Source organism: Apium graveolens, chromosome 11 (genome assembly GCF_009905375.1).
Source record: "Apium graveolens cultivar Ventura chromosome 11, ASM990537v1, whole genome shotgun sequence".
Taxonomy (NCBI): Eukaryota; Viridiplantae; Streptophyta; class Magnoliopsida; order Apiales; family Apiaceae; genus Apium; species Apium graveolens.
In genome coordinates this window covers 76,242,954-76,313,792 of record NC_133657.1, presented here as the reverse complement: position 1 = coordinate 76,313,792, position 70,839 = coordinate 76,242,954, and the positions used below count along the sequence as shown (strand labels likewise).

The 70,839-nt window shown below is 36.9% G+C and overlaps 10 protein-coding genes and 2 pseudogenes across 14 annotated transcripts in view; 6 read left to right on the top strand and 6 right to left on the bottom strand.

Moving 5' to 3' along the window:
• LOC141697103 (WEB family protein At5g55860) overlaps positions 1-1,474 on the top strand; it is a 4,590-nt gene extending 3,116 nt beyond the window's left edge. For both annotated transcript variants that reach the window (XM_074501320.1, XM_074501321.1), the window contains exon 3: positions 1-1,474. This exon is cut by the window's left edge and continues 492 nt beyond it. In XM_074501320.1, coding sequence (XP_074357421.1) covers positions 1-1,293 — 1,293 coding nt within the window. In that variant the 3' untranslated portion in view covers positions 1,294-1,474.
• Positions 1,475-2,518: 1,044 nt separating this feature from the next.
• On the bottom strand, positions 2,519-7,350 carry LOC141697410 (SEC14 cytosolic factor-like). The gene is made up of 11 exons (XM_074501784.1): positions 6,836-7,350; positions 6,663-6,691; positions 5,906-5,989; positions 5,754-5,807; positions 5,302-5,379; positions 5,109-5,162; positions 4,569-4,628; positions 4,374-4,469; positions 3,868-3,969; positions 3,693-3,773; positions 2,519-3,146 (listed from the first exon to the last, which is right to left on the bottom strand). The coding sequence occupies exons 1-11, from the start codon at positions 6,888-6,890 to the stop codon at positions 2,826-2,828; spliced, it is 1,014 nt and encodes a 337-aa protein (XP_074357885.1). The 5' UTR covers positions 6,891-7,350; the 3' UTR covers positions 2,519-2,825.
• Positions 7,351-9,061: 1,711 nt separating this feature from the next.
• On the bottom strand, positions 9,062-13,819 carry LOC141698440 (serine/threonine-protein kinase D6PK-like). 2 transcript variants are annotated; one of them, XM_074503135.1, is made up of 3 exons: positions 13,523-13,819; positions 11,793-12,758; positions 9,062-10,175 (listed from the first exon to the last, which is right to left on the bottom strand). In XM_074503135.1, exons 2-3 carry the CDS (start codon positions 12,683-12,685, stop codon positions 9,302-9,304), a joined length of 1,767 nt encoding a protein of 588 aa, XP_074359236.1. In that variant the 5' UTR covers positions 12,686-12,758; positions 13,523-13,819; the 3' UTR covers positions 9,062-9,301. The 2 variants fall into 2 exon arrangements, with proteins under 2 accessions (XP_074359236.1, XP_074359237.1); XM_074503136.1 differs by lacking the exon at positions 13,523-13,819 and adding an exon at positions 12,999-13,262.
• Positions 13,820-16,425: 2,606 nt separating this feature from the next.
• LOC141698169 (uncharacterized) lies at positions 16,426-21,722 on the bottom strand. The gene is made up of 7 exons (XM_074502804.1): positions 21,542-21,722; positions 20,995-21,133; positions 20,386-20,492; positions 17,820-17,914; positions 17,619-17,707; positions 17,353-17,486; positions 16,426-16,793 (listed from the first exon to the last, which is right to left on the bottom strand). The coding sequence occupies exons 2-4, from the start codon at positions 21,130-21,132 to the stop codon at positions 17,902-17,904; spliced, it is 258 nt and encodes an 85-aa protein (XP_074358905.1). The 5' UTR covers position 21,133; positions 21,542-21,722; the 3' UTR covers positions 16,426-16,793; positions 17,353-17,486; positions 17,619-17,707; positions 17,820-17,901.
• Positions 21,723-21,873: 151 nt separating this feature from the next.
• Positions 21,874-24,054, bottom strand: LOC141698168 (uncharacterized). Of its 3 annotated transcripts, XM_074502803.1 has the most exons (3): positions 23,816-24,054; positions 23,535-23,652; positions 21,874-23,369 (listed from the first exon to the last, which is right to left on the bottom strand). In XM_074502803.1, exons 2-3 carry the CDS (start codon positions 23,568-23,570, stop codon positions 22,020-22,022), a joined length of 1,386 nt encoding a protein of 461 aa, XP_074358904.1. In that variant the 5' UTR covers positions 23,571-23,652; positions 23,816-24,054; the 3' UTR covers positions 21,874-22,019. The 3 variants fall into 3 exon arrangements, with proteins under 3 accessions (XP_074358904.1, XP_074358903.1, XP_074358902.1); XM_074502802.1 differs by having other exon boundaries at positions 21,874-23,655; XM_074502801.1 differs by having other exon boundaries at positions 21,874-23,652.
• Positions 24,055-50,511: 26,457 nt separating this feature from the next.
• On the bottom strand, positions 50,512-51,057 carry LOC141695612 (uncharacterized). Its single transcript, XM_074499846.1, has one exon. It carries the CDS (start codon positions 51,055-51,057, stop codon positions 50,512-50,514), a length of 546 nt encoding a protein of 181 aa, XP_074355947.1.
• Positions 51,058-51,285: 228 nt separating this feature from the next.
• On the bottom strand, positions 51,286-52,953 carry LOC141695611 (uncharacterized). Its single transcript, XM_074499845.1, has one exon. It carries the CDS (start codon positions 52,951-52,953, stop codon positions 51,286-51,288), a length of 1,668 nt encoding a protein of 555 aa, XP_074355946.1.
• Positions 52,954-55,962: 3,009 nt separating this feature from the next.
• Positions 55,963-58,671, top strand: LOC141695610 (cytochrome P450 81Q32-like; annotated as a pseudogene).
• Positions 58,672-58,837: 166 nt separating this feature from the next.
• Positions 58,838-60,676, top strand: LOC141695609 (cytochrome P450 81Q32-like; the record flags this gene model as incomplete). The annotated part of the gene is made up of 2 exons (XM_074499844.1): positions 58,838-59,809; positions 59,899-60,676. Coding segments are annotated over 2 exons (1,584 nt in total), but the record flags the coding sequence as incomplete, so codon positions are not given.
• Positions 60,677-61,763: 1,087 nt separating this feature from the next.
• On the top strand, positions 61,764-63,567 carry LOC141695043 (uncharacterized). The gene is made up of 2 exons (XM_074499278.1): positions 61,764-62,945; positions 63,257-63,567. Exons 1-2 carry the CDS (start codon positions 61,883-61,885, stop codon positions 63,292-63,294), a joined length of 1,101 nt encoding a protein of 366 aa, XP_074355379.1. The 5' UTR covers positions 61,764-61,882; the 3' UTR covers positions 63,295-63,567.
• Positions 63,568-65,524: 1,957 nt separating this feature from the next.
• LOC141697876 (cytochrome P450 81Q32-like) lies at positions 65,525-68,639 on the top strand (annotated as a pseudogene).
• An 807-nt stretch (positions 68,640-69,446) lies between these two features.
• The window catches only part of LOC141695608 (cytochrome P450 81Q32-like), a 2,003-nt gene continuing 610 nt past the window's right edge, over positions 69,447-70,839 (top strand). Inside the window, exons 1-2 of the mRNA XM_074499843.1 lie at positions 69,447-70,343; positions 70,823-70,839. The exon at positions 70,823-70,839 is cut by the window's right edge and continues 610 nt beyond it. Of these exons, the coding sequence (XP_074355944.1) occupies positions 69,447-70,343; positions 70,823-70,839 (914 nt within the window). The remainder of the gene's footprint in view (positions 70,344-70,822) is intronic.

Sequence of the window (70,839 nt, the reverse complement as noted above, 5' to 3'; positions counted from 1 at the left end):
GGACAGGTGAAGGTTGCATCTTTAGAAACCCAGCAAGATGAAGCAAAAATACATGCTGAAAAGGATGTTCAGAAGCAATTACATAAATCTAAGCTTGAAGAATCTGCAAAGAAATTGCTTGCTTTGAAGGAGGAAGTTGATCCTAAGCTCACTAAACAACTTGAATCTGAGTTGGCTGAAGCAACAACTGCGATAGGAGTTGTACGTAAAGAGATCGTCAGTGCAAGAACTTCAGATCTTGATTCTGTGAAAGCTGTCACTTCAGAGCTGGATGATGCTAAGGATACATTGCAAAAAGTGGCGGAAGAGGAGAGCTCCCTCAGAAGCTTAGTAGAATCCCTAAAGATGGAGCTGGAGAATGTGAAAAAAGAACATTCTGAACTGAAAGAAAAGGAAAATGAAACAGAATCTATTGCTGGATACCTGCATGTTAAGCTTCGAAAGTGTAAATCTGAACTTGAAGCTGCTATTGCTGAGGAATCCAAGGCAAGAGGTGCTTCTGAAGATATGATCTCAACACTCCAACAGTTGACAGTAGAAAGTGAAGATGCAAAACGTGAATCAGAGCTCATGATAAAGCAAGCCGAGGAATTAAAGAAGGAAGCTGAAAAGGCAAAAATCGCACATGAAGAAGCAGAAGACATACTCAAAATTGCACTCATGGAAGCAGAAGAAGCAAAGGCAGCTGAATCAAGTGCCCTTAATCAGATTAAAATAATGTCTGAGAGAACCAGTGTTGCACGTGCCTCTACTTCAGAATCGGGTGCTCAAATCACACTATCAAAAGAAGAGTTTGAGTCATTGAGCCGGAAAGTTGAAGAATCTGAGAAACTAGCTGAGATGAAAGTAGCTGCTGCTATGGCTCAGGCCGAGGCAGTGAAAGCTAGTGAGAATGAGGCCCTCAAGAGATTGGAAGCTAAACAGAAGGAGATCCAAGAGATAAAAGCTGCAACACAGGAATCATTGAAGAAAGCCGAGATGGCTGAGGCAGCCAAAAAGGCAGTAGAGGGAGAGCTCAGAAAATGGCGCGAACGTGAACAAAAGAAGGCAGCAGAAACTGCATCTCGGATACTGGCAGAAACAGAAAAGTCAATAGAGTCATCACCCAACCACTACAGTCTCCAAAATCACAACCAACCCGAGAAAGTCGAGAAATCAAGCAAGCTGGAAAAGGCTAAGACCTCTTTAACAAAGAAAGTTCTTGTACCTAATCTTAGCGGTATCTTTCAAAGCAAGCGAAAGCAAGTGGACGGCGGGTCTCTCTCTTATCTCCCAGGTGAGAGACCGTTGTGATACGTATCTGTGAGCAAAAATTTAAGCAACTATGAAGCTTGAGCTTAATATTTTGGGTTTGGTTTAGACTGAATGTAACATATTTTGGGATTGTTTTTTTTGCCTTTTTACATGTGACTAGTGAAATATTTTGCGGTAATGGATTGAAATAGAAAGTATCTAAATCGTTTGTTTTACAATATGCTTGAAGTGTTGTTGAAATACGGAACTAAATATCAGCTAAAATAAATATAAAAGTTTATTGAATATATAACGCAAATATTCAACTGTGTTTTTAATTATCTACACCATTGGGTTTGGGTCTGATCACGGAAGCATTTTGCTTCAACATTAGGAAGATAACTCCAGCCATTGTCAAAACTATGACAAAATGCTTACTGGAGAGGATCTTATATGTTCTAAGACTCAAATCGGTGTTGCATGGCCTTGAAAATAGTATCAGCTGAGACGGGGCGAGCTGGCGGCGGACGTGGGTGGCGAAGACAGTCGATCAAACTCTTGATACGATTGACCACAGGGCGGCACCAGAAGAAGATCAATCCAATCTGTCCTATCACTCCTCCTGTAAATGCAACTATGCCCATAGGCTCCATCCTTAAAACTGATACAAGCCATTTGTATTGACTGTATTTATAAAAGAAATTCATGGGCTTTGGGACCAAGCTAGCTATGTTACTTTTTTTGTAGTTATGTCTTTTTGTAACATCTTTCATTATTTCCTGATTTAATAGTGTTGTTATGACTTGTGTGTTTCTGTATTAAAATATTAATTCAGGAAACATTTGATAATACCATGTTTTCTCAAAAAACATGAGAAAACATGTGGGAGAAATAGTGAACAACTAGGAGGTAGTAGAAATTTCTTATGATTAATATTGTAGAGAATTCATTGAAGGAGAATGGCGCATTTCTTTTAAAACATGTGTCTTAGAATTATAGTTCAATTTAAATCGATCGGAAAGGAATGGAAATTATAAACATTTTCTCCAAACTTCCTAAATAAAAAGAGAAATTTCATTTCATTCTCCCACGTTCCATTCCATCCAAGTGATCACAACCTAGATTTTTAAATTTGTTATAAAGGTAAACTAATATAGCCTACCAACTTTTCTTTTCTGGAAACAACAGCGCAATTATCTAGCAAAGTGGAGATGAATAGATTGAAGAAATGCATTTATTATTTCCTGGACTTCCTATAATTACATGAATAATACAATAACCAGGATAAATGTAATATTATGTCATGCATTAATTTAAACTGACAGGATGTCAAGACACTGCCAGCAAAACATTTTGGAAAACCCAGAGCTGCTGCAAGTCTGCTACATTTGCGTAGAGTCGCAACATGGGTAATCATACATATAGGATTACAGAAACTCTGGTCAGATAATGCTTACAATCTTTGTGAAGCATTTATATACTTATACATGCCATTTACGACATTTTGGTATTACATCACTAAATTACTTAGAGCCTTGTAGCTGGAAGCCAAGTAATTGGACACCATGGTTTTATGATATGTTAGAAATGTATTAGTGACCATTTATCTCAAGTTTACCTAGTCCATTGGAAAGCTTGTTTTGATCACCGAGCCTCTCAAACTCGGATTGTATTGTTTCTGCAATTTTGGCTTCGTCGGGGGCCGGTTCAGGGAAGTCGACATGAAAGGATCCTTGTTTTACTGGGGCAACACGATCCTTTAGCTCAGCTTGTCTCTTGACAAAATCATACAGTTGTTGATGGAAGGTATTGTCTAGCGAGAAACAGTTATCATCTTTTTCGGTTCTTGAGTGTCGAGATGATCCAGAGCCTTCTCTTCTACAGAAATGTGGAAGAGATGCGTAATCCATTATCTGCATATTTCGAGTTATAAGTTTCAGTCTCACGTACAACATGATACATCTAGGTAAATAGGGATGAAGCGCAGTAAAATGTTCGATCTCATCTTGTGGTAATGCTATTAAAAGTCTGGCAAATACATCTTACACAGAAGCAACATTTAAAAGCTTGTTACCTAAAACTTTTCGATAGTCCTCTTTTTAAACTCCAGGTGGTTCTAAATAAATATGCTTAATAAAGGTACGATTCTACAACACCATCATTTAACTCTGGAAAAATTTGAGATTAATTTCATATTCACGTACAAAAAGCTACTTGACCTGCCCCCTAATTAATTTCATATTCACGTACAAAAAGAATATTAAACATAAGTAGTTTCGTGTTCAACAACAGGTGAAGATGTTTGATCTAGAAAGCACTGCAATTCATATTTGATTAGAGATCATATAAAATGTGACTAGAATACAGAACAGGTGAAGATGTTTGATCTAGAAAGCACTGCAATTCATATTTGATTAGAGATCATATAAAATGTGACTAGAATACAGAAAGTTCTTTACCTTTAACAATTCATCTCTTCCACAACCTTGCAGCACCTGAATTTTCTTCCTAGTTCTCTCTTGCAGAAGAGGCCTAACAACCTGAAAAGCTCAAAGATATTCACTTCTGATTTACTTTAGTTTATATTGTAGGCTTATAGAACTTGCATCTTTAAGTATTAGCATAAAGGCATACCTTCCAGCACGCAGAAAAAATGTAAGGAGCATTAACAATGTAATATGTATCTGTCTTCTCTGGATAGTTGAGGTCATCTATGGTTGATATAGCAGTCAAAATCTGCACGGCAACAACGAGTTTAATGAGTAAGATTTTCTAGAAAGTTATGACAATGGATTGAATGGAAAAGGATTATTATCCAACTTAGAAATTAATAATTTCTGTAAGTTAAGAATACATCCCAACCGATGCCATAATGCGCAGAAAATAAAGTTTTTTCTTGTATTAATATGAAGTCATGGCCGTATAGAGTTGTGCTTCTAATACGTCATCCTCTACTTTGGATGATGATACAAATAATAAAACCAGATATACGTATAGTCAAATTTTATAAAGTTTCTGTTTTGAAGATACCGAAGACAAACACAATGCTCTTATTGTAGAAAGTTTAAAGAATATTTTATTCTGTTAATATAATAAAATCATATTGATGTAACCTAACAAAGTATATCATCCGAAGGTACCTTGATCTGGTTCAGCGCTGAAAGCTTTAGGCCAGTCATATCCAATATTTTCACGCATGTGTTGATATGTCGGCCGTACTTCCTTGTAGCAGAAGGCTGAAGCAAAACAAGTTCAATTACAAGGATATAGATGTGTGTGTGTGCGCAACATAAATAGTCAGAATTAAATAAAAAAATGGCCAGAACGATACTTACCAATAACACACGATCTCGATACTCATTCATTTGGATGTGCGACTGGATGTAGTAGTGAATCTATAATATAACAACATAATGTATTAATGTAATAAGTAATTATTTCCACTACAGCTACAAGAAGATAAAAGTGATATTACCACCACCTATGCCTTTTCACCTTTCTTATCAAAAAGCAGAAATAACATGAGCTATTATACTAAACAGAATCAAGAACCGGTTCAAATATACAAAACAAAATAAGTAGACATAACCTTCTACCAAATTAAGAATAAGCTATGCATTTCTATATATACAAATATATGTTGATAACTTGATGTATTGAATGGATATGTGCAACAAAGTATAAGACACTGAAGACTGATGTTCTTCATGTCCAAATGACTAAAAATCATAAAAGAACATTAGACCTTCCAATGACTACATAATCATCACAATTGTTCAAGAGAATATCACATTGTTAGTCCTATGGAGTAATTCCAAATGATACCGATATCTAAGAGCAACATGAGAAATAGAAACAGGAAAAGTTCTGCTTACAGATGCTTTGTCATAGGTGCTGAGCCCAACACCGATGGCAACAACAGGAAGACCCTGAATATTATAAGAGAATCAGAGAACTGGGCGTGTAACTTCTGAACTAGAATATTACAGTTATCTCTAGGGGCCTGGCATGCATTTGGAATTAAGGTATAATAAAAGGAAAGAAATGTCCAATAAGTAGAAGGAGTACCTCTTTTGTACAACCTGACATTCCTACAAGTTGTGAATCACGCACAGCTCTATAAAGATCTGCAGGAACAATTGGTTTCTGTATATGAAAAACAATGCAAGTTAGCAAGCAGGTCATCCAATATCAGCCATTCGAACAAACTTATCTTATAAATTTTGTTACAAATAATTATATTCCAGGAATTTTTGGGGAAACTTTACAGAAGAGACTGAATTTGCATAGGGCAAATAACATCTAGCGTATATACAAATTAAACCAGAAAATAAATTGGTTAGCTTCGAATATAAATCATTTGCGTCCGGTAGTGAAGCACATCTATGATGAAGATACCAACCCCAGCCAAAAGTCCAATATATGTTTTGATTGAGGTTGTGTCCATGTTCCTATATGCCAATTACTAGGTGCAAGTACCAGCAATGATCAAAATATTAACTTTTACAATATAAACGTACCGCCAATATATCATCGATATCATTTTGTATCCTCCATTCTAAACAGTCGAGAATCTGAAAAGTTCAGAAGTTAGCAAAAAGCGATATACTAAAGAAAAATTACAAATTTAATAAGTAGGTTGTATTGTTTCAACTAATAAATTGCGGCTGACCATTTTATGGGCTTTTGAGATATTCCCATCCCTTGCTTTGAGAAACCGACAAAGATTTTCAGCTGGATATCCTTGATGCATATTCTACAAATCCAAACATAAGTATAAGCATCAAGCATATGTTTTCTCCGTACATCCACAGAGTCATAAATAAGTTACAACATCTTATAATTAACAAAACGATACAACTTAGATACAGATAATGCAGTCCGATATACTGCAAATGATGCATATTACTATCATACCGCCGACATATAGGCATTCTTTTTGTGCCCTACACTGACATTAAATGAGGATGTCAATGAACCCGCTGCAATTCTACTTTCATAAATGTAATGAGTCTAGCCTAACGGTCAAATGGTTCAACTTTTAGCGCCGCCACATTAAAATCGCGCCAGACTTTCAAAGAATAACCGCCATAACCAATTCTCAAAAATATAAAAATAATGCAAAACGAGAAGTTCAAAAGATCCAATTTTTAGCTCACCTACACACCCACAAAATATAAGACTTCACAAACAAAAGAGTAGAAGCTCCAAGCTTTGTACTTGTACTTCAAATTGCGAAACAATTGCAGGATCAGTTATCTTTTGGTATGATTTATTTAGACACTATACAAGATTAGTTATGAAGTATGCAATCAAGAGTACAAGTAACATAAATGGATTTATCAGCTAAACAGAAAATAAAGAATATTAAAACATGAAACTTTAAGCCCAGATCAGAATCACATCCAAACACTAATTTTATAAAATACCTCAAATGTCATCTTCAGTGGCCCATTAACTGCAGAAAATTAAAAAAAAAACCATGTTATTACAGATCAATAATAGAACAATTCAAACTACAAAATCTAACAATTCAAACTATAAAATCTAAAGTTCAGAGCTTTACTACCATCAAGTAACACACACAAACACACACACTTACTATCATCCAGCATCTTCTGAAACTGCTTGATCACATCTTCAGTTATGATTCCCATTTCTTGAAAATGGTGTGATCCCAACCAAGAATCTGAACCAACTTTGCTATAAAATAAATTAAATTAAATAAATAAAAAGGAAGTAGATTCGAAGTCAATGATGAACTAAAGTAGTTTGTTGGTGGGCAGTGAGAAAGAAATGACAAAAAAGGAGAGTAAAGATTGAAGATTTGAGCCCAGATTCAATGCAAACAAAAGCCCATAGAGAGATTTCAGTTAGAAAGAGATAAAAATCAAGTCTTTTTAGTTAGTGGTTTAGGCAAATCTGTAGTTTGAATAATGACCAACTAGTAATAAATTCTTTGCTCCTGCCATTAATTTTCAAGATCTTTTCTTTTTATTCATTTTCATCTTTTTGATGCCTTCGTATATACATACATACTGCTTTCGAGTTTCACCCCTTTGATTTTCAAATTTTACCAAGAAAAACAAAGGTGAGGTGTTTGAACATGGATGGTGTCGGAATTTTATTTGTATTATTGTCTATGGAAATGGAAATGGACATTTCCGTTACATGTAAAAAAACCTAAATCTGTCTATTTTTATTTTTTGTACTATTTTCAAAAAATGACTAATAGATTCGGTTGAATACATATTTCGAAGATTAGGTTTTACAATTTATAAATATTTTATATTGCGGCATAACTTTACCTATTCAACTCACACATTTTTATCTTAATTAATTTTAATAATATTAAAGATAGAATGATTCAACAGCGATATAATTATGCGTTTATTCAATTCCGATCATATATGTAGATGCCTTATGACTTTTCATTATTGAATTATTATCATTTTTTTTAAAAACAGTAAATGTTGAAAATAGTCACAAAAAATAATTTTTTCTAGTAAATAAAATAAATGGATAAAATAGGTAAATGTTAAATGTAAAACTAATTTTTAATTTTTCAGAACAAATATAAAGTGAGGAGATAAAATTGTCCATGTAAGCATATAATTCAGCTCCGAATCAATCATTTTTGTGAGAATAGATTGATCTTTTAATTTCATTTTGCTCCGAAAATAAAAAATATACAATGAATTCAACATTTATCTAAAATTATTTCTTGACTAGGATTTGGCGAAAGATGTCGAAATTTATTTTATGGTGAAAAAGTTGTTATTGAGAAAAGGAAAAATAGATGGTAAGCATGTACAAAAGATGAAAAATGAGTGGATGACGTAAAAGAGTGCATGTGTGTGTCATGCAGCAGGACAGCTGCACCGACTGACACAACACAAGACATTACATGTCTATAGTTTGACCATGTGCCACTTTCATTTGTTTTAACAGCCCAACAGATTGACCATCAACGCATTTTCCCTTTTGAACGAGCCCAACAAATTGACCCCTCTCCGTTTGGGTTGCCATCGGTCCAACTTTTATTTTGTCAAAAAGCCCATCTTTCCTTTTTCCTTCTTTTTTTTCTTATAAAGAAGGCTAAAAATAGTGGAAGATGATGGTGAAATGGGACACGCGGCTAAAATAAATTATTTTCTTCTTCTTTTTTTGGACGACGGGATTTGTTTGATTAATTTGGAGATAAATATCGATAATAGTATTCCATAGCATATTTGGAATGTGCTAGCATATCGCTATCTTTTTACCCAGGAATACAGTTTAACCTCGAAAATAATAATTTAACATATTGTACATTGAGTATTTTACTCCCGGTAAAAGTAATAAACTCGTTTTAATAATATTGTTTCTCAATTTCAACCCTAACCCTGTTACTTAAAAAAGATTTAACTTATATTTTTTTAATAATAATATTGTTTCTCAATTTCAACCCTAACCCTCTTACTTAAAAAAGATTTAACTTATATTTTTTTAATGGACACACTTGGGCACAAAGATTCGTATCTTCGACATCATGTAAGAGGAGATTCGTATCTTCGACATCATGTAAGAAGAGATTCGTACATTCAACATCACGTAAGAGGACTTGTCCCCCGTACCAATAGACCAAGAAATCTCCGGTACCAATAAATATTATCTCTTAGGGTGCAGAAGAGGAAAAAAATGGTTAAAATTCGGTACTTTGGACTGGGTGTAAATTTAACCACCAAAATTATACCATCTGACTCTAATATCAAGAGTATAGTGCTGAAAACAAGGGTTAATTCATTTCCAAAAAAACACCAAAAGAAAATGCAAGGGACATGCTTAATTATTCTCAGGAGCAATGCATATCATTATCAAGTTTCCCTGCATAAGCATTTCACTGTCTGCAATATAACAAATTACTGTTTATAACAAATACGACGATTATAGACTACCAATGTAACAATCCTAAAGTTCGTCATTTATCAACTCCCTCTAATGAGTTCAGGGACTCCTCCCGTCCGACTTTCACAATTAAACGAGACAAAGAAAAACAAATATGACGACGACATCAATCTCAAAACCATTAAAAGAAATCAAATTCAAGATAATTATCACCCTTTTTCTCAGGAGTAACCATGACTTCAGCTTTCTCGCTAGTTGACGGGGTTTGGGGAGGCTGGATGCGCTCAATTTCAACCGGCTTAGGGATTTCTGGAGGGCTTGCACACCTGATCAAAGCCCAATTAACACCTTCAAAAAACGGATGTTGTTTGATTTCGGTTGCACCTCTTTTGAATGCCAATCTATGCTGGGGCTCTTTTACTAGCAGGCCTCTTATAAGATCTCTAGCTGAAAAACTTACCCCCGGAGACTCTGGGAACCGTAGTGGCTGACCGACAACATTGAACAAGGTCGCTCGATTACCTGATCCCTTGAAAGGAGTCTTGCCAAACAACAACTCATAGAGAAAGATTCCAAAAGTCCACCAATCTACGGCACTGCCATGTCCTTCACCCTTGATGATTTCAGGTGCCAAGTACTCGTGGGTTCCGACAAACGACATTGACCGAGCTCCAGTTGGCTCAGCCATAAGCTCTGGCAATGGGCTCACCTGATTTCCAATTTCATTTTTTGGTTTTTTGTCTTTCTTTGATTTACTTGAAAAGAACCTAGGAGAAAAACATGACGTTGGGGCCACACAAGATGGTGTGATGCAAGAAGGCTCAATGCAAGCAGGTTGGGCACAATAATTAGGGTTCTTTCGCAAGGCTTCACCATCCATGGATGACGACCTTACAATAGTTGGACTGACTGCACATCGGAGAGAGAGGTCAAAATCAGAAAGCATTATGTGTCCATCTTCCCTCACGAGAACATTCTCTGGCTTCAAATCACGGTACACAATTCCAAGCATGTGAAGGTATTCCATAGCTAAAAGAACCTCAGCTACATAGAACCTGTTTTTTTTAAACAAAAAAAATTGTTAAATCTAAGTGAATCAATAAAGTTCAACAAATCATGATATTTACTAAATGAGGAGTATCAAGCAACAAGTACAGCTGGGATGATTCTGTAAAACCACATATCATCTGAAAGAACTAAGGTTTAACTTAACTCGGAACAAGATTTACACAAAAATAGAATTCTATTTGTGGGACATTCAATTGCTATATACACAAATCCAAATTTACTAATCTCCGCCAGATCCCCTAGTCCACCTGAAGGCTGCAAATTTTTTATCCTAAAGATGACGGGCAAAGAATGACTTTTCATAAAATGCAGATATAGGAAGTTGAGATATAAATATTTAATATACACAATTTCCCGTTGTCAATTTAAAACCTCTTTCTGTCAGAGACAAGTATATTGTATCAAAAATTTGTGGATTTCATGTATATAAAAGTTATCCTAAAGTCCCCCGTGCATATAGAAAGTTTTCCGGACCTCAGACTACATGTTTTAGATCATTGGGCACCTTAACCCATCAACAGCCAATACATGAAAAGGCTAGGTCGTTGTGACTTGTTAGTTGTTACAATATTTAGCTGGTCGAGGTAAGTGCCCTAAAAGAGTCTAGGATTCCAAATCGGAAGATGTGTAAACATTAAACAGCTATAAATGACTATTTTCACAATATTTAACCGACAGTAATTACAATATAGTAGACCTGGACTTGTAGGACAACTAGTTGTGGTAAACACATTGATGTTATCCCAGCATGTGTTTGTACACGCGGGTGCAATAATACAAAGGACGAAAGGCGTCCATTAGGAGGGATTTGTATGAGAAATTATTTAAGAAGTTGACCAATAAGACAAGAAATATGAATATAAGCATTTGAAACTTCTTAAAAAATATGAGAATAAGATTTGACTTTCGATGCAAAAAGAATAATCAAGAAATGCAAAAAGTTGGTCAATGACTTGGTCAACGGCAGGTATTGTGTTGACACTTGACTATGAAGAAGAATTACTGGTTTTCAGCGTTTATAAAGGATTAGCTAGCGGCATTAACTTCCCAATTACTGTCCCTTAGCCAAAGGGTTGAAAACAAAAATTTACTATATCCCCTCTAAGTCGTATATAATCCCATGAGATAACTTACTAGATTTGTTATGATCCGTTTTAATGGAACCTTCGGATTACCAAAGGAGTATAATATATAATTCATTAATACATACAGATACACCAAAACCAATCTTGTAATATGTTATCAATAGCACTTTTACACACTATCCAAATGCTCAAACTTGTTCATCATAGTTCATTTTTTCTCAAACTCTCGTGAAATATCCAATTCTCTGATTACCTTAACCACTCAGTTTATAAAGGAATAACAGGAAAATTTGAATTCTACACTGATGCACTCAAAATTAAACCTACATCCTATATCTTTCGGACCAAGTTTATATAAATATAATTATTAGTATATTCTTTGCTACGGCCTAGTAAAGCTCCGGCACAAAGTTCTACCAGACATACTCCAGCTGAAAAATGCTCATTCTAATTAATGTTATTAATACTCCGTAAAATAAATTAATCACTTTAAGATGAGTTATAGAGAAAGTGTCATACTTTACAGCCTGTTCTGAAAAGTATTTCCCCTGTTGTCTCTGCCGAAGTGTGTGCAAGTCGCCTCCCGGGCAGAATTCCATCACCAAGCAGGAGAATTTGTCTGTTTCAAAATGTGTGTACAAGGTCGGAAGGAATGGATGGTCTAATGACTGTAGAATTTCTCGTTCTGTTTGAGCACGAAGTAATTTCTTCCGGCTAGCAAGCAAAGCTTTGTCCATAACTTTCATAGCGAAGTAGCACTTAGTACTACTCAATTCAGCCAGATATACACTACCAATATCTCCACATCCCAGCCTCTTGAGCAATCTAAAATGACTTAAACCCAAAGCCCCATCCTTGGCACGAACAGCTTGGATAGCTTCCCATCTCGAATCATTTGCTTTATGAGGTTTGCTAACGCTACTACTTAAACTGCTACAGGTACTTTCATCACTTATATCAGTGCTTGTACTACCCCTACACATGCTGCTCTTGCCGCTCTCCACAAAATCAGCCTTGTCACTAATTTTGGCACTTCCACTAGTTTTTGCGAGGCTGCTGGATCCATCACTAACTTTAGCAGCCAAACTGTCTTTGGGAGTTCCTAGCTCTGATGTTTTCTTTTCCACATCCCCTAAACTTCCAAGTGAGCCCCTCATCTCACTCGCAGTGGGGGTTTTGCTTTTAGGTGTTTGTGGCAGGTGATGGAGAGAAAGGCTAGAATCTAATTTATCAGCTAACGAGCTGATATGCCCCTTCTGCTGAAATTTCTGTTTAAATGACGCTTCATTAATATCATGTTTAGATGCAACTTCTTGAGCCATGCTAGATGTTTTCTCATGTGCAGGAAGGCCTGTGTTGCTTAATTTACTCTGGTTTTTCATAGAAATGCTGGCACCGGACTTAGAGGCCATTGTAACTCCGCAGATTCTTTGATCTATTCAGCCGAAGAATCCCATCAATTAGCCGCCTTGGTTAAGAAAGCATCTACAACAATTAAGATAGCAAATCATAAATACATAATCTAATTCCCCCGACAATATTTATATTAACTAAACTAAGTCTTCAACAACGAACCAACATATCACAGAATCACTACAACAATAAACAAATCTAACATAAGGGCAGCCTAACAGCATCAGAACAGATCAAAAAGCTTTCTTTATACCTAGACTTAGACAACATCACCATCTTATTCTAAAACAGATCATAAATAAACAAACTTACACATCGAAGAATCCGCCGATTGTGAAGAGAACAAATACATATAGATGCAACCACCAAAACTGACAGACACCCAGTGTTATTTACAAGAACACTATCTGAGATACCAATAATGGATGTAATATTATAATCAAGATCACAGCCGTTTAGCCCAAAATGTAGACTTAAAAGAATGAACTTTTTTAGTACCAATTAATCCAATTAAGTCTAAAATATTGAAATGTAGTTTGTATAACAAAAGTACAGTGATCAAGCACCACAAACCAAAAGATAAGAACAAACCCAAGAAGATAAACAATAAAAAAGACTTAAAGGGTCAATCAAAAGAAGCACTGAGATCTCAAAAATCAAGACCCCACATCTTTCAATTCAAACCCTACACCATGGATCCAAAACCCCACAAAAGAACACAAGCTAAAAGCCAAACTAATGAACATAGATAAGTAAACCCACCAAGAAAAATCACTGGCCAGTACAAAAGTATAAAATTATAAGTATTTATGTAAACAAGAAGGTTCAAAGTGTACCTGAATATGTAAAGATCAGAACTTTATTAGGGTTTTGCTTTACCAGTTGAAAAGAACAGCACTAATGTGTAGAGAAAAGAGGAAAGAAGAGAGCTTCCCCCCAATTTGTGTAGAGAAGAAAAGGGGGAGAGAAAAGGAGAGAGATTTGAGGGAGAGAGAGAGAGAGAGGAGGGGGCAATGGGGGGTCAAAGGGTAAAGTGGAGCTTTTTCATTTTCAATTATTACAATGTATGTATGATGTCCCAAACATAAGGATATGAATTAACCAACATAGATGGGTCCTCTTAAAACTCCAACCTGTCTATCATGTACTTAAGATCTCTCTCCTCAATCTCTCTCAGAAATTTTAATTTTTATGTAGATTAATTTTGATTCCATTAAATAGGGATCCCAACTGTTTAGTCCAAGGGGCAGTAGGAGATGTAATAAAATGTGATGTTAATAGTGCCACCCACATGACATGACCCCATGTAAGGAGAGAGTAGTGGTCCTAAAAAAGGTTTCAAGATTGGTTGTTTTTTGGGTGTTGATCTAATCAACAATTGCAGCCTGCAAAATGGTCCACAATTATTATTATTTTTATATTTATTAATTATTAGAGGGGTTGATAAAGTAATGACTAATGATGTTGTGGTTAGATGCACTGGCATCTTCCCCAATTGATTCCTTTTTTCCTTCTCCCTTTTTTTTTTATCTTACCACTGTATTATTATTTTGATTTTATTTGATACTATGCATTGTACATAACAAGGAACAATGTGCTAATATTATGGCTTTTTAGGTGGGCTGCCAATTTCTATTATTCTGTCCGGGGATTTTTTACATATATATATATATATTTTTAAAATTATTTAGAGAACCATGTTTTACGGGATTCTTGAAATCCGTGCCGATCCTCGTCCCCAATATAAAAAATTCAATGGAACGGAGGGAGTATATTAAGGGGTATATTTTTATTTATTTTTCTCTCGTAGGTAACCCGCAGCCGCTACTATTCGGGTGCGCATTGGGTGCACTCGGTGTATTTAATTATGATTTTAAAGGACTCTTTTTGGATTCTAAAAAATCTTTTAAAATATGATGATATTCAATAAGGGACCGAAAAAAGTTTTTTAAAATCCGAGGTATTCATTTTAAATTTTAAAAAGTCCATTAAAATCTGGTGGTATTCAAAAGTCCATGAATTTCTTTTTGTATTTTATAAAATTGTAGATTTTGATAAATTTGTTAGTGTATTTTATGTTTTCAGAAATTTTAGCAAAATCCACGGGATGAATGGATTTGTAGAAATCACTGCTCAAATCAGCAAGCCTCTACGACATTTATTCCAACAATTCCGCTAAAATCCGCTTACAATTAAAATGAGTCAAAATCAACAACAATTATTTAAAATCAATAAATTATTATAAATTTTCTGAAATCTGAATTGAATACACTCTTTAGAAAAATATTAAATTTAGAGCAAGTTTGTGATTTTCAGGGCAAAATGAAGTTAAAAATTGAATTACCCTCACAAAAAAAGTGCTGGTTTAAGTGTGAATTATGTGCTTACATGTACAACTTTGTCTTTTCACTTTCTATTTTCTTTGAAAAACCTCTATTTATATATTTATTATTCCAGATCTTTTATAAAAATTTGTTGTACGTATAATAAATACGACTAAAATAATAGTAGCGGAATAACACTTTTGTATGTATCGGTAGCTTCGTCTATAGAATATAGTAAAATAATTAAAACAACAATCTGAAACTAAATTTTAATTAACAAAGTTCGTGCTCAAATTAATTTAATAATAATTGTGGTTGGTAAACAAGATATCTGAAGTATTGTAAATCAAGTTTTTTTTGTTATTTAATATTAAGTTGTTAACCGTTTTTAGCATATTCTGTACTTGTTTCTCATTGACATAATGTGTATAAGATCGACTAAAATGCAAGTCTGCACTACATTAGTCTTTTATAGTTACAAAAATATGAAATCCATGTTGACTTGTAGTTTAAACAAATTGCAAGTGTACAAGTGATGCATATAAATATTGCAATATGTTCATTTTTATTCTAAATTAGTTGACCAAAATGGTAAATTAAACTCACCTAATTCATTAGTATTCCTCAATTTTCACCAAACAACGATTTCAAATCCCTGTCACACATAAAATTGGATATTTTCTGTTTTGGCAGTTTTAAATTAAAAAATGTACCTTAATAATTATATTTTTCAATATCTATATTTTAAAAATTCAAATAATTATTTTCTAAAACTGTTTGAAGAAAACTCATAAGCTTTTCTTTTGGAAGAAAAAAAAGGTATATTGAACTTTTTAAAGAAACGAATTTAATGTAAACGCAACATTTAATCAACACATTCATGGTTGTAAAAATCGGTAATCGGTCGGTACTAATCGGTTTAGGTACCGATTAGGAATAAATTGGTAAACCGGGAATTAATCGGAACAAAAATCGAATATATTTAAATATTTTAATAATATTTAATATATTTACCTTATTTAATATAAAATATATATTTTAAAAATAATTTATAAATATTAATCAAATTTCAAAAAATAAATCGACCAAATATTTTTTAAGGATTAATGGGAGATTCTTAGAACACCGAAGACATTCATGGATTTTTAAAACACAGAAAACATTAGAGTATTTTAATCGGATTACATGGCAGAGCAAACACCAATTTCTGCAGCTTTTACTTATGGTCGGAATTGACCGTCAGCAATAGTGTTGGCCAACATTTTCGACCAACCAGCAGGTGCCATTTCATTAAGAGTCATTGAACCAAGATTGTCAAAATTACAAAGATTCACCTGTATCAAACAAAAATTTAACAAGTTCAAACAAAAAAGGAAAAAACAAACCTCTTCATCTGATGAACAAGACTATCAAAGTGCACAAGGGTTTTCAAGAATCTCCATAGAACCTTAAATAAGACGTTACCAAAGCTGATTCGTTGAAGCTATACAAGGTTTAGCCATCTAACCGGCTTCTCATTACAGGCTAACTATGTTTAATTGTGATTTTAATAAACCAAACAGGGCATGATAAATTGCAATTATCACACACTATGACAAACAGCAAACAATGCATCCACTTACTTTTGATACAAACTTTTGATAATATTGTGTGCGCTGAAGCTGGCGATTTCTAAAAAGTTACGAGAGCTCAGTTATGACTCTTTGGCATTTGTCTTCCAAAATCTTCAAAGCTTCGGTAAACTGCACTTCAGGAGGTAATGCTCCAGTTGACTCTATGGTAACTGTCATAGTCAACAAGGAAAAACAAGACGTAAAGAGCATGCTTCGCTACATTGTCAAGAACTTCTATATACACATACAACACTTTTCACATGGTTATAAATGCATTATTAAAATGTTGATTTAATAACCCTTTTCCCAATAATGAACAGGAAAGGATACTACTCATTAAACATTACACCTGTGTATGAATGCGTTGTAATTGAGCTTACTGAATCAGGAAAATATCCAATTAGATGAACAAAGTGAGACACCATTTCCAAAAAAAAAACTTAAGCAAATCTGCATTCATCAAGAACTTCTATATACACACACAACATTTTTCACATGGATATATGCAATGTTAAAATGTTTATTTAATAACCCTATCCCCAGATTATAAACATGTAAGGAAATTACTCATTAAACATTACACCTGTGTATGAATGCATTGTGATTGAGCTTATTGAATCAGGAAAATATCCATTTAGATGAACACAATGAGGCACCACACCAAAATATATCTTAAAGAAATCCGGGTTCAGCGAGTCACTAATATATCAAAAGAGGAACTTTACTTACATACGAAATGATCTTTCACAAGTTGAAGTGCAACATCCGGCTTATACTCATCTTCACATATGCATTCCCTACACAATGTACAACCCCGTGGTCGCTCCACAATTGCTCTCTTTTTATCCATTCGATAGCAAAAACTGTAAGGAGAGATAATAAAAACAATCTCTATTATTGATAGCTGGTAATGTAGTTAATTTCTATGAAGACTTTCTTCAAGGCCATCAAATTTTATGATCCAGAAAATTGTAGAGCAGAAGCATGCTCCTTACCTTCACCAATATCTTCAATGTCAAATATGTTAACATGACATGTTTAACAAGTATGCTCTTTCATCTTCAACTTCTTGCAAAAGTACAACCTAAAATATGATAACAAATTCAGGAGCCACAACAAAAATTTATCCATCTATCTATCCATATTATCATCACGTCAACTGAATTAATAAAAGCTACATGGACATCTATTTTCACCTCAGGAAGCATTATACGCCAAGCAGTGGCCACCAGTGACCACTTTGCATGTGTCTTTCCCATGCCTTCGACAGCATGGGCTCTAGCTCAATCTCCTACAATAGAAGAAAAAACAATGTACATTCCGTTGGATCATAAAAAAGAAAAAATTAAGATAGAGTACCCATACTAGCAAGCAAACATAATTTGCATAGAGACATATAGTCATTCGGTAAAACCGCTCCCATGGAAAGATATAAAGCAATTAATATCATAGGGTTCATTTTGGCCATTGAACGTTTTCATCCCTAATAGTTTCACTATCAATACCATCTTCTATGACTCCATTACATCTAGGTGCAACTACATCTAATCGCATACCCATTTAAACTGAAATTTCAAACCGATTTTAATATGACGTCCTAATAGCAACTACAAAGTCAAGTAGTCAGCACAGTAAACCACAACAAACTCAAATTAAGCATCGTGACTATAACCAGTTCGTAAAGTTTAACTTTATATGCTGATAAAACCCTCTAGCATTTTATAATATGAAACTGTGTGTTTAAAAACTTCCCTAATTATGTACTTCACATTCTCGTCAAGCTCATCCACAGTCATCAAGCCAATAACCCAATGTTTTTTACTGGAGGGTATTTAGGAGTGAGCATTACGCGGTTCAGCCGAACCGAACCAAAATTTCGGTTTCGGTTCGGGTCTTTAACTAATTCGGGCTCGGTTTGCTTCTCATTTTTCTAGAAATTTAGTTTCTTAACATCCTAGATCCGTAAGAACCGAAACGAATATATAAATAACATTATGTATTATATTTTTTCTCATATATATAATATTATAATAAATTTCAAGAAAAATATTATGTTATAAGTATTAAATTATTCATTTGTCTGAACATATATCATGTTTCAATTGTTTTTACTAATAAATATATATATATATATATATTTTTATTAAACTTTAGAAAGTACTCGCAAAATAATCTACCCCTTATAAAAAATCTTCTTTTACTAAGTTATCCTCAATAAATTATCAAAATTAGTCAAAGTTAAAAAATCAGAATAAAAAATATACAAAATAAATAAATATGAAATATAATAAAAAATCAGTTACTTCGGTTCAGAACCGTTTGGTTCGGGTTCAGCTCGGTTCTAGAAATATTCCTATTTCGGTTCTCGGTTTCTTCAGTTCATGTTCGGTCCGGTTCTGACCCTTTGCTCACTCATAGGCGGGATGAAACAAGCAATTTATGTATTATATTGAATATATAATTTTAATATGGGAACAAATTTTAAAAGCTCAATAAGAAGATGGCTGAGACTCAGTCCAAAATCTGGTCTGGCAAAGCAGTCCTCATGAGTCATGAATCCACCATTTTTAAAGGTCGAACTACTGCCTCTCAGCAATGATTTTAAGGCAACGTTAATGAACTACAACTAAAAAGAAAACTGTTCATAAGTGTAATATCATAAGTTACTTATAGTATGTGTTAACTAGAGACTCATACAACATCATACTTATATTATAGTGCTTTTTAGAAATGGCATTTGACACCAAATTCTATCACATTTAACCAAGCTTCACTGCAGCGCTTCCTGAATGAAAATCCAAGTTTCACATATTGAAGTCATCTTATTGAAATATTTCTTTCTGTTCATTGCTTTCCCTTTTTAACTACGTAATTTGTCAGTTAACCACTTAGAAATCAAGATATGACTAGTAAGAAACTGGAATCCCAACAAAAAAGATTCTGCCTTGTACCATAAACTCACAGCAAGTATGACAAAGGTCCAATTAGTTTCTCCGGAGAGGACTATTTTAATCAAACATAGTGCTACTTGACATGTTCCAAAAGTTCTCGGATAGTTTTAGTTCCCACTTACTACTCACTTCAAATAACCTTCTTAAACTGGGATAGGGGCCAGGGCCGCCATATCCACTATCGTATCGTAACCCCCATAAGAGCTGTTAAATCGACCAAACTCATCACTGAAAGAGTGGGCCCTGGGCTTGGTACAATAGAGGAGTTTGGTTAACCTAATTTGTGCAGCATAGGAACTAGCTTAAGAGCCTCCCCCTTGGTAAATTTTCCAACTGTATTGGCCTCATCCTAGCATTAAACCAGAACTCCAAAAAGTATACTCGAGAACAATCTTCTTTTAGAGTAGGGAATGAAAATAATTATCGATATGATTACCAACATGAAAAAAGATCACGAGTTGCATGTTAAGTGATGCAACTTTCATAAGACACAAATGTACAGTTACAAATATATGTGTGTGGGGGGGGGGGCTTGCAGCTATTCTCACTTTGGTACCCGCCATATCAATCATATAGGTTTTAGACAACATTTCATCAACAACTTCCTCATTGTCAAATATTACAGATCCAAACCCACTTGATCTGTTGGTCTCGTACATATAATCTGGTGTTCAACAACATTGCCATACTTCGAAAAGAATTCCTTAAGCTCATTTGGAAATGACAGAAAATGCATCAGTGGAATGTAAGGAAGTCTATAAATTAAAATATGTGATACAAGCTATATGCAAGGCAACTAGGCAAGGCATACCTGCACTGACTGTTGACGGGATACCCCCCAACAAAGATCTTCTTTGTCTTAAAATCCTTTGTCTGAGTCTGAGCTGCCCCTTTTGGAACGGTTATCTTAATCTCAACCTGGAGAAAAAAAGAAAGCATATTTAGCCCTCACACATTAGAGCAAGTCCAATGCATAGCTATAGTTGGTCTTATAGCTATAATATAGGACCAACATCAAAAACATCTACTCCAGTGCATAACTATACTTGGTCTTATAAATGCATAAATGGATAGTTGGTCCTATATTTAGGACAAAAGATAGCTATAGCTATCCTTGCCACATTATTGAATAACTATAAAATGAATTGTATGTTGGTTCACTTTAAATGAAATTTAGGAGGGAGAAACAGAACTTCACTAAATTCGGAAATATGTGGTTGTAAAATAGAACTAGCATTGGAGTTGAACTCCTATTTTAGCACCAAAATGCACTTTTGGTCTCAAATTAAAGCAATCGCTAGTCATTTTAGCTTTAGCATTGGACGTGCTCTGACAGAATAATGAATTAACAATCCCCAGAAAACAAGAAAAGTAGATCCAATTATCACCCAACCACCAATGCTTTTAAAGAAATTCTAACCTGTTTCCCATTGAAGACATGGTAGTCTTCAATAACGTTATCCACAACTGAAGGATCAGCATAAGTAATGAATCCAAATCCCCTAGGTAGTCCAGTATGAAGATTTTCCATTATCACCAAGTCAGTAAATCTCCCCATACTTTCCAAAGTGTTTTGTAAAGGCATTTAAAAGTTAAACATCAAATCCCATCAACCAACCAGAAGAATCATCATAACAGTGAATAAAACTAAATTTAACACATAATAAACCATCAACCAAGGAAATTAAATTACATGACAAACATAACCCATACAAGACAGAGACAAGTCCATCGACAGATGTCAATTAGCAAAAAAAAGGTTAAAGATGGTCTGAAGTGCATTCTGACATCATAGACACTACAATAAATGTAATAACAAAACTCGGTTTTCTATTTGCTTACCCCAAGCCCAATCTACAAATATAATAGTTCCACCGACATGAGCAATTAGAGTTTTGAATTAAATACTTACACAAAAAGGTAATAACAAGGGAGTTAAAAATAACCAATAACAGAATTCAACCTACCAATTCAGTTAACATACAGCTGGAACGCCAATTGGGATTATGAAGAATCTTTGTGTTTGCGGAGATTGCCATGCTGCACTGAAACTCATATCCGAGATTACATCTGACGGTTCTCAATTATCTGCTAAAATTTAACGGTGGTGAATAATGATACCAAACCGACAACCAACCAAATTTACCTTAGTTTGCTTATAATAGTATTAATTTTAGTATAGGATATAACCAAATATGCCTAGTTTGCTTATAATGGCATAGTTTAAATGACTCCTATGTATAAAATATATAAAAATTAAAAGTTTAAAACCCTTCAAATTTAATGAAAACTTCAGAGAAAAAATTGAAACATTAATATGACTAATTTCTGGACTTCTGGCTATTTCATAACATATCAGAGGACATCATATCCTGCAGGCTACAGTGTACAGAGGACACAAACAATTATCATGTTCCTAGTTACTGTATATGTTAACTACATTTATCACTTCACACTGATTTGATCAGGCAAGCCAGTAGCATACCCCCTTGATGGGGGTAGGACTGTGCTTAATCTCTTTATCAAATTATCCAGTATCCTTAACTTCTCCATTCCCTCTTCCTCCCTTAAACACCTCTCAAGCATCCGAAACACCAAATCACTTATATGCCTTCCTCTTTCTAGCATTTGTTTGGAGCATTCAAATGCTTCTTCTAACCTCCCACGGGAGCACAATGCTGTCACCAAAAGATTCAAGGCGTGGCTGTGAGGACAGAATCCTCTTTCTATTAAGTATACCCACAAATTTACAGCCAAATCGATTTCATTCTTTTCGCAAAACAGTTTAATCAACATCACAACAATTTGTGTCTTGGGCATGAAATTCCTCTCTATCATTTTCTGATAGAGACCATAAAAACCGTCAATGTCTTTTGACTTCAAAAATCCGAAGAACAATGTATGATATGTAACATTATCATGCGGAACATTTTTCTCATCCATCTCATCCATTATACCAGCTGCAGACTTCACATCTCGGCATCTAACGAGAGAGCTGATTAGAGCATTATAAGCCCCGGTATCAGCTTGCAAGTTCCTACGAGAAATTTCTTTAAACAACTCTTTTGCCTTGCTTTTGTTTCGGACAACCCCTGCGCCATGAATCAAAGTAGTTATTGTTTGTAATGTAGGCAAACAATTTTCTCGTTCCATTGCTTCAAAAAGTCGCAAAGCATCTCCAAAAGAACCTTTTTTGCAGTACGCATCAATTCTGATATTGTAAGTAATATTATTAGGCTTAAAACCTCTTCGAGTCATGTCGTGATAAAATAACTCCACTGAAGTGATATCACCCGATTCCTTGAATCCCAAGAGCAGAATATTCATTGTTTTGGTGTTGGGAGAGAACCGAGAATGCAACTTGTTGAACACGGATCTTGCTTCCTTCATTTGTCTCTGAGTGCAAAATGCCCGAAGAAGTACGTTGAACTCCTCAGTACCGAATTCGTTTCTAGTAAAAATGCCATTCTCCATTCTTTCGAATGCTTCAAGGGTTTCTTCAAATGATTGGAATCTAGCAATTCTTGATAGCACGATGCTCATTGACTTGATAGTGAGTAGAGAAGGGTGTTTCGTCTTGATTTCTTCCAGTAGTTCCCAAGCGTTGTCAAAGTAACGCATTCGAGTAAGTATGTGCAGTGTCTTTTCAAATGCATCTGCACTTGGACACAAGTGAGGTGCTTGGAGAGCATACCTAAAGAACTCGGAGGCTTTTAGACCATTAGCATGGGTTGCAAACAGGCAGCCTAGAACATTTTCTACTATCGAGGTGGAAAGGGCATTTGGAGGGATCTGCTGAGAAAGGACGAGATGCAGTGGTTTATCAGGATACGGACTGTCATTGATAAGTTTAGTAATCTTTTGAACTTGAGTTTCTATATCTACAGAGGAAGGATGCAAGCTAGTTGAGAAAAAACCAATGCTATAAAATATCTTGTTATTGTGGAAGAACCGGAGAACCTGACTGGCTTTGCATGAATTTGGTAACGAGTGCATGTTCTTTGCTTTTCTATCAGATCAGATGCATGAACTTTAACACTTCCATATACGCCTAAACACTGACTAAAATGTCGAAAGCCTGCTAAACAAAAAAACAGTTATAAATAAATAAATACATCAAGGGTAAACACAAGTTGCCGATGAATAGTAAATTCCCATCACATAAACAAAATGTAACTTTTTACGCTCTTAAATAGAAAGACGGATTAATGCAGTAGTCATATAAACAAAAACACAAACACCTTGTGGGCACCAGACTTTGAGGCCATTGTAAACTATCACAGATTCTTTTATCTATTCAGCCCAAGAATCCCATCAACCAGTTTAAGACAGCATCCTACAACAATTAAGATAGCAAATTATGAACACATAATCTAATTAATATTATTGCATTTTAGGTGATTACTTCTCTCCGACAATTAATGGCTTTTTAGTTTTTAGGCGGGGTGCCTTTTTTCTAAAATATTTAACCTCGAGTACTAGTCCATGTAAATCCAGATTTTTATTATTATGAAAGTATTTAAATAATTATTATTTTGTTATTTTTATTTTAAATAGTATAAATATTATAGACATATAAGAAAAATCATGATTATATATAAACCCGTTATTTAACCACATTCAAGTAATTATATTTAGTTTGTTTTTAATTTTGTTTTAGTCATGATTAAATATTATTTTATTTTAATCCGAATGAATATTATACATTATTTTATTTTTACCTCATGTCTTTATATCGACCAACGACTAATCTTTAAATTTTATTTTGTTTGCACTTTCAATATTAGTATAACATTTTTTAACCGCGTCAACAATATTTAATTTTATTTTAACTCGATGCAACACATTCACCTATTCCGTTAATAGTATAATTTTGCTTATTATATATACCAACAAATTATCTCTCCGTTTTAATTTTGTTTGGACGGGTTAGATGATCTAATTTTTTTTACCGGGATAAATGATATATATATTATTTTATTTTGAATCGAGATCATTATACAAATTTAAATTTATTTGTATTTACATAATTATATTATAAATATTAATCTATTAGTGACTGGTTTATGTTAAATATATTTATAAAGTTAGTTGATGTCCAAAATATCGATGACCGGAAAACAACAAAACTTTCAATGCATTATTTTTAACATTATTTTAAATAGTGCATATATTATACACATATAAGAAAAACATTAATTATATAACATATCAACCAAATACAGGTAATTTTATTTAGTTTGTTTGATTTTTATCAACCAAATACATGTAATTTTATTTAGTTTGTTTGATTTTTTTTAAGTCCGGTTGAATATTATTTTGTTTTAGGCCGAATGAGTAGTATATATTATTTTATATTTCTCCGATTTCATTATATCGACTAACAAATAATCTTTCAATTTTAAATTTGTTTTAGCTCGGTTCAATAGTAACGTGTCAGTAGTATAATTTTTTTTGATTTAACTCGATGCAACAAATCCAACTAACTATAGTTTTTTAGCGTATTACTATGTAAGTAGTACAGATTTCTTTAAACTTTAAACTTAGATGGATGATGTATACTATTTTGAATATTTTATTATCCCATGTCCGTTATACATGCCAAAGAATTATGTTTTAATTTTAATTTTGTTTTAGACCGATTCGATAGTATAATTTTTTATATCTAAGTGAATAGTATAAATGTTATTTTGTTTTGGCTTCAGACCCATTATACAATTTTTTTATCTATATAATTATATTATGAATATTAATATATTAATTATAGTATTTTATATTAAATATAACTGTAAATTTAGAGTATGACTAAAATATAGATAACCAGAGCGACTATCAATTTTTGTTTTTTAATATTTCGTCTTTAATATAATACTACATCCGCCCATTTTTAGTTGTCACATTTGACTTTTGTGCAGTCAAATAAATCAAAATTTATTAATATTTTATAATTTTACAAAATAAACAAAGTTACGAATAGTACATTTAATTTACTTTAATATACTTTTTAGTTTTCTAAATAACCGTAATGTTTAATATTAGGTCAAAAATTATCAACTTGACCGATAAAAAAAGGAAATGCTACAACTAAAAAAGACATATAAAATAGTATATAACATTAATATATAGTAATAAGTATATTATAGATAGGATATATTGTAAGTATAAATATACTATTTATTAATTTAAATTTGTTTTTGGTTGACTAAAGATAATATAGTTGTTTGACTCATTTATTTACATTTGTAAATTAGCACGAAGCAATGGTGCAGTGATCTTTGAGTCACCTTCGTTATGATTGTCTTATACAACCAATTTTAATATATAAATCTAATAATATAATAACGACTATTTTTTTTTGACAAAAAGAGGCTATTTTTATGAAAATTTATAAATAAGAATAATTCAGTAAAATTAAAGTGTATAAAAAAATAAGTACCATATCAAAATTTCACGTGCGATGCATAATTATTTTAAATAGTTATTATTTTATTATTTTTTATTTAAATATTTCATTAGTTAAATTTGTCAATATATAAATAAGTATACCAAAATATAGATTTAATTGAAATAGTTATTTACAATAATTACCCATGTGAAAATATGTAAATAATGTTTTTAAAAAAAATATAAGACCATTTAATTAGGTTTTAAAATAAATAGATTCATAACTTCATTAAACAATCTAAAAAGTATAAATTGCGTCCAAGTAATTAGGTTAAATTATGATATTTTAATTACTTAAATTATGTTGAATTTCAATAAAGTAATATGAATATTATAGGTATAAAAAAAAACTCGTAGCTTGTTACATCAACAACCCCAAATAACTAAATACCATATATTTTTAGTTTTATTTTTGCTCGGGGTTGAACATTATTTTGTTACCAGATGTCATTAAATCGATTAACAAACTAACTTTCTATAATATTCGTAATAACAATAATAATAATAATATGATTTAGATTTGAATTATATAATTAATTAATATTTTGATTAGTTAGAAAATAAAAACGAACAAGAATGTTTAATTAAATTATTAAAATTCCAATAATAGAAGAGTTATATATACACGTTGTTATTAGTAGTTGAAATACACCTCGTCTTATAACCCTAGAGTGGGATGGCGGCATAGGTGAAGAAAACAGAGCACGAGGAAACAGAGGCGCTAAATTGATATATTGACTACCGAACAAAAACAACAAAAAAACAGGTATTTATAACCTAATCAAAGCATAGTGCTACTTATTTGGTATAAAAGATTACATGTGATAGTTTAAATAGAACTAAAATAACAAGTGGCAGTATAAAATCAGTAACCCCTTCCTATTATTCCACTACTAATCCACGAACTAATCCTACTTCTACTTATAAATAAAACATATTGACTTATTTAAATAAATTAAACAATAATTTAAATATATAATTTAGATTAAAATTTCAACAATCTCCCCCTTAATCTAAATTTTCCTCAACAAATACTAGCAGCCCCCGTATGGCTTTTAACTTAGCCCGTGTGGCTTTCAACTTTTCTGCCGTTTGACACTTCAATATAGCCCGTCTCGCCTTTTATTTGCCCGTCTGACATGTCTTATTTGCCTATCTGGCACGCTACCTATGTCTATAACAAAGTTGGTTCATCATCATAGTTATCTCCCATGAATCCGCCACCACAAGATTTTAGCTCTCCACCAGCAGAGAAATTGCTTACTCCTAAGCGAATATTCAACTGCAACATATGCAGCTTGATTCCCATAAGATTCATCAAGTCCTCCATATCTCCTATTTGCCCATCTGGCACCACTTGGAAATTAACTCGTGTGCAGAGTTGTACCCCTAACAGAGAACCCCCTAAACCTACATCACGACTTGAGATACCTGAAGCACACCAAAGCTTATTTTTATACCTCAAATTACCATATCTAGAAGAAGAATGAGTGTCGTATGCACTTATGTGTCCGGCAAAAGGACCGCTCCCATAACTAACGATAAGTACATGGGTTTTCATATTCAACAAGAGCATAGCCACCATGCAGGACCATAGTCTCGGATACCAGGTGTAGAGATATAAAACTAGAATTTATATATGTACATGTATATTTGGTGTTCACCGGAAAAAATAAACTTGTATATTCTTCTCATCAAATAAAAGATTACAGGTGATAGTTTAAATAGAACTAAAATAACAAGTAGTAGTATAAAACCAGCAACCCTTTCATATTATTTCTCCACTAATAAACCTAACTAACTACTACTTCCACTACTAATCCTACTGCTACTTATAAATAAAACATGTTGACTTATTTAAATAAATAAAACAATAACTTAAACATATAATTTAGATTAAAATCCCAACATAGATTTCAGTCAGTAACCCATTAACTATAGTTAGTTGAGACTTGGTTAAGTATCATGGTTATAACCTGTCATATTAGGATATTAAAAAATTAAATAAGATCTTAACACTATGACGTGTCTATCTTGTTATTGTACATGTGCTTGTGTTTATGTGCAGTAAAAAGAGATTAAAATTGGAGTTTTGTAATATTAAAATCAAATCAGTTCTCAGTTTTAACAAGGTGCACCTAAGTTATGTATTTATTATATATTAAATTAGCATTTTGACTAATCGTTGCACATTATTTAATTTAGTTATGTAAGTTAGAATTTGAAATCTAAATCAATTATTTTGCATGTGTAAAGAAAGGGCTTTAATTTTATTTTTATTTTTTTAAAATTGTTACCCTTTTTTAACAGGTGTTATATAATAAAATTTAATCTTTTAATGCATGTGCTATTTTGCTATTTTAAATTATTGCAGGGATGAATACATATCAAAATTACTTTATGATATAAATTAGATTCACTTGTCAAGTTTAGTTTAGTGATCACACTATCACCTCTTCTGGATTTGGATTTAGTTATTGGTTCGTGAGCGTATCATTTAGTATTTGAATGGTACAAGCAAAACAAATGTAATCAGGAATCATACGTTAATTTAGTTTATTTATGTAATTATTTTTTTACTAACAAGTACAGTGCCAAGTTAAATTGATTATCATACTAAATTATATTTTGTATTTAGATCGGGTATCAGGAGTTTAGGGGACTATTAATATTAAAGTTTTATGATTTCTGAGGTACGGATTTTGTCCACTTTTTATTCAGCGCTCTTCTTCTTAGAAATTTAATATCTCTGCTTTGTTGAATTTCATATTTTATTCGCTCCGTTAAAATTGTTTGGATATTTTGACTTCTGAAAATTGTTTTAAAAATTGATTTGAAAAATTTTAAATATCTGTTTATGCGATTTTCAAAATTACTTATGACACCCTCTGTTTTGAAAATCTGAATTATTTGTCTCAAGTGATTTTAAATTTTGTGAGAATATTTTTTATTTTGAACCTTTACTGTGATTTAGGATTTACCAAGTTAACCAGCTGTAGGAGTACTACATCCATGTCATTGCAGCACCTGTGACATGACACTTCCATGACAATGTGATTGGTCACGGCGTATCTTTCTGTTAGCTCTTGGGAGGAGTTTTTGCGCATTTGATATTTGTTGTGGATACGTGGGTGCACCAAGAGTTTGATTTGTGATTTGATTTATAGTGACATCGTATATGCCGTACACGTTATCCATTCTGTTGCACGCATTAGGTACCCTATGATGTGTGTATTTGTATCTGTTCTGATCTCGGTATGAAATATCCTAACCACTCGTTGCTTCAGCCTTATTTTTGAAATTGTTGTTTTATTTTAAATTATAGATTATTTATTTTTGATCTCTTTGTTTTATAAATTGTATTTCAAATCCGTACTGGGCGTTTGGCTCATGCCGTATTCTTCCTCTGGCAGGTGCTTAGGGGGATATGTGATTGTGTGATTGAGAGATACCCCATTTATTGATTAGGATTTCAGATTTTTTTCATTATCCATATTTAATTATTTAATTAGAAATTTATACATTTATATTATTGGTTTAGACAGTTTGGAGATTTAAAATTATTTTGGAGATTTTAGACTGTTTAATTATTGTTTAGAATTAGATTAGTGCTGTATTTGCAGGTTTATAAATTTTTGGTAATATCTCCTTTTATTATTAAAAGGAGGTGAAACAAAGATGGTATCAGAGCCTAGGTTCTTTCTTGTAGAATACCTATTTAGGTTAACCTGTGAGGTTGGGTAGAACTTAGTACGGGTACGCTGCAATAAAATTTTATTTGGTCAATTTATTTGATATATGTTATACTCTTGTGATACTTGTAAACTATTTCAACTTATATATTTGTTGTGAATTTCCATTATATTTATATTTGATATTCTGAATTCTTTTTTTTTTTAAACGTGAACTTTAATGTTAGTTGAACTTTTTTTTATTCGTTCTATCATTTATTTTTCTAATCCAAATTTTAGAGTTCTTACTTTCATCATGATCAAATCCTTTCATGCCTGTGCTTCTCTTAACGAAAAATAAATAAATAAATATATATATTTGTTGAGAGTGTCAAGATAATATGCCATATACTTAACATAAGGTAATCTAATTTCGATTTTGATATATTACCTTGAGTTTATCATAATTATAGATTTATTAGTTTAATATTTCACCGGGTTTAGATTAATATTGTGAAAGACTTAAATGACAAGAAATGTCGCTAATATTTGAAGAAGGCAAAAATTAAATTGGTTATCTTAGTTCGGGGGGAGTATTATAAATTATATTAGGTCACAAACGGAAATAAAGAAGACTTATGATTACAAAGTATGTTCGTTAATTAGATTTTAGCTGGTGATACGAAGAATTAGGTAATGAGATAAATGTAGTTATCTAGCTATAAAGTATATATATCCAATATCGAAGAGATATCTTGTTTTCCAACATACTAGATGTATTTAGATTTGTGAGAAAAAAAAAAGAAAAAAGAAAAAAAACTATCTAGTTGTGAAACGATTATAAGAGAATTTGTCATATAGATATTGTCTTTTGGACTTTTTTCTTTTTTCATTCAACATCGAGTTTTATTAATCTGCATAATTATTATTTGTTTTCATTTTATGATATATCGATAATCTTGTTATAGAATTAGGTTTTTGTGATTAATAATATAATACTATATATTTTTTGAACATTTGAAGAATATTTATTTTATGCCCACTTTTACTATTAGTCTTGATTTCGATATCATAATTTTAGATTATAATACTTTTGGATTAAGATACGTGTACAATTATATGTTGATTTTCTTATTATCCAAATAATATGAGCTAAAAAGTGATTTATTCTATTAAAGTGTTTGTTTATAGTTGAGACCGTTCCAACAATTTATGCAAGATAGTTGACAATGCATGCATATAAATATTATTTTAAAATTGCTTTACGTATTCATCTACTCTATTATATTTCATGGTGAATGATGGCTTGTATATGTATGTGATAAGGTCCTTTCAATGACTATATTTTATTTATGTTTAAATATAATTTATTTAGTGAATTTTTTAAAATATTTTACAAAATGTTTAAATGTATTTTTTTATGTTTCAATGACTATATTTAATGATGGCTTTTTGCCTCTCCGGGGTGAAATTCCTTCTCTTATGTTTGATTGGTTTACTGTTGGGGTTGACATCCAAGCCGTGCATTGCTACAGACTTATGTAGTCCGTGCATGTCTCTTGGACTTCAGGAAAAGATATCTTTGTATTCCCGGAGCAAGGACATTAGTCTTTCTTTGAAGGACTCCTCGAGTCCTGTCCCAACTTTCACCTTCCTGTTAGGACTGCTTTCATCAATCTGGACTTCCTCTGTTTCAACTGCAGCTTCGATTTTTGCTTGTTCTTTCTTTGAATTCCTCTGTTTCAACTGCAGCTTCGATTTTTGCTTGTTCTTTCTTTGAAACCATTTGATGAACTCAGGCTTCGGAGTTCTTCTTCAGGTAGGAGTTCACTTATTCTTTTTCTTTTGCTTTGGTTGCTTGCATGGTAGGACTAGCTTGGTCTAGGACCTGATTTGCCTTGTCGACTACCATGACTTGGTTGCTTGCCAGTCCTTGCGGACTTGGCATGTTTGCTTCTTGGTTCGGACTTGATTCAATGAGTTGTACTTCTTTTGTTATTTCTTCCCTTGGTCAGGGTCGGTGCTTCTTGATGCTTTGTTGTTTGTGAAGGACTGTGGCCTTCCTTTTGTTGTCCTGGTGGGTTTCTGCCATTACTAACCCCTGACTGTAGCATGTTTCAGAAAATCCATAATCTCCTTTTATCTCCCCGACTTCTGTCGAGGTTGGGAACTTGATTTTGAGATGGGAGATTGAAGTTATTGTTTGCATCATAGTTAGATCTGACTTGCCGATAATTCCATTGTATGATGAAGGAGTGTTGATGACATAGAACTTTATGATATGAGTTACTTGGTTAGGAGCAGTTACAAAAATGATTGGTAGATATAAAGTCCCTTGAATCGGGACTAAGTTGTGTCTGAACCCATAGAGTGGATCCTCTCGGCAATCATTTGAGCGGACGCTCCCTAACTGCATTCGATCCACTGTGTGCTTGAAGAAAATATTTACTGAGGAACCATTGTCTATGAGCATTCTTCTTACTTCATTATCAAAGATGTCCAAGGTGACAACTAAAGCTGCATTGTGATGAGGGTTGACTCCTTCATAGTCATTACTGCTGAAGGAAAGCACTTTGCCCATAATGCTCTTGCTCAGAGCTTTCGAACTTCCTTGCTCTAAACTTTGAGCTACCTTGCTCTTGCTCAGAGCTTTCGAATTTCCTCTTTCTTCCTTCATTTTCTCTTCTGGCGGCTTCCCGCTCACCTTCCACTATCATTGCTTTTTGAACTAATGTAGCATAGTTCTTGATCTCCAACATTGCTATTTGAGTCCTAATCAACGGCTTAAGCCCTGCTAGAACCTCTTAGCCTTCTTCGCTTCAGTATTTACGTACTCAGGTATGAACCTTGACAATTCCGAAAACTTCACCTCATATTCTGCTACCGACATTTCCTCCTGCCTAAGATCCAGAAATTTCATCTCCAACTGATCTTGCATATAGCTTGGCAAATACTTTTCCAGAAACATCTTGGTGAACTTCTCCCAAGATAAGTCTTTGCCCTCCAACAATGCTTTAGAAGACTCCCACCAGAAACTTGCTTCATCTTTCAGATAATAACTTGCGTACTGAGCTTTCTTATCATCTTTAACTTTTGCTAACTCAAAGGCTTTTTCCATCTCTCTCAACCACGACTGCGCTTTAATCGGGTCTGGCAAACCTAAGAACTCTGGAGGATGAACAGATTGAAAGTGCTTGAAATTTCCAACTTTTGGGGCCACAGGTTGTTGCAAAAGCTGAGCAAGTCTGCTTATCATAGTGGTTTCTAGGTTTATTTCTGGGTCTTGGGTGGGAATTTCTTCTTCTTGGTGATCTGGTGAGTTGGTCATTTCTTACAAACCTGGTTGAGCAATTATTTAGCAATACGATAGCATGGCATGTATATATTTAACAACAGTTTCTATGAAATCTCTTTTGTGGGTTTTAAGTCTTGCCCAATTTGCACATGCAATCCTATTACTACATAATTCTCATATCAATGTTGTTTTATCATGGCACGAAATAGGGTTTTATGATCTTTAAATATGGTTATACGAAAACATGGTTGTATTAAAATATGGCCTTGAGAACAGTTTATAAGATAATCAAGGTGCACAATGGAATTATTTAAACAAAGGTTACATAGAGAATATTTTGGATATTAAGGTTCTGAAACAAGGTACAATAAATAGCAGGGTTAAACAGAGGAAAAACTGGAAAACATCTACCCCTAACTTCCAACTACTGCTACTACACTGGTCTGAAATACAACAAGATAAATGAAAAAGGGATCCCGGCATCTGACCAAGTATCCCAAAGCCTACCGGCGCTGAAAACAACAACAACAATCTACAGGCTCAACCAACAGTCCCGTCTAATCATCTAGAATCTCTCTCAATACACTCTCTCAACACAACCCACATCCAGCGAATGATCTTATGCAGCCTCCGGGCCTCAGCATCAGCATCACTAGTGGATGGTCCCTCATCCAATCTCCTCCTGGCAACCTGCTCCACCAACTGAATCCTAGCTCTCCACTCCTCCATCACTACTGAAGTCCTCTTCCTAGAATCCCGAATGAACCTATCTACCAAAGCTCCCAACTCAGGAATGCGGGAGTACACAAAGTCTCGATCCTGGGCTAACTTGCCACCAACACTGACAGGAACAGTCTTAGGCATCTCCAACTCTGGCTCAGGGGCAGGGGTCTCTGAATCTGGCCTCAGGGGTGAAATCTGCATGGGGATCTCACTACTCTCAGAAGGGTCCTCCTCTGGGTCTGAACTAAAATACACAGGTTCCTCTGGAGAGGGTGGAATAGGGTCCACAGGGGTACCAGTCAAGCTAATCTCTGAGTCTGAGTCACTACCACTACTAGGATCCTAAGAGAGAACACAAAACAGCAACCAAGAAACAATGTTAGGGTTAAATAAAGCTTCCAGCTAACTCACACCCTAACTCTAGTTTCCACTTTACCAATCAACACTTTCCTTAGACTATACCTAATAGTCTAACTCAACTCTATATGAGTCGAACTCTCTCGAGATATAGATATATTCCTAAAATACCCCCTTTTAAATCCTAACTTGTCTCAGGGACTAGATCATGTAGCTCTGATACCAACTTGTGACGCCCTCAATCTCGGGGTTAGGAAGTGAGGACTCACACACCTCTAATCTATTAATTAAATATGCATAAACCCCGATTACTACTAACAGGATCAACATGATAAAGTATGAGATAAGATCACAACTACCAATCATAAAATATAACTTAAAAACCCAAAATATTATTAAATAAACAATATCGATTCCGGCTGGGAACCGACAGATAACCCATTGTATCTTTATACACTTCTTTCTAGGCGCGAGCTCACTTATAAAAACCACTACCTGCTCTGGCAACCGGAAGCCCTCAACACGGTAGGGACCACCAGGTACGCTCTTACGAGCAGTGCGCCTAAGCCTGACCATCTTCTTGCTTAACTGCCATGGTTAGATTCAGACAAAACAAATGAGTATAAAACTCAGCAAGTAACTATATAGCAGTTCTACAATATCAAATCACAATATACTTGAACAAACTAGGGCATTCTACTTTAATTAATCTAGGTGGCAGATTTCCATCTTTTGGGATAAGGAAAGGTATCTGAAGAATAGGAGGGGCTTTCAAGAAATAAGGCTCGAAACAGGACAAAGCCGACATTTATCACAAATCATTATAGGATCAAAATGATCATTCGATAGAGGAAAGCAACAGTATTTCAAGATAGAATCAATCATATGATCAATAATTTCAAGAATCAGGGTTCTCGAGCTTTAAGCTCCACAACAACATAATCAACTCTTTTCAAAGCAATATAAACCATTTTCATATCCAAAAATCAATTTACTGAATAAAAGTTTCAGTTCCCTTTTAATCAATTAATTAGAACCCTTGATTGGATCACTTTATCTTTCCATTTCATTATATACGGGTGATCAGCCCGTATCGACCTCCATTCCGGTCTTTAAGGTACCAATCGACATAATTTCAGCCTTAAATTGGACTAGTCCCACTAGCCTCTTACCATGACTGGACTAGTCCCACTAGCCTCTTACGTCTCAATCCAATCCATCAGGAATTCATTTGGAAAACCTTGAGTTGGAAAAAAAACAAATAGGTTTTCTAAAATCCATTTTATCATTACCAAGCATTTGAAATCATTCGGACTCTTTCAAGTCGAAACTCATTCTTAAATCAGATTTTAAAGAAACAAGGTTCAGGGAGTGAATCAAAGATACGCAAGGAACAATTCACAAGGATTCCGTGTCAAGGATAACAAAGCACTAAATTTGAAGGATTGACATTGGTTTAAAGATCAATAGGATGATCAGGGAAACATAATATCATTAAACAGGGTTATCCAAGATAATCAATAGGTTCAATATGATTCATGGCATTATAGGTAACTTGAACAGAAAGACAGATTATCAAAGGGTGAAATCAATAGGATTATCAATAACGGGTTATTAAGAACAAGGGTACTTCAAATCAATATCAAGGTTTCATAAAGCAAGAGTTTCATATTTTAACAGTTCAATACTCTACATGGTATGAACAACATTCTCTTTATAATCGTTTACACAAGTAATCAGAGTTACTTGCCTGGATTTACTTTCCTGAAGGTTGTACTACTGCCACCTAGTAAATCCTTTCCTTTCCTAGCCTGAATGCCCTCACGCTCCGAATCTACAATAAAACCAAAATCTTAGTCAGATTCTCAACTCTCGTTCCCGGAACGATCACTCTATACGATAACTCGATTATATCTTTGACTCGAGCATACGAATATAGCTTATACATATAAGCACACAGCACTTAGCACATAGCACATAGCACATAGCATATTCCTTTCTTGTAGCTTTTATATCCTTATATACAATTAAAGCGTACTCACTTAACCTTGGCTATTTCTCAAATCATACTATCATAACTCTTTTACGACCATAGCTATCACTTATAGCTCTTAATAACAAACGATTTAATTTCCTTTTTCTTCTATCCCTTAAGTCGAACCATACATACAAAACACATCCACATATATTCAATTTCAACCTCATATAAATAAACACAACTAATGCAATTCACAAGGATCATTTTAGCACTTAAACTTCATCCCTTTTTAACCAAAAATCCGAATCCTACTTTCATTAAGGATCGAAATCAACACTTTTGTTTAATTATTAAAATTCGAACATACCACTTCTTAATCTTTGTCATACAATCAAAATCTCACTTAGCAATTCAATTCACTCAATTTCACCTTTTATTCCTAAGAATTAACATTCAAGAATGGATTTTAACATGCAAAGCAATATATCACATTTCCCACTTATTTTAGTTCTTAACTAGATCATTCCATTCACTTAAACATCAAATCATACAACAACTAACTCATTCAACCAACATGCATTTACTTAATCAATAATTAACCCCTTTTTATCTTATTTTCATTTGGCAAAAACATAATTTTCAACTCAAAGACTAATCACTAACATACATTAATTGATCTTCTTTAAAACTATCATGCAATCACTTTTAGGCCACATAAATTTAGTGTCCAACAAGATTAATTCACAAAAACCGAATTCCTCTTCTTTATTTAACAAAACCCGAAGCAAAAATCCACATGCAACCTCAATTTTTTATTTTTCTAAGCAACAATCATGTGCATGCATTCATTTACTTCCTAACACAATTAATGGAATCATTTAATCAGACATCCACTTGAATTTCATCCAAGAAGCAAAGCCCTTTTCTAAATTTTTCAAGAAATCTTAACATGCATGCATCATTTCAAGTTTATAAATCACAAACTTTCTATTAACAACTATCCACCATTGATTTCATTGTCGAAAACCAACTTGATCACTTTAAAAACAAAACCCATTCGGTTATATAGATAAAGACCACATGCAACCACTAAAATTAGAGTATAATTAGTTTAGAGTTCAGTTTACACATCACAACTCACCACCGGTTCACCGATGGCGGTGGCTTCACGGTGGTGCCCTCATTCGAGGGTGTCCAACCACGAAACCCCCGATTTTGTCAATTACGCAAGATAGACTAACATGCACATCTTTTCTTTCATTCATTTACAAAGAATCAAGCTTAACAAGATGACATCAATCAACAATAAGAAGAACCATGGGGTTCTCACGTGAACACGCACACCGAGCACACACAACACACACACATCGGCATGCAAGCCTAATCACACACATGCACACACTTCTACCTACACATAAGTGTTTAGAAAGAAGATTTAGGGATGATTGATGAGTTTGATCAAGGAAAAAGGGAGGTATACCGAGAGAGATTGAAGAGAGAGCCGAGAGAGAGAGAGTTGTTCGAGAGAGAGAGTTGTTCGAGAGAGAGAGAGAGTGAGAGAAAAAGAGGAGATAAAAGAGTGAGTGCACGGAAAAGAAGAAGAAAATGGGGGAGGAAGGAGTAATTTATACTCCACCAACACAAGGGCAAAATGGTAATCTAATAACCTTTTCAATTCACATATTCTTTCTCTTTTTACTTGAATGCAACGAAATCCAAAATAAAAATATTTCTCTCTCGGAAAGTCGAGAATTATTGAAAATGACAATTTTAACACGTAGGTCTCGAAATTAGGTTTTTATCCATTACTCATTATGAATTTTTGAGCGAACGGTTGATTTTATATGAATTTCGCAAACTTGCTTTAATAAATACATTTTTCTCATAAAATCAATTTAAAAATGCAAAGATCAACAATTAAATTCACTCTATATTTTTAAAAAGTCTCTAGGATCTTTACGAAGATAACAGAACAAATCCCATGTTTTTATCCTTCTTGGATGATTTTATAAAAATGCGCGAAGGTTAATTAAACCTTTACTTAAATCACGTAATTCCTTTAAAATTCACAAAATTGACACAGAACACATAGTCATGCATACAGTCAAGCAATCACACATATACAGTCACATAATGACTCAGGTTTGATCATAAAATTCATCCTTCTTCATTCTTTATCCTCTTTTACGCGTACCGGGTCACGTTCAGCCTGACGGCCCGACGCTCAGCGTTTTGATTACGCTTCTCAATATCTTTACCAATCAACACGTCACTTAGGACAAAATACTTTATTTAATCATTCATTCATTCAATCACATAATTCATATTTTATATTCCTTAACTCCGTATTAGGACGGGTTCCGTTCTACCTGACGGCCCGACACCACAGCTTATCTTTTAAGCTGACTCTTTAAATTGGAACGTTTTTATCCATGCTCCTAAACTCTAGTATACAGATAAGACAAATAATCATCACTTAATCACATAATTATAATCACATCACATAACACACTCTTTATTTACTTAATTACGACGCAAAATTTCTCAGTCGTCACAATATTCATAATAACAATAATAACAATAATAATAATAATAATAATAATGATAATAATAATAATAATAATAATACGATTTAGATTCAAATTATATAATTAATTAATATTTTGATTAGTTAGAAAATAAAATGGAACAAGAATGTTTAATTAAATTATTAAAATTCCAATAATAAAAGAGTTATATATACACGTCGTTATTAGTAGTTGAAGTACACCTGGTCTTATAACCCTAGAGTCGGATGGATGCATAGGTGAAGAAAACATAGCAGGAGGAAACTGAGGCGCTAAATTGATATATCGACTCAATGGGCTCGTTTCTTTGTCTACCGCATATGAACAAAAACAGGTATCGATAACCTAATCAAAGCATAGTGCTAGTAATTTGGTTGTGTAGATTGTAGAGATATAAAACTAGAATTTATATATGTACATGTATATTTGATGTTCACTAGAGAAAATAAATTTGTTTATTCTTTTCATCAAATAAAAGATTACAGGTGATAGTTTAAATAGAACTAAAATAACAAGTGGTAGCATAAAACCAATAACCCCTTCCTATTATTTCTCCACTAATAAACCTAAATGACTACTACTTTCACTACTAATCCACGTACTAATCATACTGCTACTTATAAATAAACCATGTTGACTTATTTAAATAAATTAAACAATAACTTAAACATATAATTTAGATTAAAATCCCAACAATCTCCCTCTTAATCTAAATTTTCCTCAACAAATACTAGCAGCACGTATGGCTTTTAACTTAGCCCGTGTAACTTTCAACTTTTCCGCCCGTTTGGCATTTCAATATAGCCCATCTGGCCTTTTGTTTGCCCTTCTGGCATGTCTTATTTGCCCGTCAAGCATGCTACCTCTGTCTATAACAAAGCTGATTCATCATCAAAGTTATCTCCCATGAATTCGCCACCTCGCCACCACAAGATTTTAGCTCTCCACCAGCAGAGGAATTGCTTACTCCTATGCTTACTCCTAAGCCAATCTTAAACTGCAACATATGCAGCTTGATTCCCATAAGATTCATCAGGTCTCCCATATCTCTTATTTGCCCATCTGACACCACTTGGAAATTGACTCGTGTGCACAGCTGCACCCCCAACAGAGAACCCCCTCAACCTGCATCACAACTTGAGATACCTGAAGCACACCAAAGCTTATTTTGATAACTCAAATTACCATATCTAAAGGAAGAATGAATGCCGTATGCACTTATGTGTCCCGCAAAAGAACCGCTCCCATAACTAACGATAAGTACATGGGTTTTCATATTCAACAAGAGCGTAGCCACCATGCAGGACCATAGACTCGGATACCAAGTGTAGAGATATAAAACTAGAATTTATATATGTACATGTATATTTGGTGTTCACTGTAAAAAATAAACTTGTATATTCTCCTTATCAAATAAAAGATTACAGGTGATAGTTTAAATAGAACTAAAATAACAAGTGGTAGCATAAAACCAACAACCCCTTCCTATTATTTCTCCACTAATAAACCTAACTGACTACGTCCACTACTAATTCATGTACTAATCCTACTGCTACTTATAAATAAAACATGTTGACTTATTTAAATAAATAAAACAATAACGTAAACATATAATTTAGATTAAAATCCCAACATAGATTTCAGTTCGTAACCCATTAATTATAGTTAGTTGAGACTTGGTTAAATATCATGGTTATAACCTGTCATATTAAGATATTAAAAAATTAAATAAGATCTTAACACTATTACGTGTTTATCTTGTTATTGTACATGTGCTTGTGTTTATGTGCAGTAAAAAGAGATCAAAATTAGAGTTTTGTAATATTAGAATCAAAGCAGTTCTCAGTTTTAACAAGGTGCACCTAAGTTATCATGTATTTATTATATATTAAATTAGCATTTTGACTAATCGTTGCACATTATTTAGTTTAGTTTCGTAAGTTAAAATTTGAAATCTAAATCAATCAGGATTTTGCATGTGTAAAAAAGGGCTTTAATTTTATTTATTTATTTTTTTAAAATTATTACCCTTTTTTTTCAACAGGTGTTATATAATAAAATTTATTCTTTTAATGCATGTGCTATTTTGCTATTTTAAATTATATATAGTATAAGTGGAGATAGATAATTAGATATGATACCCTGAGCATATTAGTTTAGTGTACAAATATGGATCACGTAAAAATCAAGACATCACGCTAAGTCGACTCTAGGAAACACAATCGGGTCGGTCGAAACGGGTTTTGCAAAAATCAAACCCGAACCTGATTATCTTTTCCAAACCCGAACCCGAACCCGAAAAAACCCGAATTATCAAACCCGAACCCGAACCGAACGGGTTTTATTCGGATTCGGTTCGGGTTCGGGTTTTTAGATTTCTACCAAATTATACCATAATTTTCATAAATTTTATTGAAGGATTAATAAGATTTTATTCGAGTAAATGACTTATAGATCTAATGATATTGAAATTTTTGAGTTGAATTAGAGGATTCAGAGTAGGAAATGGGTCATAATTCTAAGGATGAAGTTGTTGGTTAAAAATGCAATAATCTTAGCCTAAAGTATACTTCTATCAAAACCTACTACCGAAAACATGTTTAACGATAATAGTCCATTAATGTTAGACTTTAATGCAATAGTATATATAAAGTATACTTTTTTTACTACTAATATTAGTAATATATGATATTATATATTATATTAATACCTTTAAAATATAAAATATTATTTATATATTAATACGGGTTTCGGTTCGGTTTCGGGTTAGGGTCGGAACGAAATGGGTTTCAGGTTTTCGAGTCGGGTTCGAAACGGTATGCCTTAAACCTAAACCCGACCCGAAAAGAGTTCGTGTTTAAAAATCATACCCAAAATAAAACCCGATCGGATCGGTACGAATCGAGTATCCATCGGTTCGGTACAAATTGCCATCCCTAGTCGACTCTTAAAAAAAGTAAGGGTTATTATATTTGAACTTTGAAGTCATTATATTCTAGCGGACTTGCAGGAAGCATTTAAATCTGTTAGTGATAAAATGTGATGTTAGTGGGCTGTATTATTTTTTATTATGATTTGGATTTGACTGTAATTTTACACCGATCTTCTAGACTTTATGCTTTATTAATATAATTCAATTTAATATAAAAGGGTAGTTCGGTAAAATCAGCGTGTATCAAAAAATAGGTATCATACCTTCAATTTAATATAAAAGGGTAGTTTGGTAAAATCAGTGTATACCAAAAAACAGGAACCATACCAAGACTTTCAATATTTCGTCTTTTATATAATAGTAATAGATTTGTTGGACCCATTCAATTTTTTATACACTTTTCTGTTTTTGCACAGTTCAAAAATTATCAAAATTAGTAAAGTTTTATAATATAAAAACAAATTACATACACTACAATCACTTTACACATTAAATATTCATTGATTTCATTATTTTATCTATTTATTTTCACATTATTTTTTTTAACCTCCGTGAATTATATCCTTATCTAAACTATACTATTTTTGACATTATATCTGAACTATACTCGTTTCGTCCATTTCACTTGACGTACTTTTTTTTAGATGTTTCAAAAATAATAAATCTTTAGTAATATATTTATTTTAACACCCACTGTCTTATTTTTGTAGTTCAGATTTTAATTTCTTAAAAATTATGCTAGTCAAACAAGCTCACATAAATTAGGATGGAGGGAGTACTATACACTATATACGATATTATATTATTATAGACGAAATATTGAAATTTTTGTGACATTACCTATTTTTTGTACATGTTTAATTTGCTTAATTACCCTTATATACATTTCATAAAAGTAATCATTATCTATAACTAATTGATTATCTTTAATATCATGAGCAAGTTTATTTAATTAAGAGGAAGAAGAAGAGGAAGAGGAAGAGCTCGAAATTTTATGGAGTCAAATTTTTTGTTTGTGTATGGACTCATTAAGAAAATGGTTATTCGCAAACATGCTCACGAACCGTGGTTCAACGAGCATGCTCTTAATTAGTGCGAGACCCTATGATATTTTAGAAATTTAAATTCCTAGAATAACATTTGCTAGTCCCATATCTTTCATGTCGAATCTTGATTTCAACATGTCTTTAGTAGATTTGATCACTTTACTAAGTACATCATCTACATACAATGTCATCATGACATAACCGCTGTCATTTTCCTTGATATAGCTTTTGGATATGTGTCAAATGGCTAGTAGTCGGCTCATATTTATATGAGTAGTCTAGGGTTGATTGAGATGGAGCGAAACACACTCGTTCAGAAATTGTGGAAAAAAAAGAAAAAAAATATGTGTTGTGCATAATTGCTCACGAGTGGGCTCTTTAATACTCGAGTTATTAAGTTCTTAGGGGACTTTGTTTCTAGTGACATAAGGCTTTTATAGTCTGGGATCTGCTAACCTAACGCTCACTACATGGGTATTATTGCATAAGTCTTTTGTGGACCTTACTCATTACACGATCAAATAAGCATATTTTTGTTTGTTATGTGTTATCAATAAAAGCATCAATCCTTGTATAACTCTGATAGAATTGAAATGTTGTCGATCATTTTGAGTTTATCATTTATTTTGTTTATAACCTTGTGATTGTGTTGATGAGTGGTGAGTTATGATTATTGATCTAGTTGCGAGAGTAAATCTGTTAAGCAATTGGCCTAACAATCCAGAAGTGTTACACAAAGCTCAAAATAAAATTGACAATGTTGTGGGAAAGGACGGTCTAATTAGTGAATCACATTTGGCGGAGCTTCCTTACTTGCGTTACATCATCAATAAGACACTGAGAATGTATCCAGTAGCGCGATTTCTTAAACCCCACGAGTCATCAGAGAAATGTACAGTAAGTGGATTTCATGTGACTCGTGGAACAATGTTGCTGGTAGATGTGAGGGCCATACAAAATGACCCGAAAATCTGGGAAGACCCTGAGATGTTTAGGCCTGAGAGGTTCCAGGAGGGAAATGTGAGGCTCGGATGCCTACCATTTGGCTGAGGGAGAAGGAAGTGCCCTGGAGAAGGATTAACTATGCGCATAGTTGTACTGGCATTAGGAGCAATGATTCAGAGGGGTGTATTCATTTCAGATTTTAAAGGATTGATAATAATTCATGAATTTTAAAATATTTTCGTTGATTTTAATTGTTCGTGGATTTTGACGGAGTTGATAAAAAAATCTTGCAGAGTCTAGCTGATTTTGTAAAATTTCCAGAAATCCTTCAAAATCTCATGTATTTTAAAGAGATTTCAAAAGATTAAAAATGAAATAGTAAATCCATCAAAATCCACCAGGTTTTCAAATAAAAAAAATCCACGGACTTTTGAATACCATCAGATTTTAATGGACTTTTAAAAATCCAAATTGAATACCGCCAGATTTCGGTAGACTTTATAAAATCTAAATTGAATACACTCAGATTTTAAAAGACTTTTTCTAATCTCTATTGAATACCATCAGATTTTAAAAGATTTTTTAAAATCCTAATTGAATACCTCTTGATTTCAAAAATCCAAAAAAATCCTTCAAAATCTTGATTGAATACACCCTCTCAGCATTTTGAGTGGGACCGTATCGATAAAGAGATGGTTGATATGACTGAAGGCCCTGGCCTTTTCGCTACCAAGGTTGTGCCCTTAAGGGCAAAGTGTGGAGCTCGACCTAGCAGGTCAGCCTTTTATCTGAAATCTGAGGAGATTTGCAGTAGATCATTAAGTTGATCTAGACTAATCTGATCATCTACTCTTCAATAATACTCTGTAAAAGATATAGATTTGTATATTTTATTGACAGGCTTAGGCCGTAAACGATCCTAAAAGTCACTATTTGCTAGATTCTATTGTCTGAAAATTTGGCTTTCATTTTTAGTCCATTTCAAGAAAGAACATTTCACAATGAGTTGAGTTTGAATATAATCTTAAAATTCAATTCCTTCAAATTCAACGATGAAACATCAATTATGCTGTTCGCAAACAAACAGTCTCAATTAACGGGTTGTCACCACACTACCTCACAGTTAGCCAATATGACCGCATTTAAAATGAATATGCGCCAGTGTATTTGGGCATTGCTGGGATTTTGAAGTTTGGAGGTTACTGAAAGCTTGATTAGTGTTCAGGTGTGTGGAGCTGGTAACAAAGTTTGATGCACGATCCGTGAAAGTCGTATAGTCCTATTAGAAACACAAATTTTCCACCAAAAGGTTCGGACTCTTTAGATAAAAACAAAGAAATAGAACAAACAAATTACATACTGAACTCTCAACATCGAAATCTTAAAGAAATAGGTCTGTCATAGTTTTGGCCGTCAACAAACTTTAACATCTTAGACAATCTCTCTGTTCGGCCAAACAAGTTACTAAGAAATAAAAAATGATCTAGATAATGTAGGGATGTGGGTTGAGTTCAATGGAATGGTCTTAAATGGCGTACATTATGTGATAACTCGGTTTCTTCCCAGGTCTTCTCCTTTCTCACACGCGCTGGGACACGGCTTCCATAGCGGTTGGGGTGCGGTTAACCTGCTAGGTAGGGGTCTCTGCAAAACAGAACCGGATGGGGGGTTGTATCCCGCGGAAACTCCGGTGTGAGAATAAGAAATGGGCTTTCTTGAAGAAGAAGAAGAAGAAGAAGAAGAGGGAAGAATGAGCTATTCAAAAATATGTGAGGGTGTGTGTATATGTGTATAGCAGTCAAATGTTTTTCAACCCCTAAAACCCTATTTTTGGGGCCTTTTATAGGTCCCAAGATTTAGGGTTTTTGAGGTTTGTACCTCTTCATTCTTGCCTTTGATCCTTCTTGGTTAGTGATAGGTTGGACGGTCCAGATGGGCTGTGTGGTCTGGTGTCCTTTCTCCATCAGAGTTGTCTTGGGATGATTACCCGTGAATGGTTGAGATGCAATTGTTCCATTTTGGGTAACATGAGATAGTTGACTCTTTTGTCCTGTGCCATGTGGCACCGGGGACCACCCTGGCTTGGGCCTGGGGTGTTTTCTCTTTTGGACCTATGTTCCTTTATTTGGGCCTGATTACTTCTGGCCTATCATTTGCCTCCCACTCCCTTATGCGGGTTTTCCCGGATGGGGGAGTAGTTTTGGAAAAAAAATTACACCTTTGATTTGTCCCCTGACCCCGGGATGACGTTGGGTACAAGTCCCCTGGGTGGTGTTTGGGTAGGCCCCTTGGTTCTTGGCCCCGGGAAACATTTTATCATTTTTCCTTTGATTTGTGGCCCCTAACCCCGGGATGTTGTTGGGTACAAGTCCCCGGGGTTGTTTGGGTAGGCCTTTTGGTTTTTGGCACTTGGAAATTTTTTGTCATTTTTCCTTTAATTTGTGGCCCCTAACCCCGGGGTGTTATTGGGTACAAGTCCCCGGGGTTGTGTTTGGGTAGGCCTTTTGGTTTTTGGCACTTGGAAAAATTTTGTCATTTTTCCTTTGATTTGTGGCCCCTAACCCCGGGGTGTTGTTGGGTATAAGTCCCCGGGGTTGTGTTTGGGTAGGCTTTTTGGTTTTTGGCACTTGAAATTTTTTTGTCATTTTTCCTTTGATTTGTGGTCCCTAACCCCGGGGTGTTGTCAGGTACAAGTTCTCAGGGTAGTGTTTGGGTAGGCCTTTTGGTTTTTGGTACTTGGAAAAATTTTGTCATTTTTCCTTTGATTTGTGGCCCCTAACCCCGGGGTGCTGTTGGGTATAAGTCCCCGGGGTTGTGTTTGGGTAGGCCTTTTGGTTTTTGGCACTTGGAAAAATTTTGTCATTTTTCCTTTGATTTGTGGCCCCTAACCCCGGAGTGTTGTCAGGTACAAGTTCCCGGGGTAGTGTTTGGGTAGGCCTTGGTGCGGGTGTGACAGATGGGCAGTACTTTAGCGCTTTTCCCGGGGTGTCAGGCGGTGGTTGAGCTTCTTGCACGAATGTATGTGTAAGTATATGTATATGCATTAAATGTTGCAGTTTTTTCCCCCTTTTTTGCCCCAAAAGTCGCGCCTGTTAAATAATTACAGCGATGTAATCATTAACTGCAGCGGTTATTTTCTGGACGCTCAGGATTGTGCCACGTGTCTTCGATCAACGGACCAGATTGCGGGGTAGTTGAGTGGGTTAACTCTCCCTTTGTGCCTATAAATACTCCGCCCTTCTCATTTCTTTTCTCTTTACGCAACTACAAACACAAAATCTTTCTGCCATTTTTCTTCAAGTCGAATTTGGGAGCTCCTTTACTTTTTGAAGCCGGTTTATTCTCCTGCTTTCTTGTAAGTTCTCGAACTTGTCTTCGTTCTTCTTTTTGTTTCTTCGTGATTGTTTAGCGAGTGCTTATAGTTTGAGCTTTTATAATGCATGTGTTCCCAAGTATCTGAATTTGTTTATCTTTGTTGCGTCGAGTTTTGGTGAGTCGAACAGGTTGTTTGTTTAGATTTATAGCTTTTATTTGCGAAGAAAAAGTTGATGTTTGTAGTGAATCTGGGCTTGTGTTTTGGTATGCACATATGTGCGAATAAGGGTTTTAGTCTATGTAAAACTGGGTTTGATTTTTACTTTCGTGACTGTTCATAACATGTGTTATAGGCGTATATATGTATGTATAGTTTGCCTGATATAATTTGGTGTTTTGATTTTGAGGTTAACTGTTTCTGAGTAACTTTTGTGTTTCTTTTTTTTTCCTTCCCAAAATGGCAGAGACTCCAGGGTTATATGGTTAGGAGGGGTAGAAAGAAACAATTAGCTAACCTGAAATATAGACCTGACCGTCCCCGCTTTAGATTTCCTGAAAATTCTTCGAGTGACTCTTCTCCGGAACCAGAAAATATGCCTCCCCGTCGTCAAGCCATAGTTGAGGAGTTGACTACCTTCTTGTTGAACCCCGAGCAGACTTTGGGTAGGAGGGATGGGTCCTGGATAGACATAGACCATTATTTTGTTCAGACCCGGGAGAATAGTCCTCCCCACGACTACTATTTCAGGGACCTTACTACTGTTTATAGGCCCGGGGGCTTAGAACCTTATAATGGGGCCTGCATGGATCAACTTTTTTATAATGCCCCCGGGACCAGGTATGTTCCTGCTCCCCATCATCCCGACCTCTCTGAGTACACCTTTGAGCAGATAGATGACGTGGTGAAGGCTGTTTTTCACTTCGGGGATGATATGGAGTGGAGGTGGCCCGAGCCTCACGAGAGGGTTTATCACCGCCCTGCTGGTGGTTGGGTAGGGATTCCGTTAGAGCATCTGCGTAGCATGAGGCCCAACCTTCATTAGTTTACCAAGTCCCTGTGCCGTGACATGTACGGGATACCCTTTACCCAACTAGCTCCGAACTCTGTTAAGTGGGTTTCCTGGTTCTTGGCATGCTGCCATGTAAAGAAGTATCTTCCCACGTTTAAGCTTTTCCACTTCCTTTTTAAAATCAAAAAGTCCACCTTACCTCCCCTTTTTGAGTTTACCTTTAATATAGATGGTTGTGGGCTCCCTTCTGATGCCAAAAAGGCTCCCGTCTTTATGTTGAACTCGCTCCGGGGCTGGCACCAGGAGTTTATCTTCGTCCGGGGTTGGGACCTGGAGTTTATGCCTTTGTACAAAACTACTTTGAAAAATAGCAGGTTCCCATCCGAGAGGCTCGGTGGAGATGCCTTGGCGAAGATGTACGACTTTGTGGTTGCTCTTGGTGCCCAGTGGACCCGGGATACCTTTTTAAATAATCAAACATTGTATAATGTTGGCTGTAAGTGTTTTACATTAGTAGTTTTTCCCTTGTACTTTTCCTGATGTATATCTTTGTCTTGTTACTTTTTATAACTGTTGTTCCTTGTGCAGGTCTTCCCTTGCTTAATCCCATCCATTATGCTATGACGCAGCAATTCAAAGATTTGGCCGGGAGGTTCAAGAAGATTGGTGGTGCTGTTCACTTGGATTCGGGGAAGAAAACAGCTGGTGGAGGTAGTGGTTCCCAGACCCGGGATGCTGGTTCCTCGGGGAATAGTGTGAGGCAAAGCGCTCCCGTGGTTACTGCCCCTGCTGTCCCGGTGCCTGAGGAGGTTGAGGTAGTTGAGCTGGAAGAGGTGGAAGTTGGATCGTTGAACCCTCGTAAGAGGAAGGCTGCAACTAAGGATGCTGGTGGTTCTGGGACTCCCCAGCGTAGGAGGGTTTCTGGGTCGGATCCTTCTGAGGAAGAGAGCCAAAAGTTGGTGGAGGAAGATGTACTGAAGAACCTCCTGGCCCGGATGTCCTTGGATGATCGCCGGAATGAAATATTTGACAATTATGCTACCCCTGTTGACTTTGACTGCTATGCCACAGAGGATCTGGATACCTTCCTTGATCAACTTGTCTGGGATGTTTCGGAGGTAAGACTGCTCTCTTATCATTTTCATTTCTGCCCTTGCATTAGTACTTAGTCGTTTTGTTTTCAGGCCAATGCTCGGATCAGCAGCTGTTCCACCATTCTCCACAACTTCCGCATAAGGGAGACCAAGAACAAGGCTGCGCTGAAGGAGCTAAGTAAGGAGAAGGAAAACTTCGCCAAGTACCGGGAGGTGAAGTAGAAGGAGTCTCGGGAGCATAAGCAAGATGTTGCTGAGGCGGTGAAGTCTCGGGAGGCTGCGGAGCAGTTGGTTGGATCCCTCCGGGCGGAGGTGGAGAACCTAAAAAGGGAGCTTGCTGCTAGGCCCCGGGCAGAGTAGGTGCTGGAGTCTTTCCTGGGTACCCCTGCTTACTACGAGGAGCTTAACAACAAGATCTTTGAGAAAGTCAATATCTGCTGGGACGTTGCTTCTGCTTATCTGGCTGAGAATCCGGGTGGTGACATGGACGGATTCATAGAGTTGTACCTTGCCGAAGAACTCCGCCGTGAAGAAGCTCGAGCTGCTGAGGCGGGTACTTCCGGGACGCAGCCGCCTCCGCCTCCCGAAGATGGCCGCAAGAAGACTCCTCCTCCTCCCGAGAACTGAGGAATGAAGACCCAGGCTTTGTGCCTTGTAATTTTATTTTTGTAATTTGCAGTTGTTTCAGACTTGGCCCTTGTGGCTTTTAGACTTCGTTTATTTGGTTTACGTATGACTTTTATTTGGATTTGCTCCGGGGCTTGGTTTGCCTCGGGAACGTATGTGAATATATTTCCCTTTCATATTTGGTTTTGCTTTTTTTTTTTTATCGAAATTTTTATAAGTACACGTGGTTCGTGTCGCGGTCCCGCGAAGGGGTTTAAAATTTTAACTGAATAAAATTTTCTAAGTACACATGGTTTGTGTAATGGTCCCCGGGAAGGGGTTAAAATTTTAACTGGATAAAATTTTCTAAAGTACACATGGTTTGTGTTATGGTCCCCGGGAAGGGGTTAAAATTTTAACTGGATAAAATTTTCTAAGTACACATGGGTTGTGCAATGGTCCCCGGGAAGGGGTTAAAATTTTAACTGGATAAAATTTTCTAAAGTACACATGGTTTGTGTAATGGTCCCCGGGAAGGGGTTAAAATTTTAACTGGATAAAATTTTCTAAGTGCACATGGGTTGTGCAATGGTCCCCGGGAGGGGTTAAAATTTTAACTGAATAAAATTTTCTAAGTAATAAGGCGACAGTGATCGAGCAATAATAGAATAACCTTGAGCTATGGGGTGCACATTGTGGAGTTTTCATTTAAATCATAATAAAGCAAAAATATATTCTGGGGAAAACGTTAAAAATTACATTAAGCTGCTATAGCCTAAAAGTAGAGGAAATCCCGGAATGTGCGCCCTACCTTTACTGGTAGAATTTCCTTAGGCGGGCTCCGTGCCAAGAGTTTGGGACTTCGGTCCCCCCGAGGTAGCTTAGCTTGTAAGTTCCTGGTCGGAGTACTTCTTTAACCCTGTAGGGGCCTTCCCAGTTGGGTTGGAGCTTTCCCTAATTGGTTGGGTCCGAGGCCTCGGTGTGTCGGAGTACCAAGTCTCCTTCTTCATATTCTCTGATTTTGGCCTTCTTCCCAAAGTAGAGTCTTGTCTTTTCTTTGTAGCCTTCCATCTTTCTTACCGCTTCTTCTCTTATCTCATCAAGGAGTTCCAGGTTGGTCTTAAATCCTTCAATGTTTGAGATCTCGTCAAAGTTGACGACCCTGTGGGAAGGGGACCCGATTTCGATTGGTATGCGGGCTTCGGTACCGTATGCAAGCTTGAAGGGGGTCTCATTCGTTCCCGTTCTAGGGGTGGTTCTGTAGGACCACAGGACTTTTGGAAGCTCATCAGGCCAAGTTTTCTTGGTTTCTTCTAGTCTTTTTTCCAGGCCCCGAAGTATGGTTCTGTTAGTTACTTCGACCTGTCCATTTCCCTGAGGGTGCGCAACCGACACTCTTTTGTGCTTGATTCCGAGCTCTTTTAGATATGCTTTAAATTCGGACCCGACGAACTGCGGGCCATTGTCGGAGATGAGGACTACAGGGATCCCGAACCTCATGACGATCACGTCCATGAACTTGATATAATCTTGTTAATTGATTGTATTCATGGCTTTAGCTTCTGCCCACTTTGTCATGTAATCAATGGCTACCAGGACGTAGCGGAGGTCGCCTTTTGCTCGGGGGAAGGGGCCCATGATATCTATGCCCCACACAGCGAACGGGATAGGAGATAATATCGATGCTGATAGGCTGGGGCTTTGTCTGGGAATATTGCTGAATTTCTGTCATTGGGGGCACTTCTTGACGTAAGCGACGTAGTCGGAGTGTATTGTGGGCCAGTAATACCCTTGTCTGATGATTTTGTAAGCTAGAGCTTTGGCTGCCAGGTGGTCTCCGCAGATGCCTTCATGAACCTCTCGGAGGCAATAATTGGCCTCCTCAGGGTCTACATATTTCAAGGTAGGTGCTGAAAAGGTTCTTCTGTATAGCTGACCCTCTTCCAGGAAGAAACGAGCAGCTTTGTGTTTCAAGTATCTGGCCTTGTTCTGGTCTTCCTCCAGCGCCCCATCTCTTAAGTAAGCTATGTAGGGAGTCATCCAATTGTCTGGGCTCCCGATGCACAGGACCTCAGCTTGCTCTGTGCTGGGTACTTTGAGTTCTTCGAAGTATACTGAACTAACGAGGTCCGAGGCATTCTGCATGAGCTTGGATAGCTCATCTGCTTTGGAGTTCTCTTCTCTGTTGATCTGAAATATGGTGATGTCGGGAGTGGTTTCCAAGATGTTCCGTACCATTGTCTGGTACTGCGCCAATGTTGGATCTTTCACGATATATTCTCCGCTGGTTTGCTTGACCACGATCTGAGAATCGCTGTAGACGGTCATCTTTGAAATACCAAGAGATTTTTCCAATTTGAGCCCGACAATGAGTGCTTCATATTCATCCTGATTATTCGTTGCCTTGAAAGCAAAAGTTATTGCATGTTGAATGGTAAAGCCTTCCGGGCTAATAAGGATGAGGCCCGCTCCGGACCTTTCGGCCGTGGATGATCCGTCAACATAGAGCTTCCAGGAATCCGTTTCCGAGTTGGTTCCCTCCGGGGTTATCTCTTGGGGTGAGGGTAGATTCCGCTCCGGGAAAGTGCATTCCATCACGAATTCGGCTAAGGCCTGGGCCTTTATTGCCGTTCGTGGCACGAATTTGATGTTGAATTGACTTAATTCAATGACCCAGTTAACCAACCTTCCGGAGGCATCTGGCTTGTGAATGATCTTCCTGAGCTGCTGGTCTGTGACCACTCTGATCTCTCGGCCTTGGAAGTACTGCCTCAGCTTCCTGTTGGAGTGTACAAGGGCCAATGTGAATTTTTCCAAGTTTGGGTACCGAGTCTCGGCGTCCTTGAGGACTTGGCTGACATAGTAGACGGGGCTCTGCGTTCCTCCTTCCTCCTGGACCAGTGCCGAAGAGACAGCTTTGGGGCCAGCGGTGATGTAGAGAGATAAAGGCTCTCCGGGCTTGGCTTTGGAAAGCACCGGGGGGTTCATCAGGTGCCTCTTGATTTCCTCGAAAGCTGTGTGACATTCTGGAGTCCAATCCACTAACTTCTTGTTCCGGGCACCTTTTAGCAACTCGAAGAATGGGAGACATCTCTCCGTCAGCTTCGGGATAAATCTTCGCAGGGCTGTTAGGCATTCTGCCAACTTCTGGATGTCCTTCTGTGTTTGAGGTATCTTCATTTCTATGATGGCATTGATTTTCTCCGGGTTTGCTTCTATTCCTCTTTCGCTGACCAAGAATCCCAGGAATTTTCCTGAAGGTACCCCGAATGCACATTTCTCCGGATTCAGCTTCATGTTGTACCTCCCCAGGTTGTCAAAACACTCCTTGAGGTCTTTTATGTGATCTGGGGTGGTGAGTGACTTGGAGATCATATCGTCTACATAAGATTCCATGTTCCTCCCCAACTGGCTCCTGAAAATTGTGTTCATCATTTTCTGGTAGGTGGCTCCGGCGTTGATGAGTCCGAAAGGCATCATGATGAAGGCGTAGACTGCCCTATGAGTAATAAGGCCGTTTTGGCGATGTCTTCGGGATTCATGCGAACCTGGTTGTATCCCGAAAAGACGTCCATGAAGTTGAGCATGGTGTGGCCCGAAGTCGCGTCGATTAGCTGGTCAATATTTGGGAGGGGATAAAAATCTTTAGGGCACGCAACATTGAGGCTCGTATAGTCGACACACATTCTCCACTTTCCATTCGGCTTCTTGACTAGCACCACGTTGGCGAGCCAGTCGGGATACTTGATCTCGCAGATGATGTCGGCCCTGAGCAGCTTTTCTATCTCTTCGTCTATTGCTTGTTGTCGTTCAGGAGCAAAGTTTCTCATTTTTTGTTTGATCGGCTTTTTCCTCGGGTCTACATCCAGGCTGTGCATTGCCACTGACTGATCGATCCCGGGCATATCTTCTGGTGCCCATGCGAATACATCTGCATATTCTCTTAACAGCGAGATGAGCTCTTCCTGGAAGGATGTCTCTAGGCCTTTTCCAATTTTCAACTTCCGGGTGGGGTTCCCGGGGTCTAATTCTATCTCCACCGTCTGGGCGGCGGGTTCTACCTTGGTTTTTTCTCTTATTTCCACAAATTTCTGTATTCGGGCGTCGGCGTTGGTTACGCTGTATCCCGAATCCATTATCATGTTGACGTCCAACTTTAGCCTTTTGCTGAAGTGTTCACGATGTTTCTTGCGGCTTTGGCCTTTGGGTAAGGCCATCGCCCTCTTTCTGTTTTCGGGATCAGTTTCGGCCATGACTAACGCCTGTCCATAGCATTTTTCTGAAGTGCCTCGGTCCCCCCTAAGTTCTCCGACGCCTCCCGGGGTAGGAAACTTTAGCTTCAGGTGGATTCTAGACGGGATGGCCCGAAGCTTGGTGATGGTAGGTCTTCCCAGGATCATGTTAGAGGAGGATGCAACACTTATCACGTAGAACATCATGATATGAGATACCTGCCGGGGTGCGGTACCAAAGACCATAGGGAGGTATATTACCCCGCGGATCAAGATCATATTGTTCCCGAAACCATAGAGGGGGTCTTCGAGGCATGGATCCATGCGGAGGTGCCCCAACTTCATCTTGTTTAGGGTATGCTCGAAAACAATGTTAGCAGAGGAACCATTATCAACTAAATTTGTTTGTACCTCATTGTCGGTGATGTCGAGAGTCACGACCAGGGCTTGGTTGTGCTCGGGATCTAGGCCTTCATAATCTGCGTTGGAGAAGTATATGCGCTCGTCTTCAGCAGGCTGGATCATCAAGACATCGTTGCCCTCGTCTGGACTCCTGGATGGGGAGGAGGTTCCCCCAAGGATCATGTTGACCACATGTTTCCCGCCACCAGAGGGTTTATCTCTGTCGTCGAGTCTTCTCTGTAGGTACTGGTTCATGTTGCCCTTTTTGATTTGATCTTCAATGAACATTTTGAAAGAGAAGCAGTTCTCCGTGGTGTGGCCATGATCTTCGTGGTATCCGCAATGCTTATCCCGGGCCCTGTTCCCGGGGGGTGCCAACAACGGCTTCGGGGGGTAGTAAAAGGGCTTTCCCTTGACATCTCTCAGCATGTCGGCCCGGGGCCGATTGAACGGAGTCCATTCTGGCTCCGGTTTTGGTTCCTTCTTAGGCTTGGGCTTCCTTTCACTCTTCTGGGGTCTGGAGTAGTCATCCCGGGGCGGGGTCCCCCTGGATTGCTGCACATAATTGGTTTGTCTGTCTGTCATGTGTCTCTTTTCTTTTCCGTAGGCGCGGCGGTGTTCCGGGGACTCATCATCATCCCGGATCCTCCTATTCATCTTCATCGAGGTGAGGAAGTCATTTTCTTTGATAAACTTTGATGCCATTGCATAGGCCGAGGCAAGGCTTTGGGGTTTCCTATGGATTAGGTCTTTCACATAGCCTTCACATGAAACTGGGTGGAGATTACGCCGGAAGATATTCACGACTTCCTTTTCTTCAAGGTTGGAGAGCTGGTTGACTGATTCTTGAAATCTTTTGATGAACTCCAGAAGGGTTTCTCCGCTTCTCTATTGTATGGTTTCCAGGTGGCACATCTGGAGCTCATTCATACGGTTCGCCCTGAACCTCTTGAGAAATATCTCCTGGAAGTCCTTCCAAGAGTCGATGCTCCGGGAGGAGATTCGACTGAACCATTTCTGTGCTCCACCCTTTAGTGTTGAGGCGAAGAAGCGACATTTGGTGAGGTCAATGTAGTCGTATATGTTCGAGATCTGCTCAAAGTAGTTGAGATGTTCTTCAGGGTCGGCAAGCCCGTCATAAGAGTCGAAGTTGAAGTGCTTGAGTGTTGATTCTCTGGGGGTGGATTCCAGCTTTCTGGTGAAGGGCGTGGCCGCCGCCCCAACTTCCACATCTCCTTCCACTTTTCTTTTGAGATCCCGGAGAGCCCGGGCCATTTGTTCCTGCTTGGATTCCTTTTCAGGTTCAGAATCCGAAGAGACATGGATCCGGCGTGCCTTCTTCTTTAGTTTGGCTTCTTCCTCTTGCACTCTTTTTTCAATGTTGGCTTTGGCCTTGGCCTCTTTCTCCTTTCGGATGCGGTCCCGGAGCGTGGCCCTCTTGATTTCGTCCCAGGCGTCCTCTGACGGCCTCTTAGTTTTGCCAATTCGATCCAAGACTGAGCCCCGGGATTCTTCCGAGTGCTCTTCCTGGTCCTCCAGACGGGTTTCGGGAGCCTTGTTCTTTTCTTTCCACAGGCCCATGGCCGCTTGAATCTGCTCCGGGGTCATATTTCCCCAAGGGTTTGTAGAGGTTTCAGCATACTTGTGGGCTGCTTTCTCTATGGTTAACCTCTGGTCTCCGGGCTGAAGCTGAGACGAAGCACGAGCTGTGGGGGGCTCTTCATCTATATTCTCCATCTCGCCGTCCCTGGGCGGGGCAACGGTGGGCTGAATGGTTCCGGAGATCGAGGTTTTGCTTTGCGCGTGGTCATTAGTTTCAGAAAAGATTATGGGTGATGGTACCAGGATGTGTGACTGTTCTGGAGGAGAAAATAAGCAAAGTAAGCTGTAAAGAGAGTGTGGGTTTTTGCTCTTACCGTAGAGAAGGTATCTTTGGTTTTGTAGTTGTGTAATGTAGCTGTAGGTAACACCACATCACCGGAGGTTCAGCCCCTCCTTCTAGCGCCAATGATAACTCGGTTTCTTCCCAGGTCTTTTCCTTTCTCACACGCGCTGGGACCCGGCTTCCGTAGCGGTTGGGATGCGGTTAACCTGCTAGGTAGGGGTCTCTGCAAAATAGAACCGGAGGGGGGGTTGTATCCCGCGGCAACTCCGGTGTGAGAATAAGAAATGGGCTTTCTTGAAGAAGAAGAAGAAGAAGAGGGAAGAAGGAGCTATTCAAAAATATGTGAGGGTGTGTGTATATGTGTGTAGCAGTCAAATGTTTTTCAACCCCTAAAACCCTCTTTTTGGGGCCTTTTATAGGTCCCAGGATTTAGGATTTTTGGGGTTTGTACCTCTTCATCTTGGCCTTTGATCCTTCTTGGTTGGTGATAGGTTGGACGGTCTAGATGGGCTGTGTGGTCAGGTGTCTTTTCTCCATCAGAGTTGTCTTGGGATGATTACCCGTGAATGGCTGAGATACAATTGTTCCATTTTGGATAACATGAGACAGTTGACTATTTTGTCATGTGCCATGTGACACCGGGGACTACCTTGGCTTGGGCTGGGGTGTTTTCTCTTTTGGGCCTTTGTTCCTTTATTTGAGACTCATCTTATCAGTTTGATATCGAACACACAGTCAAAGACTGAGCTGCAAAAATGGATGGATAGTTTGAGCTTGTACCTTTATTTTCCTATGCTGTTGTTTATAACTGCAGCTCTGTATCTTTACACTGGACTAGCAAACAATCTTCCACCAACGCCTTTTCCCTGCCTTGCCAATAATAGGCCATCTCTACCTCCTTAAGAAGCCTCTGCACAAAACTCTTTCAAGTCTTTCCAAGAAGTATGGTCCTGTTTTCTACCTCCGTTATGGCTCTCGCTGAGTTCTTGTTGTATCCTCTCCTGCAGCAGCTGAAGAGTGTTTTACGAAAAATGACATCATATTTGCCAACCGTCCAAATCTTCTGTTTGGGAAACACATAGGAAACAACTTCACTAGAGTTGTTTGGGCAGGTTATGGGGGGCACTGGAGGAATCTCCGTAAAATCTGCTCACTGGAGATTTTCTCTTCTCATCGGTTGCAGAAGCTGTCATTTATTCGAGTAGAGGAGGTTAAGTCCATGGTGAAACATTTGTTTAAATTTTGTGGTGGTGGATTGCAGGCAGTGGAGATGAATATGAGGCCTGTTTTTTTCGAGCTGATGTTTAATGTGCTGACAAGGATGATCGCTGAGAAAAGATATTATGGAGAGGAGTCTGAGAAATCAGAGGAGGCAAAACAATTTCAGGAAATTATGAACGAGACAGCTAGGTTGGCAAGCCTTACTAATATGGGGGACTTTGGGCCGGTTTGAGGTGGTTCTGGTTTAAGGATTTGGAGAATAAGTTCGTCGAATTGAGTAAGAAGAGAGATAAGTTTATGCAAAATTTAATCGATGAGTTTCGTGGCTCTGGTAACAAAGGAAACAATAGAACATTGATTCAGGTTTTGTTGGATTTACATGAGGCCGAGCCTGATTACTATAAAGATGATGTTATAAAAAGCTTGATGCAGGTAATATTTAACTTTTTATCTCAGCTAGAAATTCATATACAATTAGACTCGATTTTGACATGATTTGCAGAGATAAAAACTTATTGATAATATGGACACACCTGAATTTCCTTGTTTTTAGTTTCGCCTTGTTCTTCGTCTTTAACAAACATTGCAGTCTGGTTTATCTGTACTACATTGTCGCGTGACTCATTGACCTTTTCCCTAAATCTCTCCTAGTTTTGGTAATATGAGTATATGTAAGAATCTCAATGTTCGCTCTGATAATTATGTAGCCTCTGTGAACAATTTTGCAGACACTCATACAGGCAGGAGTTAGTACTTCAGTTGATACACTGGAATGGGCAATGTCGCTTTTGCTTAACAATCCAGACGTTACATAAAGCTCAAAATGAATTGACAATGTTGTGGGAAAGGACGGTCTAATTAGCGAGTCACATTTGGTGGAGCTTCCTTATTTGCATCACATCATCAAGGAGACACTGAGAATGTGTCCAGTAGTGCGATTTCTTATACCCCACGAGTCATCAAAGGAATGTACAGTAGGTGGATTTCGTGTCCCCTGTGGTACAATGTTGCTGGTAGACGTGAAGGCCATTCAAAATGATCCGAAAATCTGGGGAGACCCTGAGATGTTTAGGCCTGAGAGATTCCAGGAGGGAAATGTGGGATTCGGGTGGATGCCATTTGGGTCAGGGAGAAGGAAGTGCCCTGGAGAAGGATTGGCTACGCGAGTAGATGTACTGGCATTAGGAGCATTGATTCAGTGTTTTGACTGGGACCGTATCAGTGAAGAGATGGTTGATATGACCGAAGGACATGGCCTTTTTGGTCCCAAGGTTGTGCCCTTGAGGGCAAAGTGTGGAGCTCGACCAAGCATGATCAGCCTTCTATCTGAAATCTGAGGAGATTTAGTCCAATCTGATCTCCGCTCTTAAATAATACTCATAAAAAATTGATACGGATTTGTATCTTTCATTAATAGGCCATAAATTAGCCGAAAAGTTTGCTGGTTTCTAGATACTAGCCTTTAAGGAAAATCGGCTTTCATTTTATTCTTTTTCAACTAAGAACATTTCTAAATGATCCTGGTCTATTTCAAAAATGAATTACATTTCTAGATGTTTCGAGTTTAAATTTAGTTCTAAATTTAGCATTCAATAATTACAAAGTGTTGGCTTTTAGTGATTGGGACAGTGTCATCTTGTACCTCTATTTGCTTGCACTGTTGTTTATCATTGCAGCTCTTTATCTATACACTCAACTAGCTAATGACAATCTTCCACCAACTCCTTTCCCTGCGTTACCGATATTTGGCCACCTTTACCTCCTTAAAAAGCCTCTGCACAAAACTCTTTCAGCGCTATCCAAGAAGTATGGTCCTGTTTTCTACTTCCTTTATGGCTCTCGTCGAGTTCTCTTTGTGTCCTCTGCTGCTGCAGCTGAAGAATGTTTTACGAAAAATGATATCATATTTGCCAACCGTCCCAATATTATATTTGGAAAGTACATAAGCAACAATTTTACTAGCATTGTCTGGTCAGGTTATGGGGATCACTGGAGGAATCTCCGTAAACTCTGTGTACTGGAGATTTTTTCTACTTATCGGTTGCAGAAGCTGTCATATATTCGAATAGAAGAGGTTAAGTCTATGTTGAAACGCTTGTTCAAATTATCTGGTTGTGGAATGCAGGAAGTGGAGATAAAGCCTCTTTTTTTCGAGCTGATGTTTAACTTGTTGACGAGGATGATTGCAGGGAAAAGATATTACGGAGAGGAGTCAAAGAATTCAGAGGAGGCAAAGCGATTTCAGGAGATAATCAACGAGACATCGAGGTTGGCAAATGCTTTCGATATGGGGGATTATGTGCCGGTTTTGAGGTGGTTTTGGTTTAAGGGCATAGAGAATCAGTTTGTTGAATTGAGTAAGAGGAGGTATGAGTTTGTGCAAGGTTGGATTGATCAGTTACGCGAATCTGGCAATAAAGGAGAGAATGAAAATTTCATTCAGATTCTGTTGGATCTACATGAGGCTGAACCTGATTACTATACAGATGGTTTTATTGTAAGCCTGATGCAGGTAAATTATGATTTCTTTCCTATAAGTTTAAATTTGATGTATAGTTGTTCCCGTCTCGAATGCTGTTATAATTTTGTGCAATTATGCAGGTACTCCTACAGGCAGGAGTTGGTACTGCAGTCGACGCACTGGAATGGGCAATGTCACTTTTGCTTAACAATCCTGAAGTGTTACTTAAAGCTCGAAATGAAATTGACAAAGTTGTAGGAAAAGATGGTCTCATTAGTAAATCACATTTGGCTGAACTTCCTTATTTGCGTTACATCATCTACGAGACACTGAGAATGTATCCAGTATTGCGATATCTTGTACCCCATGAGTCATCTGAGGAATGTACAGTAGGTGGATTTCGGGTTCCCCGTGGAACAATGCTGCTAGTTGATGTGAAGGCCATACAAAATGACCCGAAAATCTGGCAAGACCCTGAGATTTTTAGGCCTGAGAGGTTCCAGGAGAGAAATGTTGGGCACAGATGGCTGCCATTTGGATCAGGGAGAAGGAAGTGTCCCGGAGAAGGATTGGCTATGCGGATAATTGCATTGGCATTAGGAGCATTAATTCAGTGTTTCCAATGGGAGCGTATTGGTGAAGAGATGCTTGATATGGCTGAAGGCGACGACTATTTTTTTCCCAAAGTTGTGCCCTTGAAGGCAAAGTGTGGAGCTCGACCAAGCATGGTCACCCTTTTATCTGAAATCTAAGGAGAATTGCAGTAGATGAATTAGATGATCATCTACTCTTAAATAATACTCATGAAACTTTGGACATGAATCTGTAACTTCTATTATCTGGCCATGAACAAGCTGAAATGTTTACTTGTTGCTTTATGACATCGACTTTCAATTATATCTTTCACAGTTTAATTACTCAGGATTCAATATTATACTCGTCCGATCTTAAATTGTTTTAATGATATAGGTACCATACACTATCCTCTAGCGGACTAACTCAATCTAAAGCGGACTAACTCAATCTAAAGAATAATTTTTTTATATTAATAAAATTTTATAACATATTGGAGTGGTGATCGACAATCACGGAGGATCTATTCTTAAGATGATATCTAGAGTACTATTCAGAGATTTATAACTCGTGAAGCAAACCAGGAACTGGGGATAATTTCAAAGGTTTGAGGGGGCGTACATTGATGTGTTTAACACGTTTGATCTCCGCTCTGTTGAAGGGTATAAGATCCGGTTGGGGCCTTTTTCTACAACCGTAAGGTTTTAGATAGACTGGTTACTTAACATGGTATCAGAGCTCGGTTTAGGGAGAGACTATTCCGTCTAAAACCTTAAGGTTGTAGAGGAGCCAAGCTCACTCGAATTTGTTCTTAAGCTCCTACTAAAAGATCTCATACTAATAGAGCTAATTTGCTACTAATATTCGAGATAATTCCTCTTATTTCTTTTCGATATGAGACTTGAGTTGACAGACACAAACTTATCATCTTAAAAACGGACAATGAGGATGGCTTCGACGTCCTGGCATGACTGCAATAGGAGACAGGTTGTTTGTGGTGAGATCTCAGTTCAGTAGGGTAAAAATGGATTCAGAAAATAATGATGTTATCTTGCTTTCTAGAAGGAGTAGATAGATAAACATAGGAGGCGTCCGTTACAAAAGAAAACTGCCCCTTCTGCTAGCATCCTTTAGTCACAAAGAGTCGTCTTTTAGTGATTGCAAAGTGCCAAAGACAACTGTCGATGCAATTGCACTTTGATGTCAACCTTTGTCTCGTACTAAAGATAAAGAACTTGGTTATTCATTGTTAGAAAAGGAAACAAATATTTTAGAGCTAATTGTGGTTCAATTAGCGTCATCTCCTTATTTATCAAGTGACAGCCTCACTTTTAGCATATAATCTCTCAAGTCCAGCTATTAGAATAGTTGTCTTTCCTTTTCATAATTATGTGTATAGCCTATAAAGAAAAGGTTTGTGATCTCTGAAAATTATGCAGAAATATATAAATTAAATAAAAAACTTTTTCTCTCTGGTTATCTTTTTATCATGGTATCAGAGCAGTGAGAGATCCTCATAACGGTGCTCATCATCTACCCTTCGTGGTTACCATGTCTGATGACAGCAGCATAGTCAAAAACGATGACCTCTCAATCCAAATAGCCAATATTCTCAAAAACAATCTTAACACCCAAACCACAAATCACAAACTATCCGATAGCCTACAAATCAGTATCAAACTAAACAGCCAGAACTATGCCCTCTGGGCAAGAATGATTCGTGTAGCAATTGGTGGAAAATCAAAAGCACTACTGACTCATCTTTCTGGAAACCCACCAAACAAAACAGACGAGAAATACGAACAATGGGAACAAGATGACCTTGTAGTGTTCTCGTGGCTTATCCAAAATATCGAACCATCGCTGGCTAGCAACCTAACCGAGTTTCCTACATCAAAAACACTGTGGGATGCTCTTGTGGTCACGTATAGCAGTGGAAAAGACAAGTTGCAGACATTCGATTTACATGTCAAAGCCAACGAATTTAAGCAGAATGGCCTACCACTTGAAGATTTCTGGATAGTGTTGCAAGGAATCTGGGGTGAGATTGAAAGACGAGATCCAAACCCGATGAAGTGCGCGGATGACATCACGGCCTATAACACCATTAGGGCAGAACAAAAACTCTTCCAGTTTTTAAATGCCCTAGACCAAAAGTTTGATCCCATAAAAAGGGAAATCCTGAGATGGGATCCTCTCCCAACAGCGGAGGCGGCTTATGCCGCTGTTAGAAAAGAAACAGCTCATCAGAATATTCTTAGAACCGGCTCCTCTCCATCACAGGGCATTGCTGCCGGTCTCATTACCACCGAGGCAGAAGGCGCCGGGTATGCCACACAACGCAGGCCGATCGTGAAATCATCCGGAATCCCAACACGGGTTGACAAATCCAAGCTCAAATGTACTCATTGTGGTATGGTCAAACATACAAAGGAACAGTGTTTCAAGTTGGTGGGTTATCCAGAGTGGTGGGGTGATGGTCATAAGAAAGGGAAGAAGGATGAAGGGGAGGCTTCTGTCACCGTGGGCAACCTGAAGGCCACCAACAGCGACGCATACAACCGGACAGGTGCTGTCATGGCAGTGGCGGCTGATTTTGTCGAACAAGATACAGGTAATATTGGAAAGATCAATATGGCAATAAACAATGGGTCTTGGATTTTTGACTGTGGTGCCACAGACACCATGACATACGACTCTTCCGATATTTGTATTGACTCAAAACCCCGGAGAACACACATACAAACCGCAAACGGGGAAGTTATGCCAGTAAAAGGCGGAGGCACAGTAGAACTATCACCAACATTGAGATTACCGGATTGTCTTTATATTCCATCTCTTTCTCACAAGCTTTTATCTGTAAGTCATGTGACAAAAGAATTGAATTGCACACTTCTAATGCATCCTACTTTTTGTATACTGCAGGACATCAGGACGGGAATGATTATTGGACGTGGCACTGAACGGCAGGGGCTGTATTATGTAGATGATGTGACTCAGCAAGGTACTGTAAAGTTGGCTCATGGAACTACAGATAGAGAGGCATGGCTATGGCATAGAAGACTTGGACACCCATCTTCTGGTTATTTACATTATCTATTTCCTAAACTCTTCCATTCAAATAAATCATTAGACTGTGAAACTTGTGTTTTGGCCAAGAGTCATAGGCACACGTTTAAATCAAACAATACTAGAGTCGATTATCCATTTGATTTAATTCATTCTGATGTGTGGGGTCCTGCACCAATTAATGGGGGACAAAATTTTCGATACTTTCTTTTGTTTGTTGATGATTGCACTCGTATGTCTTGGATTTATTTCTTGAAACATAAATCTGAAGTATTCGATAAATTCGTTATGTTTCATGCTATGATCAAAACCCAGTTTTAACGAGACATTAAAGTTCTTCGGTCAGATAATGGAGGAGAATTTGTGAACACCTCCATGAAACAATTTTTTCAAAAAAAAGGAATGATTCACCAAACCTCGTGTCGACATACCCCAGAACAAAATGGAGTTGCCGAACGGAAAAATCGTATTCTTTTAGAAATAACCCGAGCCCTCATAATCGAATCACGTGTCCCAAATACATTCTGGCCAGAAGCTCTCGCCACAGCAATATATCTCATCAATCGACTTCCTACAAAGATCCTTAAATTCAAAACACCATTGCAAACACTATCTAAGTACACCAAAATACCTCCCACCCTTACTCTAGAACCTCGTGTATTTGGATGCTCTGTTTTTGTTCACATACCTAAGACTGAACGAACCAAAATCGATCCTTGTGCTGAAAAATGTGTATTCGTGGGATATGGTGTGGACGAAAAGGGGTATCGATGTTACAATCCAAAGAAACGTCACATATACACTACGATGGATTGTAATTTTCTTGAAACTGAATACTTTTACCTCACCCAACACACTGGTCAGGGGGAGAAAGAAAGTAGTGACACAGTGAGTTGGCTGAGTTGGATACCATCATCAGAGGAAGTCACTCATAGTACACAAGCTGAGTCACATCCATCTACGGAACCTACAGTCAGTGTCACTGGACATGATCTTCTCAACCGGATGTCTAAGATGTCTGAGGTAAGTAGTACTTCGCAAACAAATATTCATACCGATGTTTCTGTTATCAATGATACTGGTAATACTAATGATGTTGGTAATCCTGAGTTTTTTAATAACCACGAAGAAACAATTGAACCAACCATGTGGTTACCAAAGGAACAAATTCCATTGGAAACTGAGGAAGCAACAGGAAGGTATGTCCTACCACCAAGAATCAACAGGGGTGTACCACCAAAGAGATATTCCCCTGAGAAAGAAAGTCGCCACTCTAGATACCCCATGGCAAACATTGCAAGTGGAAACTTGTCGGAAGAAGGAAAAAGTTTTAGGTCTGCTATTCTTTCTGAAGAAACCCCAACATCTATTAAGGAAGCATTGGAATCAAAGATTTGGAAAGAAGCAATGAAATCGGAGATGGATGCTCTAAAGAAAAATGAAACATGGGAAAAATGTGTCCTACCTCCAGGAAAAAAAACTGTGGGATGTCGCTGGGTGTTCAATACTAAGTATAAGCCGGATGGAACGATTGAACGGTATAAAGCCCGATTGGTGGCTAAGGGGTATACTCAGACTTACGGGATTGATTATTCTGAAACCTTCTCTCCTGTTGCCAAAATAGACACAATTAGAGTTCTTTTCTCAATAGCAGCAAATGAAAGTTGGCCTCTCCATCAACTTGACGTAAAAAATGCCTTCTTGCATGGAGAGCTTCTAGAAGAGGTGTATATGGAAGCTCCTCCTGGATTTGAAGATGACTTTAAAGATGGTGAAGTTTGTCGTCTTAAGAAGTCTATCTATGGGTTGAAACAATCCCCTGGAGCGTGGTTTGGGAGGTTTACTATGGCAATGAAGAAATATGGCTTCAAACAAAGTAATTCTGATCATACCTTGTTCCTTAAACGACGAGGTAAGCTAGTAACATGTCTTAGTATTTATGTTGATGACATGATTATTACGGGAAATGACGAAGAGGAGATGAAGAAATTAAAAGAAAATTTATTCGCCGAATTTGAGATGAAAGACTTGGGCAGACTTAAGTACTTCTTAGGTATCGAAGTTCTTAGGTCGAAACAAGGAATTTTCATTTGCCAAAAAAGGTACATTCTTGACTTGCTGGCAGAAATAGGAATGATCGACTGTAAACCTGTGGATACCCCGATGGCAGCAAATCTAAAACTTTATATGGAAGAAGGAGCAGTGCTAGCAGATAAAGAGAGATACCAACGGTTAGTGGGAAAGCTAATATACCTTTCTCACACCCGGCCTGACATTGCATACGCTGTAGGGGTGGTCAGTAAATTCATGCATAAACCACAAGCTTCCCACATGGAGGCAGTCTGGAGGATTATTAAATATCTTAAGGGAACAGTTGGTCATGGTGTTTTGTTTAAATCACATGGGCATCTGAAGGTTCAGGCATACACGGATGCAGATTGGGCAGGAGACAAAGGAGATCGAAGGTCAACCTCTGGTTACTTTACACTGGTTGGAGGGAATCTTGTCACATGGAGGAGTAAAAAACAAAAGGTTGTTGCTCTATCCAGTGCTGAGGCGGAGTTCAGAGGGGTCGCACGAGGTCTAGCTGAGGTACTTTGGATACGAAAGCTCTTAACTGAGATTGGTTTTTCACAAAATAAAGCCACTAAAATTATGTGTGACAATAAAGCGGCTATACAAATCTCTGAAAACCCAGTGCAACATGACAGGACTAAACATGTGGAAGTTGACAGACATTTCATTAAGGAAAAGCTGGAGGCAAAGATCATAGAACTGCCTTTTGTCCAATCTGAAGATCAGTTAGCTGATATTTTAACAAAAGCCACAAGCGGAAGAATCTTTGCAAACAGTTTGAACAAGTTGAATATTGGTGATCCCACCATCCAACTTGAGGGGGAGTGTTAGAAAAGGAAACAAATATTTTAGAGCTAATTGTGGTTCAATTAGCGTCATCTCCTTATTTATCAAGGGACAGCCTCACTTTTAGCATATAATCTCTCAAGTCCAGCTATTAGAATAATTGTCTTTCCTTTTCATAATTCTGTGTATAGCCTATAAAGAAAAGGTTTGTGATCTCTGAAAATTATGCAGAAGTATATAAATTAAATAAAAAACTTTTTCTCTCTGGTTATCTTTTTATCAATATCATCTTGAACAATTTCTCTTAAGATCGAGCTTCAACAATGGAGAGTATGAGCTTGTACCTCTATTTGCTTGTAGTGTTGTTTACCATTGCAGCTCTTTATCTGTACACCCAACTATCGAATTACAATCTTCCACCAACTCCATTCCCTGCATTACCAATATTTGGCCACCTTTACCTTCTTAAAAAGCCTCTGCACAAGACTCTTTCTGGTCTATCCAAGAAGTATGGTCCTGTTTTCTACTTCCTTTATGGCTCTCGTCGAGTTCTCTTTGTGTCCTCTGCTGCTGCAGCAGAAGAATGTTTAACGAAAAACGATATCATATTTGCCAACCGTCCTAATCTTATATTTGGGAAATACATAGGAAACGACTTCACTAGCATTGTCTGGTCAGGTTATGGGGACCACTGGAGAAATCTCCGTAAACTCTGCTCACTGGAGATTTTAGCGCCTCATCGGTTGCAGAAACTGTCTTCTATTCGAATAGAGGAAGTTAAGTCTATGGTGAAACACTTGTATAAATTTTCTGGTGGTGAAATGCAGGTTGTTGAGACAAAGCCTTTTTTATTCGAGATGATGTTTAACGTGCTGACGAGGATGATTGCAGGGAAGAGATATTATGGAGAGGAGTCAAAGAATTCAGAGGAGGCAAAGCGATTTCAGGATATAATCAAGGAGACATCGAGGTTAGCAAGTGCTTTCGATATGGGTGACTATGTGCCTATCTTAAGGTGGTTCTGGTTTAAGGATCTGGAGAAGCAGTTTGTTAAATTAAGTAAGAGGAGGTATGATTTTGTGCAAGATTGGATTGATCAATTTCGTGGATCTGGTAATGAAGCGGAGAATAAAAACTTGATTCAGATTCTGCTGGATCTACATGAGGCTGAACCTGATTACTATTCAGATGATTATATTGTAAGCCTGATGCAGGTAAATTTTGATTTATTGCTATAAGGTATTCATATACATTGGTGTCAATCTTCAACACAATTAATTATCTTCAATGTGATCCGAAACCGAAATGACTTATTCTATAAAACTAAATGATAAATTTTTTGAGAACCTGACTATGTTCATCTTTGTTCTGATGTAGTTTGCTGTGTATCTTACTAATTGTTGCCAAATCATATCTGTAAAAATCTCGATGTGCTCTATGATGATTCTATTCCTGTGTACAATTATGCAGGCACTACTATAGGCAGGAGTTAGTGTTTCAGTTGATACAATGGAATGGACAATGTCACTTTTGCTTAACAACCAAGAAGTGTTACATAAAGCTCAAAACGAAATTGACAGCGTGGTGGGGAAAGATGGTCTTATTAGCGAAACACATTTGCCAGAGCTTCCTTATTTGCGTTGCATCCTCATCGAGACAATGAGAATGTATCCAGTAGCGCGATATCTCGTACCCCACGAGTCATCCGAGGATTGTACAATTCCTGGATTTCGCGTTCCCCGTGGAACAATGCTACCACTTGACCTGAAGGCCATACAAAATGACCCGAAAATCTGGGAAGACCCTGAGATGTTTAGGCCTGAGAGGTTCCTGGAGGGAAATGGGGGGCATGGATGGTTGCCATTTGGTTCAGGGAGAAGGAAGTGTCCCGGAGAAGGATTGGCTATGCGGGTAATTGTATTGGCATTGGGAGCATTGATTCAGTGTTTTGAATGGGACCGTATCGGTAAAGAGATGGTTGATATGACTGAAGGCCAAGGCCTTTTTGGTCCCAAGGTTGTGCCCTTGAGGGCAATGTGCAGGGCTCGACCAAGCATGGTTAGCCTTTTATCTGAAATCTGAGAAGATTTGCGGATCAAATCGATTCCGTCTAGCCTGATCATCTGCTCTTAAATAAAACTCATCAGATATGTATCTTTTCGAAAAGTTCACTTAGTTACTCAATGTTTGATATTATGAAATTTTCATTTTGAAAAAGAACAATTCTAAATAATTCGAGTTTCGATATTATTAGACTCTTGAACATAATTCACAGACAATAAGTTCTGTAGAACTAATGTTACTAATGTTACTTGTTCATCTTGTTATTGAGAAAAGAAGTACAAAAATTGATGAAAAATTACAAAAGTCATATACAAGTAGAAAATGGGGAAAAATAAAGATACCACCTCAAAAAAATATAATAGATAAATACAAAAGTCATAAATAATATATTATAAAATATAATACTTGTATCTAGGCAGTTTATATAGATTTTAGTTAGACAGTTTTTAATATTTTGGATTTAGTTATAGTCATAGATGTTACATAGATAAACTGATGAAGTTATAAATTTACAGATACTATAGATAGATCATTACTTAGGGGTGCATTCAATTGGAATTTTGAAAGATTTTTATGGATTTTAAAAATTATGGGGTATTCAATTTGAATTTTAAATAATCATTTAAAATCTGAAGGTATTCAACAAGGATTGAAAAAAGTTTTTTAAAATCTGAGTGTATTCAATTTAGATTTTAAAAAGTCAATCAAAATTTGGTGGTATTCAATTTGGATTTTAAAAAATCCATCAAAATCTGATGGTATTCAAAAGTCCATGGATTTTCTTTTATTTAAAAAAGTAAAGTTGTGGATTTTGATGGATTTGCTAGTACATTTTTAATATCTCGAAATCTCTTTAAAATACATGAGATTTTGATGGATTTCTAAAAAACTCCACAAAATCTGCAAGACTCTACAAGATTTTGGATCAACTCCATCAAAATCCACGAAGAATTGAAATCAACGAAAATCTTTTAAAATCCGTAGATTATTAACAATCTTTTAAAATCTGAAATGAATACACCCCGTTAAATGTTCAACAAAATTGGTTAACAGTTGTGGCCTGTCCTATAAGTTATATCATCTCAAACCATTTCTCCTGAAATCAAACAAATACTCAACAATGGACAGTGTGATCTTGTTCTTTTATTTGCCTACATTGTTGTTTATCATATCAGCTCTTTATCTATACTCTCAACAATCTAAAAATCTTCCACCAACTCCTTTTCCTGCCTTGCCATTATTTGGCCACCTTTACCTCCTCAAAAGGCCTGTTCACGAAACTCTTTCGAGTCTTTCCAAGAAGTATGGTCCTGTATTCTCCCTTCTATATGGCTCTCGTCGAGTTCTCGTCGTATCCTCCTCTGCAGCAGCAGAAGAGTGTTTAATGAAAAACGATATTGCATTTGCCAACCGTCCTAAACTTCTATTTGGAAAATATTTAGGGAACAATTTTACTAGCGTTGTTTGGTCAGATTATGGTGATTACTGGAGAAATCTCCGTAAAATCTGCACGTTGGAGATTTTATCAGCTCATCAGCTGCAGAAGCTGTCATATATTCGAACAGAGGAGGTTAAGTCTATGGTGAAACACCTGTTTAAATTTTCTGGTGGTGAAAATAAAATGCAGGTGGTGGAGATGAAGCCTTTTTTCTTCGAGCTGATGTTTAACATGCTGACAAGGATGATCGCTGGTAAGAGATATTATGGAGAGGAGTCGAAGGAGTCCGAGGAGAGGAAGAAATTTCAAGAGATAATAAGGGAGACAGCAAGGTTGGGAAGTCTTGATGATTTAAGGGATTATGTGCCTGTTTTGAGGTGGTTTTGGTCTAAGGATACGGAGAATCAGCTTGCTGAATTGAGTAAGAAGAGAGACGAGTTTATGCAAAACTTGATTGATGAGTTTCGAGGCTCTGGTAATTATAAAGGGGAGAATAAAACTATGATTCAGATTTTGTTGGATTCCGGTGAAAGCAAACCTGATTACTACACAGATGATGTTATCAAAAGCCTGATGCAGGTAAATTTTAACCTTTTAACCTATAAGCTTTAGGTTCCGACTTGCACAATAACGTTGATAACACGATTAAATTCTCTTCAGTCTGACCCAAACCCTAAATGATGTGTTTATTAAATTGTCCAGTTAAGTTAAAGTACTCATTGATTCACATTCTTGCAATTTTTGAACAATTGACGTGTTTACCAACAAGAACTTGATCCAAAACCCGAAATTGTAGACACATATGTGTGTGCACAGTGAGAAACAATACTTGTTCTTTTTGTCAATGTTCTGATGTAGTTTGTTGTATTTTAGTAGATGTAGTTTACTGCATATGTCACTCATTGTTGTCAGATTGACTTTGAGGCCTGGTTTATCGATACCATATATAGTTGCGTTAACTCATTGATCTTTTCCATTGGTCTCTTCTGAATTTTGCTAATTAGAGTTTATGCTCAGAGTCCTCTTTGATAAATTATAAACTTGTGTACGATATGTAGTCACTCTTACAGGCAGG

Coding starts and splice junctions, on each gene's coding strand:
- LOC141697410 (XM_074501784.1), bottom strand. CDS start 6,890: ATGGGAATCATAACTGAAGATGTGATCAAGCAGTTTCAGAAGATGCTG. Junction 5,380..5,753: donor ATATCGATGATATATTGGCG/GTACGTTTATAT, acceptor TTTCATATACAG/AAACCAATTGTTCCTGCAGA. Junction 3,970..4,373: donor CAGCGCTGAACCAGATCAAG/GTACCTTCGGAT, acceptor GTTGCCGTGCAG/ATTTTGACTGCTATATCAAC.
- LOC141698440 (XM_074503135.1), bottom strand. CDS start 12,685: ATGGCCTCTAAGTCCGGTGCCAGCATTTCTATGAAAAACCAGAGTAAA. Junction 10,176..11,792: donor TTTTCAGAACAGGCTGTAAA/GTATGACACTTT, acceptor TAAAAAAAACAG/GTTCTATGTAGCTGAGGTTC.
- LOC141698169 (XM_074502804.1), bottom strand. CDS start 21,132: ATGGGGAGATTTACTGACTTGGTGATAATGGAAAATCTTCATACTGGA. Junction 20,493..20,994: donor ATGTCTTCAATGGGAAACAG/GTTAGAATTTCT, acceptor TTTTTTCTCCAG/GTTGAGATTAAGATAACCGT.
- LOC141698168 (XM_074502802.1), bottom strand. CDS start 23,570: ATGCACTCGTTACCAAATTCATGCAAAGCCAGTCAGGTTCTCCGGTTC.
- LOC141695612 (XM_074499846.1), bottom strand. CDS start 51,057: ATGAGGTTCGGGATCCCTGTAGTCCTCATCTCCGACAATGGCCCGCAG.
- LOC141695611 (XM_074499845.1), bottom strand. CDS start 52,953: ATGGAATCTTATGTAGACGATATGATCTCCAAGTCACTCACCACCCCA.
- LOC141695043 (XM_074499278.1), top strand. CDS start 61,883: ATGTCTGATGACAGCAGCATAGTCAAAAACGATGACCTCTCAATCCAA. Junction 62,946..63,256: donor TTTTGTCGAACAAGATACAG/GTAATATTGGAA, acceptor TGTATACTGCAG/GACATCAGGACGGGAATGAT.